This window comes from Manihot esculenta, chromosome 5, assembly GCF_001659605.2.
Source record: "Manihot esculenta cultivar AM560-2 chromosome 5, M.esculenta_v8, whole genome shotgun sequence".
Lineage (NCBI taxonomy): Eukaryota > Viridiplantae > Streptophyta > Magnoliopsida > Malpighiales > Euphorbiaceae > Manihot > Manihot esculenta.
Window position 1 is genome coordinate 32,861,663 of NC_035165.2, and position 72,089 is coordinate 32,933,751.

At 34.5% G+C, this 72,089-nt stretch overlaps 4 protein-coding genes across 5 annotated transcripts; 3 read left to right on the plus strand and 1 right to left on the minus strand.

The window, feature by feature from the left end:
• Nucleotides 1–1,684: 1,684 nt before the first annotated feature.
• On the plus strand, nt 1,685–4,807 carry LOC110615192 (heat shock cognate protein 80). Its single transcript, XM_021756943.2, has 3 exons — nt 1,685–1,908; nt 2,570–2,711; nt 2,812–4,807. Exons 1-3 carry the CDS (start codon nt 1,786–1,788, stop codon nt 4,644–4,646), a joined length of 2,100 nt encoding a protein of 699 aa, XP_021612635.1. The 5' UTR covers nt 1,685–1,785; the 3' UTR covers nt 4,647–4,807.
• Nucleotides 4,808–5,661: 854 nt separating this feature from the next.
• On the plus strand, nt 5,662–45,072 carry LOC110615191 (peroxisome biogenesis protein 5). Its single transcript, XM_021756942.2, has 15 exons — nt 5,662–6,007; nt 6,170–6,304; nt 6,405–6,567; nt 7,332–7,525; nt 7,641–7,892; nt 8,095–8,214; nt 9,092–9,253; nt 17,777–17,970; nt 24,486–24,732; nt 25,759–25,843; nt 26,086–26,195; nt 40,173–40,397; nt 41,398–41,463; nt 44,398–44,492; nt 44,577–45,072. The coding sequence occupies exons 1-15, from the start codon at nt 5,891–5,893 to the stop codon at nt 44,653–44,655; spliced, it is 2,244 nt and encodes a 747-aa protein (XP_021612634.1). The 5' UTR covers nt 5,662–5,890; the 3' UTR covers nt 44,656–45,072.
• A 7,769-nt stretch (nt 45,073–52,841) lies between these two features.
• LOC110616345 (scarecrow-like protein 18) lies at nt 52,842–54,568 on the plus strand. The gene has a single exon (XM_021758740.2). The coding sequence runs from the start codon at nt 53,116–53,118 to the stop codon at nt 54,466–54,468; it is 1,353 nt and encodes a 450-aa protein (XP_021614432.1). The 5' UTR covers nt 52,842–53,115; the 3' UTR covers nt 54,469–54,568.
• Nucleotides 54,569–65,163: 10,595 nt separating this feature from the next.
• On the minus strand, nt 65,164–67,419 carry LOC110614258 (putative 4-hydroxy-4-methyl-2-oxoglutarate aldolase 3). 2 transcript variants are annotated; one of them, XM_021755745.2, is made up of 2 exons: nt 67,264–67,419; nt 65,164–65,835 (listed from the first exon to the last, which is right to left on the minus strand). In XM_021755745.2, the coding sequence occupies exon 2, from the start codon at nt 65,823–65,825 to the stop codon at nt 65,325–65,327; it is 501 nt and encodes a 166-aa protein (XP_021611437.1). In that variant the 5' UTR covers nt 65,826–65,835; nt 67,264–67,419; the 3' UTR covers nt 65,164–65,324. The 2 variants fall into 2 exon arrangements, with proteins under 2 accessions (XP_021611437.1, XP_021611438.1); XM_021755746.2 differs by lacking the exon at nt 67,264–67,419 and adding an exon at nt 66,835–67,250.
• Between the last annotated feature and the right edge of the window lie 4,670 nt (nt 67,420–72,089).

Genomic DNA, 72,089 nt, shown 5'->3' on the forward strand with positions numbered 1-72,089 from the left:
ACCAGGCCCCATTCTACAGGCCTGGCACAGAGTTAACTTGGACTATTTGGTGACAAGTTCACCCAACCCTTATGTGAATTGTCTGTGTTATGATGCATTCCATTTGAGCATAGTGTTAATGTGTTTTACTAGCTCTACTCACTGGGCTTTTAGCTCACCCCTCTCCCTTTACCCCCAGGCTTGCAGGTACAGTTTAGTGCGGGAGTCCGGATAGAGTAAAGAAGTTATGCCTTTGTAATAGCTAGTAATGGACATGATCAAAATTGTAATGTAAAAGTACAGTATAGTTATGTAATGAGTTTTATGGATGTTAGTATGTGCTTGACCATAGAATGTTGTATCCCTCTTTATACATGATCTTAGAGATTTTGATGATGTTTATGCAAACCAGCTCAAAACAGGTTATGTTACCCCTTGAGGGCACAGATGAGATCCCACAGAGGGATCAATGTTATATTAATGTTTATGTACAGGTTGAGTTTGGTTGATGAGTATGCAAAGGAAAGTTTTAATTTTTATGCTTATTGTTGATCATGTATGGGATTATACAGGTTTACAGGTCTTATGTTAGGCTTGCTACGGGTCCCGGCGGCCTTAAGTCGATCCGGATCCTAGCGCCGGTAGCGGTCCGATTTTCGGGTCGTTACAAAAATCTCTTATAAAAGGATTTTTTGAGATTGAAACCTCAGATTGAAGAGGTGAAAAACACTATAAAAAAGACATTGGAGTTCATTAATAAACTCCATACCACTTAATTTGTAACTTTATATAGGATTATCCATATAGGATCACGCTTATGTCATATCATTTTTCCAATTGTTGGTTTACACTCTTGTGTCAAATTCCTAAACGCTAATAAATTATCTTTCCAATCCTGCCATTCTCCTGAGCTTCATCTAGATATGGTCTGTCCGGTTCAAATTGTGAACTGAATTAAAATTGGATCGGTGAAATTTTATACTAGGAGGATAGTTAAAGTCTCTTTTATGTGAATCATTAGAATCAAATTAAAATTGATCGGTTTAAATTAATAGTTGAATTTCAATTTCGATTCGATTTTTTTATTAAAATATATTATTTTATAAAATTATGCTACTTAAAATAATGATCAAATAATTAAATTAAAATTTATTTTTAACTTATAAAATATATTTTTTATATTTAAATATAATATTATTTTATTTTTTATATTATATGTAAAATTATATTTTTTATTATGGATGTATTTTGAACATTTTATTTACTTAATAAAATATATATTTAATAATATTTTTTTTGAATCAACTATATTTAATAATATTTAAAATTTATATTTATTTTTTATATTTTATTTTAATTTTTTATTTTTAAATATTTTTTAAATCGAGATCGGCCTGTTCTCCAATAACTTGTACTTAATTAAAAATTAAAATTAAAACTTATAAAAATTGAAATTATAATCTTTTTAAAATCAAATTGAAATGGACTGTTAAAAAATTGAAACCGTATAAAAATTTAAATTAAATTAACTGTAAATCAATTTAAAAAATAAATCGGACCACCAATTTCAAACCGAAACTAGCCCATGGCCAGGTCTAACTTCACCTAATCATACCCCAATGGGGACAAATACCTCCCAACTAAAACCGCAGGAAGCATGGGGAAATAGAAGGATCTAGAAACCCTAGCAAAGCCCTCTATATAAACCCCACTTTCTTCATTTTGGTAGACTCATTCTCATCGGCTCTCAGGATCTCTCTCTAAATTCATTTGGAAGTTTTCTCCATCATCAAAGTATTGTCATCAATGGCGGACACTGAGACGTTTGCTTTTCAGGCTGAGATCAACCAGTTGCTGAGTTTGATCATCAATACTTTCTACAGCAACAAGGAAATTTTTCTCCGTGAACTTATCAGCAATGCCTCCGATGTAAGATTCACTTTCTCTTTCTCTCCATTTCGGCTTTGCTTTTGTTTACATACTCGTAATTCTTTCAGAGATTTTAGTGGCTATGCTGCACATTATTCCTAGGTTTTAAGGGATTCTAATTAATTTTAAGGCGTACGGCATGTTGGGGTTTTCAAGGTGTTGTAGGAAGGTAGTTGGATATGGTGGACGGTCAACTAGTTGACTATTTCCTGTTCATTTTACCTGTGAATAAATGAATTATTTGTCTTTTCCATTGATTTTAATCATCCAATATTTTTTTGAAGTAACATGGCAGAGATGGATTATTTCCTTATTGTTAATTTATTGTTGAATCCATAAACTGGACTTTTTAACTATTTATTTACTGTTTCAGTCAGTTAGTTGTTTACTGTTTCATGATAAGCCTATTTTTAATATTGCTCTTCGTAGATATTGAGTTCATGTATTTGTGTTTTCTTCATGCCAATTTTTTTCATCCTTGTTGGTAAATATGAGTTTATTTATTTATATTAGTGGATTTTGAATGTTGGATTTTGTTTGGTTGGTTAATAAATTCCATGATGTTGGGTTTATTAGTTGGTTAACCGAGTGTTGTGAAGTTTTTATTTCTAGTGGATTGTAGTTCTTATTTGCTGATGTCATTTTTTGTGCCCCCTTCCAGGCTCTAGACAAAATCAGATTTGAGAGCTTAACAGACAAGAGCAAGCTTGATGCTCAACCTGAGCTTTTCATTCACATTGTTCCTGACAAAACTAACAACACATTGTCTATAATTGACAGTGGTATTGGCATGACCAAGGCCGGTAGGTGTCATTTCTGGCACTATATGTGTTTAACGCGTTTTATCATTTGTACATCTTTTAATTAATATCACTAATTGTCTCTCTTTCTGTTCCTTGTAAGACTTGGTGAACAATCTTGGTACCATTGCCAGATCTGGTACCAAAGAATTTATGGAGGCCTTGGCTGCTGGAGCTGATGTTAGTATGATTGGACAGTTTGGTGTTGGTTTCTACTCTGCTTACTTGGTTGCTGAGAAGGTCATTGTGATCACGAAGCACAATGATGATGAACAGTATGTCTGGGAATCCCAGGCTGGAGGGTCATTCACTGTAACTAGAGATACTTCTGGTGAGAACCTTGGTAGAGGTACAAAAATTACGCTCTTCCTCAAGGAAGACCAGCTTGAGTACCTTGAGGAGCGCCGACTCAAGGACCTGATCAAGAAGCACTCAGAATTCATTAGCTACCCAATCTCTCTCTGGATTGAAAAGACTACTGAGAAGGAGATTTCTGATGACGAAGATGAGGAGGACAAGAAGGACGAGGAAGGTGAAGTGGAGGATGTTGATGAGGAGAAGGAGAAAGAAGAGAAGAAAAAAAAGAAGATCAAGGAGGTGTCCCATGAATGGTCATTGGTGAACAAGCAGAAACCCATCTGGATGAGGAAGCCTGAGGAAATAACAAAGGAAGAATATTCTGCTTTCTACAAGAGCCTTACCAATGACTGGGAGGAGCATTTGGCTGTGAAGCATTTCTCTGTGGAGGGCCAACTTGAGTTCAAGGCTGTCCTCTTTGTTCCTAAGAGGGCACCATTTGATCTGTTTGACACAAGAAAGAAGCCTAACAACATTAAGCTTTATGTTCGACGTGTTTTCATCATGGACAATTGTGAGGAGTTGATTCCTGAGTATCTAGGATTCGTTAAGGGTATTGTTGATTCTGAGGACCTGCCTCTCAACATTTCAAGAGAGATGTTGCAACAGAACAAGATCCTCAAAGTTATCCGCAAGAACTTGGTAAAGAAGTGCATTGAGCTTTTCTCTGAGATTGCTGAAAACAAAGAAGACTACAACAAATTCTATGAGGCATTCTCTAAGAACCTTAAGCTTGGCATCCATGAGGATTCCCAGAACAAGACAAAGATTGCTGAATTGCTTCGATATCACTCCACCAAGAGTGGTGATGAGATGACCAGTCTCAAGGACTATGTGACTAGGATGAAGGAGGGCCAGAGTGATATCTACTACATCACTGGTGAAAGCAAGAAGGCAGTTGAAAACTCCCCATTCCTTGAGAAGTTGAAGAAGAAGGGCTATGAGGTCCTCTTCATGGTTGATGCTATTGATGAGTATGCTGTTGGTCAGCTCAAAGAGTTTGAGGGCAAAAAGCTTGTTTCAGCTACCAAGGAAGGTTTGAAAATTGATGAAAGTGAAGATGAGAAGCAAAAGAAGGAACAACTGAAGCAGAAGTTTGAGGCTCTTTGCAAGGTTATCAAGGATGTGTTGGGAGATAAAGTGGAGAAGGTTGTGGTCTCAGACCGTGTTGTTGATTCTCCGTGCTGTTTGGTCACTGGGGAGTATGGGTGGACTGCTAACATGGAGAGAATCATGAGAGCTCAAGCTTTGCGGGACAGCAGCATGGCTGGGTATATGTCCAGCAAGAAAACCATGGAGATCAACCCTGAGAATCCTATTATGGAGGAACTGAGAAAGAGAGCTGATGCTGACAAGAATGATAAGTCAGTGAAGGATCTTGTGCTGCTGCTTTTCGAGACTGCCCTTCTCACATCTGGCTTCAGCCTTGATGAGCCCAACACCTTTGGCAACAGGATCCACAGGATGTTGAAGCTTGGATTGAGCATTGATGAGGATGCAGGTGAGGGAGATGCTGACATGCCAGTTCTGGAGGAAGCTGATGCAGATGCTGAGGGATCTAAGATGGAGGAAGTTGATTAAGCCTTTTAGCCTATCTTCTGATCTTCTGATTGATTATTTTTTACATTATGATGTTGCGGTAGTCTCTAATGGATACCCTGATAGTATTTTGAAACTGCTCTAGAATGTTTTTTTCTTTTTTTTTGAAATATTATATCTTCTTTTCCTCGCTGAGGCGGACATGTAGTGTTTCAGCCGCAGTCATTTGCATTGAAAAGCTTAGAACTTAACATTGATTTTGGATGAAACCTGTCGATTTCATAATGCTTAGGCGGGTAACGGGTTTTGATGCGTACGGCATAGCACCTCTAGGAGAATTCTTTTTCACCTTTGCATTGAAGTCGAACCTTGTAACATTCTCGGAGGAGTGCATGAGATTGGGAGTTGGTTTTTCATGTTGAATAAAAAACGAAAAATAAAAAATTATAATAAAAACGGACGCAACTAAAATTCACTGCTCATATAAAATAATAAACAATTATGAACTAATATTTTAATCACTTTAATAACTAAGTTCTTCCATTGAGAGCCTTCTCAAAAGCTGTTCTTTGAAGAAAAGTTCTATGTATCTCTACATTGCAATTGCACATCAATCTGATGAAATAATTAAAAGTCGATCACTTTAGCAACAAAGCACAATCACCCTTGGATTATAGGGAAACATTGCTTTACCAAAATCAATTGTGAAATAACTCATACTAACATATTTGAAAACCCAAATTTAAAGAGGCAGGTTAACAAATTTGGAATCTAAAAAGAAAAAAAAAAGGATCAATATATCACCTGGCTTTGGGATTATAAAACAAAAAAGGAAAAATATTAGAATGAAATTATTTTATAGATAAATCGAAAGTGAATGATGCAATTAAAAGAGGAAGGAGAAAAATTAAGTAAGAACAAGAGTTAAGTGGCCTTTAGTATTTTGTAGTACCATACTCTTTCAGGATATGCCTAAAAATGTGTGCAGCTTTAAACGATTAGGCATCTCAAACAAAACGACAGAAAATATTATTTCTATATTAATCAATTATCATAAAACATATGGAGGGAGTTATGCTGCTTGCTCATCGATATCAGCTCTGTAACAAACAAGGAGTTCTCTGCGTTCATTACATATATAACCTCCGAGCCCTGCTTTTGTTCAATCGTCGTCGTCGGCCTGCACCTCCAGTTCTTCATTCATTCAATTTCTATGACTTAAGAAAAGAGACCAATCGTCGACTCCACAGCCATCGTCTTACGGGAAATTGGAAGCAGATATAGAGATGGCGATGCGAGACCTAGTTGCTGGAGGAGCGGCATGTGCGGTTCCGGGTTCTTCATCTTCCAATCCTCTTGGCGCTCTTGCCAATACACTCCTAGGCTCCTCTTCTAAAACTCAGGTAATTGCTTGCTTTCCCTTTCCATTGGTCTAATTTTCACCATTTCACTATCCATTTCTTAAAATTTTCAAAATTCAGTTGGCTTATGTTAGTTTTTTCGTTCCTCGGTCTTTTCGTGGGTATGTATACTTATTTGTGAACTTTTCTATTTTTCTATAACAGGAAAGGCTAAAGGAAATCCCCACAGCGACTGCTACAAGTTCGGAGAATCGATTTTTCCAGGATGTTGAGGACCCTCTGAGAGCACTTCCAGGGGCTGAATTTGAACAACAGCAATTTTCTCACCCCGGTGCTCAGGTTGGATATGTTGTTTTAGCTAAAAGTAGCATTTAATGGAAGTTTTTGTTACCACCTGAGTTGTTTTGTTTTTTCTCACATGCTTTGTCTATATTGTCAGGGCTCGGAATTCCTTGCTGGGTTTCGCTCTGCTGATCAGAATGGACTCGTGGATGCCTGGGATGAGATACAGCGGTCTCATGTTCCCCCTCTATCTGTGGCTAACATTCCTCTATTGGATCATGGGTATGATCGTGGACCTCAGCTTCAACCCACTTTGGATGGTAATGCTTAATCTTAGCAATTTCTAAGCTTATCTTATTTACTAATGCTAGTTGAACCTTTTGGATTTATAAAATTCTGCTCATACCAAAACTGGCGAGTGATTAAGAAAGAAAGAAAAATTAAAAAGGTTCCTGAAGTGACAAGTAATCTATTAAATGGTTTGTGAAGTGAAGAGTAATCTAAGTGAGGTGGGGTGCAAATGACTGAAGGTTTTCATTATATGAGTTCCATTAACTTAGCGTATTAAAGATTTGAAACTAACAGATGGTGAAGGAAGACAAGATGATTAGGACGATAGATTATTTCAAGTTTCAGAAATCATGTTGTATACTGGAAGTTGACCAATATCATATTAAATAAAAGTAGGAGATTTCTTAGAGATGACAACAAAAACCCGGCCTTATTCTCAGCTCTGTTAAAAACCAAGTATGCATTAATATTCAAGACTTGTAAATCTTTTAATACTACTTCCCTTTATGTCACTTTAGGTTTCCTCCTTCCCTTTTTCACTCATCTCCACTAATTTACCATACTTGCTTAATAGTTTTTTGACACTCCATATTGGACATGACTAAACCATTCCAAATGACCCTTTTCTCATTTTATCTCTAATATGTTGTACATACATATCCTAATGGAGGCGGATTTCATTGTCATATAAATTATCGTGTTATCAAATATCTATTACAATATTGAGAAAGAGTTCTCACGTACTTTTTTTTTTTGGCTTTTTGGTGTATGTTTTGTATTCATTATATTGCAGGACCGCCCCAAAGAGTGTTGTCTAGCTTTTTGCGGTCATTTGTTGAAAGTAGCCACGGTGGAGTCCCTTTTCGTCCTGCTCCATTGCCTTTGTTAGGATTATCTGAAGGCGAAAAACAGTGCATACGTGATCGTAGCAGCATAATGGCCAGGCACTTCTTTGCTGATAAGAGTGAAGATTTCATTAATGCACAGGTTCTATGCCCTTTATTTGTTATTGGAAGTTTGCAAGCTATCATTTTCTCTTAATTTTCATTCTCATTCTTTGAGCAAAACTGTAAGTATGTCTTGATTTGGGTTTTACATCCAGGTGAATGCACTATTGTCTTCATTAGATATTGACGGTGATGCTCATGCAAAGGGGCCTTCACCTGGGAGATTTCAAGAGCTGGAGGATTACTGGAATGAGTCACAGGGTAGTTTGAGACCTGGCCCTCATGCTGCCGATGGATGGATTGCAGAATTTAACCAGCAAAGGTTAAAACATAGTGATCCTGATGGTTGGGCTCATGCATTTGAACGGCAACATGGTGCTAATGGTTGGGTCTCTGAATTTGAGCAGGTAGTTGCATTTGGTATTACTTTTTAACTTTCTGGTAGATCGCACTCATCTGTTTGAACATCTCATGGTTGATCTTGGAATATTCTCATTGGTAAAGGTGGACTTAGGTTCATAAATATATGATTCTTGAAGATTGGTTGTATGAATTTTTGGACATTGCATTAACAATGTTCTGTATCTTGTCCTTTATTTTTGGTTATAGGAACAACAGTTGGCATCAATGGATCAAATGAGAGGTGCAAATACCCCAAACTTAGCTGCAATGGAACAGACTCGTATGCTTGCCCACACACTTGCTCGAAATAATGACCCTAAATTTCAGGTTCTTATGCTCTATTATCAACAAATTTTCTGCATGGTGTGCATATACTTTCCTGTTTCCGGAATCTTCTGGTTTTCAAATTGTGGATATTATAACAGAAATGCACTTTAGAACTTATAGTTTACTCGGGTTCCCAATAAACATTTTCATCTGGTGTATGGTCTACTTCTTGTGGAATCAATTTATGCAAATGGCTCCCTCTTTCAATCAGCCTGGTAGCACCTAAGTTTGATGAAACCTTCATTCTTTTTTCTTTGAGAAAACTAGAGCAACAGTTGATCCTAGATCCTATTGTTTTGACATGCAAGTGGTGGGTCTTATTCAGTGCTTGTCAATTCTGGGCCATGTCTAAGTGTGAATAATTTTTGGTGAAAAACAGTGTGTTTCAGCTGACATTTTAAATGGTGTAGTATGTTTTATGCAATAGATTATGTGTCATGTATGCATACACCAGTCCCCAGCAGTTTTACACTCTCAAATGTCCACGGACTGGAAATTATATTATCCTATTCATGCATAGCCATTTATTTCTCCAGTTGTAAAAATGATTATAAAAAGTGAGAGAGGCCTTATTTGCATTTCTTTAGAGCAATTGCATCAAATGTATTATACTGTACTGTAGAAGATGTTGGATGATTGAAACAAGTGGATTTGGATTGGTAAGCGCTAGTCATTGATTTAGTCAAAAGACTTCAACCAGCTATAATCCTATAACACATGGTTGGCAACAATACATATTTGAGGACAAGAGCCCTGGGCGTGGTTAATATCCCTATTCATACGTCATTTTATGACTTACTTATGCACTCGTAGTTGTACTTTTTTCAGTCTTTATTTCTATTTGCTTGAATATTCATCAATTGACATGGGGATGCAGAATTCAAAGTTTCTTCAATTTGTGTCAAAGATGAGTCGTGGTGAACTTATTATTGATGATAATCAAGTGAAGCCAGCTGTTGGACCTAGTGATTGGGCAACAGAATATCAGCAACAACATATTGGGGGTACTTCTTGGGCTGATGAATATGTGCGTGATGAGGCAAGTAAATATTTAATGAAAGCATGAAAAAAAGTACTATTTTTTTTTTTGGATTTCCAAATGATGTGTGTGTACTTGTCCATACACTTGAATCTAGCAGTGTACATTTCGAAACCTAAACATCCAAACTTAAGAGAATGATGTTGTATACTAATATGGGGAGACTTGTTTGAATTACAAAATGTTTTGTAGTACCAGATTATATTGAAGTCCATAAACATTTAGTTTTGTACCATAATAGTTGTTATGCTCTCCTCTTCCTCTCTTTTCTTTGTTCATGCTTTTGGTGGATTGGGATTTGGGAGTGTTTTATATTCTTACATAAGAGTTAAGTGGGCTTCATTAAGGTACTTAACTAACATGTAAGCTGCAGATGTGGGTTTTTTCCTTGACATGGGAGCTTCTATATAGGTTGGGAGGGATCAAAGTTAATTTAGTGTTGTTAGCATCTTATGGTTCTAGATTCAATTCTTGTGGTTTTGAAATAGAAGTGAAAAGAGAAAAAAAGAGGGAGAATATGAAAGAATATTTGAGCCTGATGATTTGCCTCAAGCTAATTGGATATTTATACTTGTTTACTTGGTACAAATTAGGAAGGAAATAATATTACAACCTAATTATATCACATAATTCTAGCACAATCACATCAAGTCAATGCAAATCAAGGCTATTTACAAGAGATATGTTACAACATCTTTAACTCTCTCCCTTAAGCTGGAGCGTAATGTCCCATGCTTATCATAAATGTCCTCAATTCTAGATCCTCCAAGATATTTAGTAAGGATATCTGCTCGCTGATGAGTTGACAAAATTAGTGGCAAACATCCTGACTCAATGTTTTGCCTTACAAAGAGGCAATCCACTTTAATATGCTTCATCTTTTCATGAAAAATTGCATATGATGCTATATGGAGGATAACTTGATTGTCTCGTATCAACTTTATTTGTCCAATTACACCATACTTCAACTCTTAAGGAGTTGCTTTAATCAAATAAGTTTGTAAATTTTCAAAGCTATATCTCAAGATTTTGCTTTTGCACTTGACTTTGCAACTATATTATGCTTCTTACTCTTCCAGGATATCTGATTCCTTCTTAAGTCCTATTGTAATACAATATTCTAAAGTATATCGCCTATCTAAAAGGGATCTTACCATTGTGCATTTGAATACCCAACAATTTGTGAATGATGCTTGTCTTCATATGACAAACTTTTGTCTTGGACCTCCTGTAATCTACTTGAGGATACAAATGATTGCATTCTAGTGACTACTACATGGAGCTTGAAAAAAAATTAAGTAACTACATTGACTGCAAAGGTAATATTTGGTCATGTGATGGTGAGAGAATTGAGTTTATCAATAAGTCTTCAATATCTATCAATATCTTTGAATGGCTTCCCTCGTCGAGAATCAAGTTTGACATTTAGATCCATGGAAGTGTCCACATATTTATAATTTAGCATACCATTTTCTTCCAGTGTTTCCAAAGTACATTTCCATTGAGACATAGCTATATTTGTTTTGGATTGCTACTTCAATCCTTGAAGAAATACTTCAATCTCTCAGATATTTAGTTTGTGTAGAAGGATAATATTTATTGTATATCACAATAGAGATTACAACCTATTTATACATGAGAGACGATAACTAAACAGGAAGGAAAATCAAGCCTATGATTATACAGTCCCTAAGATTAAGCAACTGACCCATCTATCAATATTTACTTCCTATATTAACATATTTACTTTCTATAACTTATAACACTCCCCCTCAAGTTGGATCATAAATGTTAATCATGCCCAACTTGTTACATATATAATCAACTCGAGTCCCATTTAGAGCTTTAGTGAAAATATCTCCTAATTGTTCTCCAGTTCGGATATGTCCTGTTGATATTATCTTTTGTTGGACCTTTTCACGAACAAAATGACAATCAATCTCGATGTGTTTAGTCCTCTCGTGAAATACTGGATTGGAGGCAATGTGGATAGCTGCTTGATTATCACACCACAACTTAGCAGGCACCGAATTTGTGAATCCAACTTCTTCCAACAGTTGACGTACCCACAAGATTTCACAAACGGCTTGTGCCATAGCTCGATATTCAGATTCAGCACTAGAACGGGAGACCACATTTTGCTTCTTACTTTTCCATGAGACCAAGTTACCTCCCACAAAAACACAATACCCAGTAATTGACCTCCTATCAACTTTCGAGCTTGCCCAATCAGCATCACAAAAGCATTCAATATTTGAGTGCCCATGGTTACCATAGAATAGGCCTCTCCCTGGGGCCCTTTAAGATAACAAAGAATCTGTCCCAGAGCATCCCACTGGGCAACAGTAGGAGAAGATATAAACTGACTTACCACACTCACTGAATATGCAATATCAGGACGAGTCACCGTCAAATAATTCAGCTTGCCAACTAATCTTCTATACCTTCCAGGATCTGCAAATGGCTCACTGTCTTCTGTGGTAAGTTGAAGGTTAGGGGTTATTGGGGCACTACAAGGCTTAGCACCCAATTTTCCTGTTTCTGCCAACAAATCAAGAACATATTTTCTTTGAGACAAGAAGATGCCTTTCTTACACCGCATAACTTCGATTCCCAAGAAATATTTCAAGGAACCCAAATCCTTTGTATGAAACTGTGTTTTAAGAAATTCTTTTAAGGATGTGATGCCAGCAATGTCACTTCTTGTGATAACGATATCATCCACATATACTACAAGCAGAATTACTCCACTATCAGAATTTCTATAAAACACTGAGTGATCACACTTACTCATCTTCATTCCAAACTGTTGGACCACCTCACTAAGCCTGCCAAACCATGCCCGAGGACTCTGTTTCAAGCCATAAAGCGATTTTCGAAGTCTACAAACTTTACCTGACTCCCCCTGAGCAACAAAACTAGGTGGTTGCTCAATATAAACCTCCTCCTGAAGATCACCATGAAGAAAAGCATTTTTAATATCCAGTTGATGCAAAGGCCAATCATGAGTAGCCGCCAAGGAAATAAACAGTCGGACAGATGCGAGCTTGGCAACTGGGGAGAATGTATTAGAATAGTCAACTCCATAAGTTTGTGTATAACCTTTGGCCACTAAACGGGCCTTGAGGCGAGCAATAGATCCGTCAGGATTTACTTTCACTGCAAACACCCATTTGCACCCAATAGCCCGCTTTCCTGGGGGCAAGGACATCAACTCCCAAGTACCATTAGTGTCAAGGGCCATCATTTCCTCTTCCATTGCAGCACGCCAACCAGGATGGGACAAAGCCTCAATAACAGTTTTGGGAATTGAAATAGAATCTAAAGCAGTGACAAAACAACGAGAAGAGGAGGATAATTAATCATAAGAGACACAAGATGAAATAGGATAAGTGCAAGTACGTTTACCTTTGCGAAGAGCAATGGGCAAATCCAAATCAGACAATGAAGGATCAGTAGGAGCAGGATCGGTCGACGAAGAAGCGGGTAGCGGAACGGAGTCAGAGTCCTCTAAGCGTCTGGAATACACATGAGAGATGGGAGGGCGACCTGGCACATGAGCGAAAGGTGTAGGAGTAGTCTGAGGAGACGAAGAGCGAACAATGTATAACAAGAGGTCATCTTCCTCCTCCTGGGTGTTATAAACAGATGATGGTGGAAAAAACGGAGTGGACTCAAAGAATGTTACATTCGCAGACATAAGATACCGATTCAGATCAGGAGAAAAACAACGATACCCTTTCTGACGTCGAGAGTAGCCAAGGAAGACACATTTGAGTGATTTGGGATCCAATTTAGTAACCTGTGGACGAACATCACGAACAAAACAAGTACAACCAAAGAGACGTGGCTCAATAGGAAACAAAGATTTAGTGGGAAATAAAATGTTATAAGGGATATCACCATGAAGGACGGAGGAAGGCATGCGATTGATAAAAAAACAAGCAGTGGATACAGCATCAGCCCAAAAACATTTAGGTACCTTCATTTGGAATAAGAGGGCTCTGTCTACTTCAAGAAGATGTCGATTTTTTCTTTTAGCAACTCCATTTTGTGAAGGAGTGGCAACACAAGAGGACTGATGAAGAATCCCTTTTTGTAACAAATCAGATTGAAATTCCCCAGAGAGATACTCTTTAGCATTATCACTTTGCAATATACGGATGAAAGTATTGAATTGGGTTTGGATTTCAGCATAAAATGCACAAAAAATAGAAAATAATTCTGAACGACTCTTCATTAAAAATAACCAAGTAGTACGAGAGAAATCATCAACAAAGGTAACAAAATACTTAAAGCCAGACTTAGATACAACAGGACAAGGACCCCAAACATCTGAATGGACTAACTCAAAGGGAGATGAAGCCCGTTTATTGACTCGAGACAGAGTAGGTAAACGATGATGTTTGGCAAATTGACAAGACTCACAATCTAGAATAGACAAAGAATGAAACTGTGGATATAACTTCTTCAAAACCGAGAGAGAAGGATGCCCTAAACGACAATGAACATCAAAAGGTGTTAAACGCGTGGAGCATACCAGAGATCGAGGAGATCGAGGTAGTTGCTGATCCAAGACGTAAAGACCCTCTGACTCACTTCCTCTACCAATAATTTGCTTCGTCGAAAGATCCTGAAAAACACAGTGATCAGGAAAGAATGAGACACAACAATTCAATGCACGAGTGAGTTTACTCACGGAAGGCAAATTAAATGCGAACTTAGGGAGACATAACACAGAGGATGCAGAAAGAGAAGGGGTTAAGTTGACATGACCAGAACCCATGACAGACGATTTAGTGCCATTAGCAAGAGTAACATAAGAAGGCGATGTATGAGACTCAAGATTGGACAAAAGGGTAGAATTACCTGACATATGATCGGTAGCACCAGAATCAATAACCCATTTGGAGGATGAAGACACAAGACATGCAGTAGAGTTACCTGACTCGGCAATTGCAGTGATAGAAGAGGAATTAGAAGATTTTATAGATGCCTGGTATTGGATGAATTGTGCATACTCATCTGCAGATAACAAAATTCCCTGATTGGAAGATCCATTCAATTTGTGTTCCGTGATTTTAGTCATCATAGGAATCACATCAGTTACGGTGGTGGTTTTAACTTCAGCCATAAGGACAACCAACCCAAAAACAATAGCAACAAAAGAGACACAGAATCAAAAAACAGTACCCGTCGTGAACAGTACCGATGAACAGTACCAAATAAAACACCTCCACCCAACACCCGAACGGCAAACAAACCTCAAATCTGACAAGGAGTCGGTGTGGTGACTCCAGCGATGGTGAGATCCAAATGTTACCCTTTATGAATAACCCAAATGAACGGAGCTCTAAGTCTCCAAAAAAAATTTTAAAACTTTACGAGAGAGAAAAGAGAAAAAAAAATTTCTATGAGAAAGGCTCTGATACCATGTAGAAGGACAATATTTATTGTATATAACAATAGAGATTACAACCTATTTATATATGAGAGACGGTAACTAAATAGGAAGGAAAATCAAGCCTATGATTATACAATCCCTAAGATTAAGCAACTGACCCATCTATCAATATTTACTTCCTACATTAACATATTTACTTTCTATAACTTATAGCAGTTTGTAAATTACGAACAAACGTTGAAGCTGAGATGGTCATGATCATTTCCAGCCGTGACAATGTTATCAAATAGACCACTAAGTAAATACATCTATGATAGCCATTGTGACAAGAGGATACTAAATGATTAGTTTCACTTCTAATCATTCTAAACTATTGGATCACAACATTGAATTGTCCAAACCGTATTTTCGTAGACTTCTTCAGACCAAACAATGACAATGACTGTCGGAGATGACATACTAATCTTGACTTCCATTGAACAACAAATCCAGGTGGTTGCTCTATATAGACTTCCTCAGCTAACTCACCATGAAGAAAGGCATTCTTGATACGTTGGTTAAAAAGTCCGGTGGTTGATAGCTACCAAAGAGATAAGAAGGTGAACAAAAGCTATCCTTGTTGATTGGAGAGAATGTGTCACCATAATCAAGCCAAAAAATCTATATATATCCCTTGGCCACTAGGCGAGTTTTAAACCAATTGACTTTTTTGTTAGGTCCCACCTTAATTGTGTAAAATGTAAACCCATTGATAGATAATAATAATAGAATTATCTGGTGGTAAGGGTATTAGATCACAAGTTCCATTATGTATAAAGCAATAATTTCTTCAACCATTGATTTGCATTAATCTGGATGATACAATGCTTCTCTTACAACTTTTGATGTAGGGACATTGGACGAAGTGGAGACAAAAGTATAGTAGGATGGAGACAAACAATGATGAAGAACAAATACTTTTATGAAGAGTAGTAGTAATAGCTGCTTCTGTTGAAGATATAATCGAAGTAGGAGGTGGCAGAATTGGATGAGTCTCTAGGAATTGATATGTTACCTGTATCATGGATAGGGATATCATTGGTGTTAATAGAAGGATGAGAATGTCAGGAGTAGACCTAAGGCGATGGTGGATGTATTGGAGGAGAGCTGATTTGAGGCAAAGGAAGAACAACATAGGCAAGGCTAACAAAGGTTTTGTGTGTTTTGTTAGGTGAAAAATATGGAGAAATTATGAAAAAAAGTGATATTAATAGAAACAAAATATATGTTAGTTGTTGTTGGATTATAATATTTATAAATTTTTTAAAGCCATAATATCATAAGAAAACATATTTTACTGATTTAGGTTGGAGTTTTTCTTGCTAGTAGTTTGATCCCGAACAAAATGAATGCATCCAAATACTCACAAGGCAATTAACTGGAATTTTAGGTTGGAAACATAACAAAAAAGGACTTCAATTTTGCAAAATAAAAGAGAGCATATGGTTAATTAAGTAACAAGTAGTTAGAACATCCTATCTTCAGAAGCATAAAGGAATATTATGATATATGAGTAAAGTGCAGATAGCTTCAATTAGAAGTCGATTTGTCCGCTTGACAATCTCATTTTGTTGAGGAGTATGGGTACAAGAAATTTGGTAAGTAATAACTTGAGAAGGCAAGAAATGAGTCAAGGAAGAAAACATATACTCTTTTGCATTATCACTGAGTAATACCTTAATGCAACGCCAAATTGATTAAGTATTTCAACACAATTTTTAAAAAATGGAAAATAAGGTGGAATGATTTTTCATTAGAAAAAGCTAGATGCAATGAGAATAATTATCGATAACAGTAACAAAATACTAAACTCCTAAGTTGTGTTGACTTGACTTGAACCTAAATATCTGAATGAACAATGTTAAATATATAAACAGTGTTGTGAAAGGCACTAGGCGAGGTGCCCATCCCTCGCCTAGGCCTAGCAAGGCGCCCTTCTCTGCAGGTGAGTTCCTTTTGCCTAAGGCTACCGGGGATCGTGTCGCTTTAGTGTCACCTCTTGCCTTGACAATACTGCATAAAAGTGGCTCTATTATTGACTCACTTCTGAAATGGAGCTTGAGTTTGTTTTTTAAATTGACATGACTCGTACTCCAAAGAAGCTAAAGAAGACTAGGAACTAAGTTTTGTAACCTGGAAAGACTTGGATGTTCGGCAGACAACTATGAATGAGTTCAACGAAAGTGGTAGAAAAAAAAAATAGAGAGTTAGAAGCAATGGAGTGATAATACAATCCATGTGATTGATATCCTGCTCCAATTGTCTTTCGCGTACTCCATTTAGCTATAAAGTTCACAAAATAATTAAGGTTTTTAGTCAATTTGCTAATAGAGATTAAGTTGTAGGGACATTCGGGAGTGAACAAAATTGTAGTTAAGGGAAGTGAAGAAAGAAGTTGTACTTTTCCTACTCCTTTAACTAAAGTTTGTAAATCTTTACTAGTTGTACTAGGTAACTGAAGTTGTGCTTTTCCTACTCCTTTAACTAGTTAAGGGAATTAGATTCATCTTTCAATGTTTCTACTTGTCCTAGGTAACTAGCCATATCCTAGTGTTTTGTTGTAAATGAACTATATTCGATACAACCTTATAAATGTGTTTACATTATTGGTATATAATGTTTTGGCCTTAGTCCATACCGTGCAACAGGTTTTACAAGATTGAAACAAAGCAATTAATTTGGGATCTAATGCCATAGAAGACTACATAATTGAGCAACAATCTTAGACCAACCTGTTCTATCACTGACAACAATCCCAATGTTATTTTTCACCAAATGTTCATAATATCCTTGCCCTATAATCATTGTTCTATTGATGAAGTTCAAGGCACATAATTGTTAATTTCTTGTAACCAATAGTGAAGATAGGATTTATACTGAAGCTGGACGAGCACCACTTTCTTTTACAATTACTTTTTTTTCAGTACTTTTACTTTTTAGGCATAACTGTATGGGGCAGCTAAAGTTTTATGTATGTGTAATGGCCAGTTTGTATGTAATTTGATTAAATAGCATGTGCCTTTTATTTTTTAGGTGGACTATGTGTATATTTTCTAGCAACTAATTTTATCTCTTTTTAGGTTTCTCATGGACCTGATCGATGGGTGAATGAGTTTTGGACCGAAAGAGAGCAAAATGGATCTATTGATGATCAATGGGTAAATGAATTCTCAAAGTTGCATGTTAATGACTGGGTAGAAGAATTTGGGCAGCAGGTAGATGCAGGAGCCTTGGGGGCTAGTTCAACTGATGATTGGGCAAATGGCTATGATGAGTAAGTAAAATAGACAATTGTAAGAGATTAGAATTAGTTTTTCACATAAACGGTGTTGTTTGAAGAGAAAATTCTCATTGATACTTAAAAAAAAGGTACACAACAACTTATATACAAACTATTCTACCAACCTCTGTAATAAAATCTCTAAGTCAGTGGAGATCCTAATATCAAATCCCTAAATTAGTGGAAATCCATATACAATGTAATCTTCCATATTTAGAGCAGAATAAATAAAAGGGAAAATTACTACTTAGTTCTTATAGTATAGAGAAACTCACTAGTTAGTTCTTGGATTTTGAAAAATGTATTAAAACGTCCCTAATGTTTTAAAAAGTCTACTAGTTAGTTCCTTCATTGTTTTAACCATTAAGTATAGCAAAAAAGTCTAAAATGCCCTTGATACAAAGGAACTAATTAGTAAATTTTTTAAAAATTTGAGAGACCATCTAATAAGTTTTTCAAAACTACAGGGATTAAATAGTAAAATACTTAACAGCAAAATTAACGGAGGGACTAACTAATAGACTTTTTAAAACGTCAGGGATATTTTAATGTATTTTTCCGAACTGATAGACTAGCTCATAAGTTTGCCTGTATCATAGGGACTAAGTAATAATTTTCTCTAAATAAAATAAAAGTTATTTCCTAAAAACCTTTACAATCCAACGCTCGGGATTTTTGCCTTTTCAGACTTGAAAAAAAACATTCTGAAGCCCCAGTCCGGGAAAAAGTATTTCCTAGACTAAGGTAAAATTTGACTCTACTGCACTTTAAAAGTGTGGTAAAACCTACTGCTCTTTAAAACTGCACTAGGGTGTCATTTTTAGTTTACCGCGCTCAAAGAGTGTTGTAAACATTTAAATTAGAAAAACAATTTATAATTGTTACCGCACTTCGGTAATGAATACTGCACATTTGAAGTGCGGTAATGAACACGCACTTCAATTATATTTATTTATTTAATTATTATATTTTATTTCATTTATTTAATTATATATTAAATTTATATAAATATAGTTATAAAAATTTTATTAATATTAATTTTTTAAATTTATTTGCAATATAACATTATATCTTTCATATTCGAAATTGTATTTTATTAAAATATTACAATTGATTTATAACAATATTAAATATTAATTTTTTTAATATTATTATTTGCAATATAACACTAAATCTTTCATATTTAATGTAAATATTGTGGATGTCCCTTCCTTTCATGTGAACATTGAGTTCTATATGAAACTGCACATCATCCTCCCGTGCCATGTGGACGTCCCTTTCTTTCATGTGGACGTTAAGTTCTATAGGAAACAGTGCGGAGGACATTTGCATCATCCTTATCATTATTTTCTGATTTTATCGTTTGTAAATGTATTACCTTATTTTTATTACATTCCATGATTCATAAGTATTTATAGTATTTTTCATTCTGTTTTTTATACTTTTCACGATTCGGAGGATATTGGCATTATTTTTAGCATTATTTTCTGATTTTATCGTTTGTAAATGTATTACCTTATTTTTATTACATTTCATGATTCATAAGTATTTACAATATTTTTCATTATATTTTTATATTTTTTTCGATTCATAAATATTTACATTAAATATGAAAAATCTAGTGTTATATTGCAAATAATAATATTAAAAAAATTAATATTTAATATTATTATTAATCAATTGTAATATTTTAATAAAATACAATTTTGAATATGAAAGATATAATGTTATATTGCAAATAAATTTAAAAAATTAATATTAATAAAATTTTTATAACTATATTATATAAATTTAATATATAATTAAATAAATAAAATAAAATATAAGAATTAAATAAATAAAAGTTAAATAAATATAATTGAAGTGCGGTATTCACTACTGCACTTCACTGACTGCCTAGGCTGTGTGGTAACAATTGTAGTTTTCTTTTTTAATTAAATGTTTACGGGCTTCAGAATTTTTTTTTTTTAGCCTCTAAAGGCAAAAAGCCCCCAACGCTCCCTCTCAAGCTGGTGAATAGGTATTCTCCATTCCCAGCTTGGATACAATAGACTGGAACACAGAACTACTTAAGCCTTTTGTGAGAACATCAGCAAAGTTGACCATCTGTGGGCACCTAAGGTGTACAAATCAGTCCACTTTCTAATTTCTCTTTGATAAAGTGTCCGTCAATCTCAATGTCCCTTGTGCGGTCATGTACTGGATTATGCGCTTTGCTGATTGCAGATTTATCATCGCATTAGAGTCTCATAGGAGTGTTCCACTTAATCTTCAAATCATGAAGAATGATCTACACCCAAAGTAATTCACACACCCCTTAAGCCACCCCTTAAGCCATTGCTCTAAATTCAACTTCTGCACTTGACCGAGATACCACACCGTATTTTTTTACTTCTCCATGTTATGAGATTCCCACCAAGAAAAGTGCAATAAGCTGAGGTCAATCTTCTTTCAACAATTGATCCAGCATAATCAGCATTAGTATAGGCCTCAAGTAACAATTCTCCATTTCTTTTGTACAAGATATCTTTCCCTGGTGTTCCTTTGAGATATTGTAGAACTCTATAAGCTGCTTGTAGATGGACTTCCTTCGGACTATGCATAAACTGACTTATTACGCTCATCGCATATGCTATAACTGGTCGGGTGTGAGACAAATAATGAGTTTTTTCCTACTAGGCGTTAGTACATTTCTCTGTCTACTGCAGTATCATGCTCCAAGTTTAGAATTGGAATCCATGAGAGTACTTGCTGGTTTGCAGCCAATCATACCAGTTTTCTTGAGAAGATCTATGACATATTTCTGTTGAGAGATAAAAATCCCTTGCCTAGAAAGAGCAACCTCAATCTCAAGAAAATACTTCAATTTCCCAATGTTTTAATCTCAAACTCCTTAGCCAAACATTGACTTAAAGTCTGTTGCTCTTGGACATTATCTCCTGTCACTCTTATGTCATCAACATACTCCAACTTTAACTCCTCCTAAAGAAGAGTGTTTAATGAACAATGTATGATCTCCTTGGCTTTGTTTGTATCCCATAGCCAACATTACTCTTGCAAATCTCCCAAAACCATTATCGTGGTGATTGCTTAAGGCCATAAAGCGCCTTTTTTAATTTACACACAGTATGAGCAGCCAAGTTATTGCCATATCCTGGTGGAATCTCCATGTAAATTTCTTCCTCTAGTTTCCTATGTAAGAGAGCATTCTTCACATCAAAATTGCTGCAATTCCCAACCATATTTAGCTGCAAGTGATAATAGCACTCTAACTGTGTTCATCTTTGCAACAGGAGCAAAGGTCTCTAAATAATCAAGTGATAATGGTTGTTTTGTACATTTTCTAGTTCCTTTCCTAATGGCAATTGGAAGGTCCATGTCCTGATCATCATTATTAACCTGAGATTCAATTTCATCTTGCAGCAAATGGTTAGAAATTGTTACCTCATATAAAGGATCTGAGTTGGACTCTTGGACCTGCATAGATTCAGGGATAGCCTTCTTTCTTTTGGTGTACATTTTGTCAAATTTTGCATTACCAGGAGCAGATCAGCCTTGGGTTCAGGAATGAATGCAGTTTCAGCTAGAGGATTAGAAGGACTCGTTTCAGGTAAGGATTTAGAGGGACTTATGAGCACGGGATCCAAATAAGATGAACCTGAAGCTGTTGGCCCAGAATCTGCAGATACACAATTTGACTTTTTAGGCATATAAATGGATGATAGGTGCATAAAAAAGTCTTTCTTATCTTCTCTAGTTGAGCTCCCTCCCTGAAGATAAGGATTGGTAAAATAAGATTCTTTCTCATTGAAAGTGACATCCATGGAGACATAAAATTTCTTTGATGGAGGGTGGTAACATTTATACCCCTTTTGAGTTGAAGAATAGCCCACAAAGACACATTTTAGAGCCCTTGTATCTAATTTTCCCTTGTTTTGACTATGAACGTGGACATATGACACACATCCAAATATCCTAGGAACAAGGTCGTTTGTTGTCCTTAGTCTTTAGGTTGGGATAAAAAGGGATATTTTTTAAAGTCATTGATGGACCTATTTTGACATTTCCAAAACCTGCTACAGTGATCAAAGATCCATCAGCTGTGGCTATTTTCCTATTACTTGGGCATAGAGTGTAGGTTGAAAAAAAATATTTGATGATCTGGTCATATGGTCGGTTGCTCCTGAGTCTATGACCCAAGAGTTTGTAAGAGCTCTAGTTGAGACATTTAATCCAATAGAAGCATGTCCATAGGGCTCTTAAAACTCAAGGTTTGTGGACAATTTAGGAATATGAAGGACATTTTTTAAAGTCATTGATGGACCTATTTTGACATTCCCAAAACCTGCTACAGTGATCAAAGAGCTATCAGCTGTGGCTATTTTCCTATTCCTTGGGCATGGAGTGTAGGTTGAAAAAATATTTGATGATTTGGTCACATGGTCGGTTGCTCCTGAGTCTATGACCCAAGAGTTTGTATGAGTTCTAGTTGAGACATTTAATCCAATAGAACATGGTAGCTCACCTGAATATGCTAAAGAACAAGTACCTGATGATCCTTCCCTTTTTTCAAGGCTGTTGATGAGGGTCTCACCTTAGCGATCTCATCTTGGCTGAAACCACTCAGTTCCTACAATGTTCCCTCATTCTATGAACCTGCAGCAATATGGACTTGGCCATTGTTCTGTGATTGACCTCCTGTGTTGCCCCATTCTCGACTTGGAGGCTTTCCATGAAGTTTCCAGCATGTTTCACGGGTGTGGCGAGATTTTTTGCAGTGAGTGCACCATAATCCTTCCTTATCTTGGTTCTTTGGCTGACCGCTTTTTTCTTGTTCAGCTGTAGTTCCTTTCTCACCATTTGTGGCTGATTTGTTATTGCTAAAAGCTGTCATAGCGGAACTATCAGTTGTTTGTGGTTCAAGCATCAACCCTCTTCTGCTTTCTTCACTTTAGATTATAGCCACAACTTTGTTAAAGCTTGGAACTTCTGGTTTCCCAAGGATTTGTATCCTTGTTCAAATTCTGGATTAAGTCCAACCAAAAAGTTATAAACCCTGTGTTGTTCAATAAAGTCCTTTAGAATTGCTGCATCATCTAGGCTTTACATGATAGTGATCCAATTCTTGCCATAAGAATTTTAGCTGATCTGCATATTCGGTGACTGTCTTATTCCCATGTTTTGCGGCCATAGTTTTAACCTTGACCTAGTACACTTGAGCAGCATCTTTGGCTTTGGAATATGTCTGCTGAATGGCATCCCATATGTCCTTTGCAGTAGCCAAAAACATACAAGTGTCAGCTTATTTCCGGAGTCATGGAGTTCCATAGCCACGCCATTGTCATGAAGTCTTCCTCATCCCAAGTTTCAAACTTAGGATCCTCTGGTTTAGGACCTGCCCCCTTGGGATGGCTAATTTTCCCTTTCCTCTTCAATATTGTGTGAATAAGTTGGGACCACTTGAGGTCATTTTTTCCATCTAACCTGTAAGAGGCCTGAATGTTCTGCAGTTCTGCCCCTTGTTGGCGTCTGATCACCTCTACCAATTGAGCTGTGGTGGTAATTTCCCCTGTTTCTGACGTCTAAAACAGCAGCAATTCAATAATGAAATTGCAGCTAGGGTGAGGTAAGAGGTTGGCTATGAATGCCACCAAAGATCTAACACTCCTAGAAAGAACCTAGAGCTCTGATACCATATTGTTTGAAGAGAAAATTCTCATTGATACTGCAAACAAAAAGGTACACAGCAACTTATATACAAACTATTCTACCAACCCCTGTAATCAAATCTCTAAATTAGTGGAGATCCTAATATCAAATCCCTAAATTAGTGGAAATCCATATACAATGGAATCTTCTATATTTACAGCAGAATAAATAAAATAAAAGTTATTTCCTAAAAACCTTTACAATCCAACAGATGGCAATCAAATATGGCATTTAATAGGCTGTTTTTAGTCATTTAATCGTCGTGGTGGTGGTGGTGTTGGTTGGGATGGGTCAGCTAAGATCCTCTCTTCTTTCATCTCATATTTAACATCTGCATTATCCTACTGCTTTAAAGCATTTCAAATAGTTTCCAGAATAGGTCAATGCATTGTTCTTTTTCTGAGTCATAGTTTCTTATCATGGCCATATGTTTCTTTCTAGTTGTTACGTATTAGGTTGGCTGCAAGCTCCAGTTCTCGTGATTGGGAACTTCTAGACTAGGTGCTACATTTCCACTGATCCTATTAATTTATTTCTTGTTAATTTCTGCCTTCTAAGTTATCAGTTGCATTATTTGATGACTTTTGTATTGTTACTTTTCTTTTCACCCTATTAATTTCAAGGTTGTTGATACACATGCAGATGAATGCAGAGCATTGGTTCTCTATGCTTTTTGTTTTTATCACTTTTTGTTGTGATGATTTGTTTAAAAAATATTTTCTCATGATGCAGTCCAATTTTTAGTGCACCTTCTTTTCTATTCTATTTATGGCGATGGAGTGTATTATGATAATTTACAGGTACCTGAATGAACAAGTTGCTGTCAAGCAGCATTCAGAAGCTTCAAGGGGAGTCTATGTGTTCTCTGATATGAATCCTTATGTTGGTCACCTCAATCCTTTAAAAGAAGGCCAGGAGCTATTCCGCAAAGGGCTTTTGAGTGAAGCAGTGCTTGCTTTAGAGGCTGAAGTCTTGAAAAACCCAGATAATGCTGAAGGTTGGAGGTTACTTGGAATAGCACATGCAGAGAATGATGATGATCAACAGGTTATTCAACTTATGATCATAAATTATTGGATAAGGATAGTTTCTTTACATCCTATATGATCATGCAACCTAGTAGGTTTCTTTTACTCTACAAGAGCTTCTTGGAGTAGTAGTTACCACAGGGTTGCCCTTGTCATTTCCTTATTTTGTTATCTGGTTTTCTTTGCAAAGTTGACATGTAACACTATCTCTTAGGCCCTGCTAGGTTTTCATGAAGATGATGCTATTGATTGTATTGGGGATTCTATATTGTCAATTGTAAGATATATTTATCATTATTTTGAACTAGAAAGAGGAACAGATACAAGAATCTCTCCTATGGCGGTTTTAGAGGGGTTCCATCTTTACATATTGTCAGTTTCCTCCAATCCTTTACAGGATGTTTGAATATTTTGCTTTTAGCTGTATGTGTATCAAATCCCAATAAACAAAATATTCCATTCTTGGGAAGCTCTTATAGCAAGAAGCTAAGTTTGCTAGGAAACGTACCAAATCTGTTTCTTCATATTTTCCCCTCTAGAATCATATAAAGGTTGTGGAAATATGTCCATATCTACGTGGCTTCTTGGTGAGGATTTACACACTTGTTATACGTTTTGTTTTGTATAAATTTACTGCTATTTTCTACCTTATCTGTTGTTTTCATCTATGAACTTCCATAAATACTTTTCAATAAGCATTTGAACTTTGAAGCCTCTCTAGTTATTTGGATGTTTATCTGGCATAATTTTTGTGTGGAGAAATTGACTTTCTAAAAGGTTAAATATTTATGGTGATTTTGGTTTTGGATGATTAAATTTTAACATCACAGGAAGAGACATGTTTAATGTCATGATTATTTTTATCTGAATGTAGTCGCCAGAATTGATTAACTAGCTCAATTTTTTTTTTTTCAATTAGGTCTTGACTTTAATAATTTGTAAATCAATCCTCTATTCTGAAATTTGCTTGTTCTGTTCTTTTATGGAAGAGTCTGACTAGTTGTGATTTTGATGTGGTATGGTTATGATAAACTACATTGTACAGGCAATTGCAGCGATGATGCGAGCACAGGAGGCTGATCCCACAAATCTTGAAGTGCTTCTTGCTCTTGGCGTGAGTCATACAAATGGTAAGCTGTTGCTCCTTCACCATTAAGAATCAAGACAAATAATCTTAAAGTTCTATTTTCGGTCATACTGCTTTTACAGCCTTCACGTTAAGTTCCATATATGATTTTTTAACTGAATTTGATTTGTATTATAACCCTTGAAAATAATATATAATAGTTGTTGGAGTATTGAATTTGAGAATAAATGAATGATTATTGAGCCTTGAAAATACATTTTAATATATGTGTGTTTTCAATTGCAGAGTTGGAGCAAGCAGTTGCCTTGAAGTACTTGTATGGATGGCTTAGTAATCATCCAAAATATGGAATTCTTGCCAGTCCAGAGCTTGCTGATTCATTATATCATGCCAATGTCAGTGTTGTTTTTGGAATATCTCTTTCTTTGCCTGCTTTGTCTATTGAGCCCTTGAAATTTCATTTAGAACATAGTGAGAAAAATGAAGAAAGAGAAGTGTTCTCTTATTAAGTGTGAGTACTGAGTCGGGATACAAGAGAAAGTAGTATTTATACAAGTAGTGCCAGCTGGCAGGTCAAGATAAATAATTAACACTACCAATATCTTCCACAGCACCCCTCCCCTCTCAAGTTCGATCTGGTGTAAGTCCGTGCACTAGAGGCAACTTGGATATTAAGTAAGAATGAGTTGGAGTTGTAAAGACATCGGCTAATTGATTAGAAGAGGAGAGCCTTATTAAAGACATGAGCTAATTGATTAGAAGAGGAAATATGAGCAGGTTGAATAAAAGCTTTTTGTAACTGCTCTCTAACAGTATGATGGTCTAGTACGTTCATGAAACACTAGCTTGCTGGCTATATATGTAATGTTGCTTTATTGTCAGAGAGGAATAGGAAGTTGGACTGGTACCTGAAGATCTTTAAGAATATAGGACACCCATAATAATTAACAAACTGTAACTTCCATGCCCTGTATTCTGGCCTTTTTCTTTGTTTTCCATGAAATAAGTGCACCACCAAAGACGCTGAAGAAGCCAATCAATGATCTCCTGCTAAATGCAAAAAATCCCAGTCCGAATCGCAAAAAGCTGTAAGCTGCAATTTGGTATGGACGAGGAAGAACAACCCTTTTGATGTACATGAATTTTAAGTACTTAACAACATGGATTGCTATGTCCAATGAGGTGTCAAGGGTTGGATATGAATTGGCTGAGATGATGGACTGCATAACTAATATTAGGCCTTGTAAGATCTGTGTACAACAATCTACCAATAAACCTTCTAAACTGATCAGGATGAAGAGCTATGTCATCTGGTGTAAGATGACCAGTAGGTAAAGAACTGGTAGTAGGTTTTGCAGTTGCTAGACCAGTTTCTGCAATGAGATCCATGATAAAATTTCTTTGACTGATTTTGGTACTAGTGTCTAATCTAGCTACCTTGAGACCAATAAAGTACTTGAGGAAAGTTATGTTGATTCATAAGAGTCCTGGTGAACAGGCAGTGATAAAAACCCAGAGATAGCAGAAAATTGGTAAATTTAATGTTCCATTGTCTAGATGCTTGTTCAGACTGTAGAGAGACTTCTTTAGAAGGCAGATTGTTATGGCCCCGAGTTATGGATAGTGTCATGGGATGAGAAATGAGCTCACTAGAGGAGCTCTTAACACATCAAGGCTCAAAAAGGAGAGTCTCAATTTCATAATTCTTAGAATAAATCTGCTTGTTTTAAAATTGTAGAAATATAATATTTTATTATTATATTTCATAATAAAAATTACAACCTATTTATATATAAAAGGCGGTATCTAAACAAGAAGGAAAATCAAGTCTATGATTATACAATCTCTATGATTATACAATCCCTAAGATTAAGCAACTAATCCATCTATCAATATTTACTTCCTATAATCTATAACACTCTCCCTCAAGTTGGAGCATAAATGTTAATCATGTCCAACTTGTTATATATATAATCAACTCGTCCCATACAACTTAGCAGACACCGAATTTGTGAACCCAACTTCTTCCAATAATTGACGTACCCACAAAACTTCACAAACGGTTTTTGGCATGACTCGACATTCAGGTTCAGCACTAGAACGGGAGACCACATTTTCTCAGCTTGGTAAAACGCCGCGCACACATCATAAATTCAAGAAATATTCCATTTACCAGAATGTAGAAATTCCAAATACTCCATTAATTCTTTAACAAATTCAGAATGATTAATAAGACTAATCACCTTACTGTGAATAGAATTTCGAATCTGTGAACAGTACTCGTGACTCGTGAACAGTACCCGATAAACAGTATTCGTGAACAGTATCCGATGAATAATTTTCGTGAATACCGGATGAACAGACCCCTAAGTCTCCAAATGTTACCCTTTATGAATAACCAAATGAACATAGCCCTAAGTCTCCAAATATTACCCTTTACGAGTAACCCAAATTAATAGAGCCCTAAGTCTCCAAATGTTACCCTTTATGAGTAACCCAAATGAATAGAGTCCTAAGTCTCCAAATGTTACCCTTTATGAGTAACCCAAATGAATAGAGGCTTAGGTCTGCAAATGTTACTCTTTATGAGTAACCCAAATGAACAGAGCCCTAAGTCTCCAAATGTTACCCTTGGGTAACCCAAATGAACAAAACCCTAAGTCTCCAAAAGTTACTCTTTATGGGTAATCCAAATGAATAGTATAAAAAAAAACCTCCACCCAACACCCAAACGGCAAACGAACAGCAAATCTGACAAGGGAGCTGCAAGGCGTCTTTGACATCCTCTTTAGGTGAATGGTAAGAGACAAATATTATCGTAGATGGATAATACAAAAGAATAGGAGTCCTGAGTCTCCAAAAATTTAAGACTTGACGAGAGAGAAAAAAATAAATCTCTACGAACCTGGCTCTGATACTATGTAGAAATATAATATTTTATTGTTATATTTCATAATAAAAATTACAACCTATTTATATATAAAAGACGGTATCTAAACAGGAAGGAAAATCAAGTCTATGATTATACAATCCCTATGATTATACAATCCCTAAGATTAAGCAACTAACCCATCTATCAATATTTATTTCCTATAATCTATAACAAAAATAAATCCCTTTTATAGCGATGGTTCTAATACTTTGATTAAAGTCTTGTTCAATCCCACATCGATTGTGGAAAGGGGTAATGTGCCCCTTATATGGGCCATAGGCACTCCTCCCCCTTGAGCTAGCTTTTGGGGTGAGTTAGGCCTGACCCAAATTTAACATGGTATCAGAGCCTTTCCATCCGATGTTAGGCGCCCCATAAATGTGCCACGCACCAGTAGGAATTCTGGGCGTGAGGGGGTGTGTTGAATCCCACATCGGTTGTGGAAAGGGGTAATGTGCCCCTTATATGGGCCATAGGCACTCCTCCCCCTTGAGTTAGCTTTTGGAGTGAGTTAGCTTTTGGAGTGAGTTAGGCCTGGCCAAATTTAACAAGTCTAATACAAAAGATAATAGAAAATATGATAAGATAAGATAATGGAAAATCTGAAAAGAAACTACTAGATAAATAAAATTTGTTTGTTATGGATTTTGTCTATCCATTATTTATAATATCACTTTTCTCTCGGAAAGGTGCTTGTCCTCGGGTTCAAAGGTAAGATATGCAATATGAATATAATTAATAGACTTCCATGTAGCTTCAGATTCAAGACAGCTGTTGAGATTATTTATGTAAATAGCGTAGATTTGTAGTGGTAATTGGGGATATGATTGTGTGATATGATTGGGATATGATTAGGCTATAATTAGGGAATTAATTTATTTTCTTACCTACTGTGTACTCGTGTAAGTAGTATATATACCCCAATTGGCTTGAGGGGAATAATCAAATATTTTCTCTCAAATCTTCTGCTCTCTTTTTCTTCCTTTCATCAAAGTTTCATGGTATCATAGCCTCCCCATCCGATGTTGGGCGTCCTATAAATGTGCCACGCACCAGTAAAAATTCTGAGCGTGAGGGGGTGTGTTGAATCCTACATTGGTTGTGGAAAGGGGTAATGTGCCCCTTATATGGGCCATAGGCACTCCTCCCCCTTGAGCTAGCTTTTGGGGTGAGTTAGGCCTGGCCCAAATTTAACATGGTATCAGAGCCAAGAAATTTGGTTCACCTTTGAGCTGCAGATCTGACATCTTGCTTTGGTGACTTTCTGGAAATCAGTTAGTCTCACCACCCAGCCCATTCTCCACGCCGGCCTCTGATCTACTTTCCGGCGAAGCACCGCCTCCAGACGCGCCTCCATGCGCCACCTCGCACAGAGTTGTTTCCAGCCAAGCGCCAGCGCGTGCACTACTTTCCGGCGATCGTTTCACGCTGGCGATTCTTCTTCCAGCTTCGCTCGGCGCCGGCGACCAAAGCCCAGTAGGTCCGGTCGTCAGATCAGCTCGCCTTCACACGTCTTTCACCCACGCGCGGACGCGTGCCCCACTTTCCGGCGACCGTTTCACGCCGGCGATTCTTCTCCCAGCTCTGCCCGGCGCCGGCGATCAAAGCCCAGTAGGTACGGTCATCAAATTTACTGTTCACAGGCGTTCTTTTTGGCAGATTCAACTCCTTTTTTGCAGATTCGGGTCCCTACTCGGTCTCTTGTTGTTTCAGAATCTCTCTCGACATGTCTGAGAATCAAAACACCCTCAATACAGATTCAGATTCAGTCTCCATGGCTCAATCAAATATTCCCCATTCTGATAATTCTTTTACTTATCTAATCAAGTCTTTACCCATTGGTTCATGGATCCTCGACTCTTGTGCTTCTGATCATATCTCTGGTAATCCCTCTCTTTTCTCTACTCTTGTTTCACCTTCCACACCATCTAAAGTCACATTAGCTAATGGTTCACAAACTCACGTTAAAGGGATCGGTAACATATATCTCCTTCCTTCTATCCCCTTGACTAATGTTTTATTTACCCCAGACTGTCCATACAACCTAATCTCTGTTAGCAAATTGACTAAAGATCTTCACTGTTCAGTCATTTTTACTATTGAATCTGTGGTTGTGCAGGACCGGAGTACTGGAAAGATAATTGGAGCAGGATATGAGTCACAAGGATTGTACTATTTTTCCACTTCTAACTCTCCAATTGCTTTTGTTTCTTCCACCTCCGCTGAACTCATTCATAATTGTTGGGGACATCCAAGTCTGAACAAGTTACAAAAATTGGTTCCTGGCCTCTCTTCCTTACCTTCTTTAGAATGTGAGTCTTGTCAACTCGGGAAGCAAACTCGAGCTTCCTTTCCCAAGCGAATCAATAATAGGGCTAGTTCTATGTTTGACATTGTTCATTCAGATATTTGGGGTCCAAGTCGGGTTAGTACAACTCTGGGATTTCAATATTTTGTTACCTTTATTGATGACTATTCTCGTTGCACTTGGCTTTTTCTGATGAAGAATCGTTTTGATTTGTTCCCTATTTTTCCAAAGTTCTATGCTAAAATCCATAATCAATTTGGTGTTCGCATTAAGATACTGCGAAGTGATAATGCAAGAGAATATTTGTCTTCATTCACTCATTTCTTGTCTACTCAGGGTATTGCTCGCCAAACTTCTTGCTCTTATACTCCACAACAAAATGGAGTTGCCGAATAGAAAAATCGGCATTTAATTGAAACAGCCCGCACTTTACTCCTACATCACAATGTTCCGTTGCATTTTTGGGGGGAAGCTGTCTTCACCGCCTGTTACTCGATTAACCGAATGGCTTCCTTTGTTTTGTAGTATCAAAGTCCTCATTCTGTCCTATTTCCTAACCAGAATACCACCCAGTTGTCTCTGCGTGTTTTCGGATGTATATGCTTTGTTCATGATCATACTCTTGGCAAAGATAAACTCCGACCCAAATCAGTTAAATGTGTCTTTCTTGGCTATTCACGGCTTCAAAAAGATTACAAATGTTATGATCCTACTACTAACAGATATTTTGTGTCTGCAGATGTCACCTTTTTTGAAACCTCTCCTTACTTTTCTTCTAGTCCAACACACAAAACTTTTGTCCTTAGCGCTTTGCCTGTACCTCCGGCTCCTATTTCTTCTTTGCCGCAAGTGTGTGCATTTCCCACTCCTATACCACCTCTTCAAGTCTATACATGTCGGTCTCACCCATCTGCTAATAACAATGACATTTCTCTCCCTAATGCAGGTACTTCTAATGACTCACCTCCCATTCCGTCATCACCTACTTCGGTCATGCCTTCAACTACAGTAGCTACTCCTCCTCTTGCTCTTCGAAAAGGTATTCGCTCTTCCCGAAATCCTCATCCCATTTATAATTTGTGAGTTACCATCGTTTGTCTCCTTCCTATTATACTTTTATCTCTGCTGTGTCTGCTGTCTCCATACCCAAGACAGTTAGAGAAGGATTAGATCATCCTGGTTGGTGTAATGCCATGGTTGAGGAAATGACTGCTCTGCATAACAATGGAACTTGGGAACTGGTATCCTTACCACCTGGTAAGTCTACTGTTGGTTGTCGATGGGTTTACACAGTTAAGGTGGGACCTGAACCTGATGGCACAATTGATCGCCTTAAAGCTCGCCTTGTAGCTAAAGGTTACACACAGATTTTTGGGCTTGATTACGGTGATACTTTCTCTCCCGTAGCCAAAATAGCTTCTGTTTGCCTCCTTATCTCATTGGCTGCAATTAATCACTGGACCCTGCATCAACTGGACATTAAAAATGCCTTTCTTCATGGAGAGCTCGCTGAAGAAGTTTATATGGAGCAACCACCAGGGTTTGTTGCTCAGGGGGAGTCAGGCTTAGTATGTCATCTTCGGCGCTCTTTGTATGGACTATAATAGTCTCCAAGAGCATGGTTTGGACGATTTAGCACTGTAGTTCAACAGTTTGGAATGTCTCGAGGTAATTCTGATCATTCCGTATTTTTTCGTTATAATGGTGATAGATGCATCTACTTGGTGGTCTATGTTGATGATATTGTCATTATTGGAAATGATCATGATGGAATCTCTCAGCTTAAGTAACATTTGTTCAGTCATTTCCAAACTAAAGATCTGGGGAAACTGAAATATTTCTTGGGAATTGAAGTGGCACAGTCTAAAACAGGTATTGCAATTTCTCAACGGAAATATGCTTTGGATATATTGGAAGAAACAGTCTGTAGACATGTGGACACTCCCATGGATCCAAATGTTAAGCTTGTTCCTGAACAAGGGGAGCCACTTAAAGGTCCTGCTAGATACAGAAGATTAGTCGGCAAGCTCAATTATCTCACTATCACACGACCAGGTATTTCCTTTGCTGTAAGTGTAGTTAGTCAATTTCTTCAAACTCCATACAGTAGTGACTGGGATGCAGTCATTCGCATTCTTAGATATATCAAAGGAGCTCCAGGACAGGGTCTACTCTATGAGGACAAGGGTCACTCACAAATTGTTGGCTATTCTGATGCCGATTGGGCAGGTTCCCCTTCAGATAGACGATCTACTTCAGGATATTGCATTATGATTGGAGGGAATCTCATATTTTGGAAAAGTAAAAACCAGAGTGTGGTTGCAAGATCAAGTGCAGAAGCAGAATATCGAGCTATGGCTTTAGCAACATGCGAACTCATCTGGTTGAAGCAACTCCTTAAGGAATTGAAATATAGTGATACTGGCCAAACGAAGTTGATATGTGATAATCAAGCTGCCCTCCATATTGCATCAAATCCAGTTTTTCATGAGAGGACGAAGCATATAGAGGTGGATTGCCATTTTATTAGGCAAAAGATTGAGTCCGGATGCATTTTTACTAGCTTTGTCAACTCAAATAATCAGCTAGCTGATGTTTTCACTTTGAGGACCACGAATTGAGTATATTTGTAACAAGCTTGGAGCATATGATATGTACGCTCCAGCTTGAGTGGGAGTGTTGAGATTATTTCTGTAAATAGCCTAGATTTGTAGTGGTAATTAGGGATATGATTATGTGATATGATTGGGATATGATTAGGCTATAACTAGGGAATTAATTTATTTTCTTACCTAGTGTGTACTCTTGTAAGTAGTATATATACCCCAATTGGCTTGAGGGGAATAATCAAGTATTTTCTCTCAAATCTTCTGCTCTCTTTTTCTTCCTTTCATCAAAGTTTCAACAGCATTATCAACTAACTAATACTTTCCAAATCCGAGCCTTTGGATCAAAGGCAACTCCACTTGAAACTAAATCAAGTTATTTTAAAACATGATTTACTACTCCCACTTTTGTAGATTTTGTAATGTAGGATGATAATGTACCATTTGTGCCATCGCACGATGGAAAGTCGAGTTTGTGATTTTGGGACACAACAAGTATTTCTATCTAATCATTCGCTTGTTGACCAAAATTTGATTGGCTGCAGCTCGATCTATCTTGACTTTTGTCCAACCGCCTTCAACAGGTTCGAACTAGTTTAGAAAGCTGCTGAACTAAGCCATTCAAATGTCCATCAAATTGTTGTATGAAAAAATTCAACTTATCTTCTAGATTTGTTGAAACACCCATGACGACAGGCTCTGATATCAAGTTGTTATGGTCTTGAGTCATGTATCGCGTCATGAGATGATTGATAGGAAATGAGCTCATTAGAAGGAGTTCTTAACATATCAAGACTTAAAAAGGAGAGAGTCTTAATCTCACAATTCTTAGAATAAATTTATTATTTTTATTGAATAAAATAAACCCCTTTTATAGTGGTGGTTCTAATACTTCTAATTGAAGAATTTCAAGAGGAATTTTTTATTCTATTCCAATTGAATTGATCTTTACAAGGTTTGAGTATTTATACATAAATAATCAACCTAAATTAGGAATATTTATGATAAGAATAAAATCCCTTAATTCAAGCCTAATTAGGATCCCAAAGATTTAAATCCTCCTTGTTGAATCCCACATCGGTTGTGGAAAGGGGTAATGTGCCCCTTATATGGGTCATAGGCAATCCTCCTCCTTGAGCTAGCTTTTGGGGTGAGTTATGCCTGACCCAAATTTAACATGGTATCAGAGCCTCCCCATCCGATGTTGGGCGCCCCATAAATATGCCACGCACCAATAGGAATTATGGGCGTGAGGGGGTGTGTTGAATCCCACATCGGTTGTGGAAAGGGGTAATGTGCCCCTTATATGGGTCATAGGCAATCCTCCTCCTTGAGCTAGCTTTTGGGGTGAGTTAGGCCTGACCCAAATTTAACATGGTATCAGAGCCTCCCCATCCGATGTTGGGCGCCCCATAAATATGCCGCGGACCAATAGGAATTATAGGCGTGAGGGGGTGTGTTGAATCCCACATCGGTTGTGGAAAGGGGTAATGTGCCCCTTATATGGGTCATAGGCAATCCTCCTCCTTGAGCTAGCTTTTGGGGTGAGTTAGGCCTGACCCAAATTTAACACTCCTAATTAGGAACCTTCTATGTTGGTTAACACTCTCCCTCAAGTTGGTGCATAGATATCATACATCCCAACTTGCAAACTAAGATATGATAGGTCTTGTTGCTGAAATTTTTGGTAAACACATCAGCCAACTCTTGATCGGAAGTCGCATGATCTAACCTCAAGACACTGTTTATTAACTTCTCTTTAATGAAGTGTCTATCAATCTCTATGTACTTCGTTCCATCATGTTGAACCGGAATATGAGCTATACTGATGGCAACTTTGTTGTCACAGTATAAAAGGAATTTGTCCCTCTCCAATAGTTTTAATTCCTCCAATAATCTCTGCAACCATAGGAGTTCACAAACCCCTTGTGCCATCGCTCTATATTTCGCCTCAACACTTGATTGAGCAATAACACTTTGCTTTTTGCTTCTCCAAGTGATAAGGTTTCCTCCCACAAGTGTACAATACTCACTAGTCGACTTTCTATCATCAAGGGATCTAGCCCAATATGCATCTGTGAATAAATGTATGCGAAGATGACCGGGTTTAGAGAATATGAGATCTTTTTCAGGAGCAGACTTCAAGTATCGCAAAATGCAAAAAATAGCTTGCATGTGAGATTCACGAGGATCATGTATAAACTGACTGCATATGCTATGTCTGGTCGAGTATGCGAAAGATAAATCAGTCTGCCTACCAGCCTCTAATATCTGCCTATATTTACTGATTCACCAATCCCTGCTTGTAGCTTGTGATTGCTCTCAATGGGAGTTTTTGATGGTTTGCAACCTAACATACCAGTTTCTTCTAAAAGATCTAAAATGAAAAATAAAGATTCCCTTTTTGACCTGGCAATCTCGACTCTTTTGGCAACTAATCTTTCCTACCTCTCCATTAAGTTTATATTTGAGCCTATTTCTTACTCATAGGTAAACTAGTGAGTGTCCGACTATTGTTTTTCTCCAGAGCCTGTAATTCTAGATACATAGCATCAACCTGTCTAGCATTAGCTGATGCTTGCACATATAAAGATGGCTCAAAAACTGATATATTATTAACGAAGGATAAATGGAAATGAAGGGGAATGGACTGGTGCAGCAGTAGATTGCGGACAGGTAGTTGGACAAAATCATTCAACCATGCAGGTTTAGTTTTGACCATATCTGATTTTCTGAGACCTGGTTGAGACCAAATAGAAGCAGGAATAGAAATTTGAGCAATGAAAAAAAAAAAGAACCAGCCTTCTTTCTAGGACTATAGCTCATGAATACAGCTTTAATGGATCTAGGCGAAAAATTGATTTTAAATGGAGAAGTATTGGCATAAAACATAAACAACCAAATGCCTTGAGATGATCATAAGAAGGTGGTTTGTGGAAGAGAAGTTCATAAGGTGTTTTCCACTGTAATTTTTTAATAGGTAATCTGTTAATAACATAAGTAGCAGCTAGGACACGCTCAGACCATAATTGATAAGGGAGATGGGTTTGAATTTAGGCTGTGGCTGTGTCTAAAAGGTGTTTGTATTTTCTTTCTACTACTACATTTTGTTGGTTAAAAAATTCTCCCTCGTCTGTTTTGATGGTTTGGAGAAAATTGTTGAATCTTATAAACTGTTTGTTTGACTTTTAGATTGTAACATATAAGTCCGGATAGCCTTACTGTGATCATCTACTACTGTCATGAAATACTTGGCCTCTGGGAGAGTTGAATTTTATAGTGTCCCAACAAATCAATGTGAAGTAAAGCAAAAGGGGGAGTGGAATGTGAATTATCATGAATGATGATCTATGATGCTTTTCCAATGGACATATCAAACAATCTGTTTTGGTTAAAAAAAAAAAGAAGAGTTTAGAATTTTATTAAGAGAAGCATACCCCAATCTAGCATGTAATGGGGAGTAATAACTTGAGACAATAGACAAGAAGAATTAGAAGTACTAGAAGTATTGGAGGGTTTCAAAGAAAGTGCAGCAAGTACAATTGACAGTTGAGACAAGCACTTGTTAATGACAAAAAGCAAAAAACTGGTGTAATATAGCTTGTAGATACCACAATCCACTTGTCCTACTGCCACTACTGCATCAATCCTCAGGTCTGAAAGAAGCAGCTGGAAGGAGTGAAAAACACTCTTTAAGGAACTGCGGGAAGCAACTTATGTATTGAGAGTAGGTTGTATTGAAAATCAAGAACAAATAAGGTATGAAACAAAGTTATGGACTGTAAGAGACAAACACTGCTAGATTTGGTCACTTATGCACAATTCCATCGGTGGATGAAGAAAAATGGGAATAGCAAGATTAGTGGGGAAAAAAAAAAAACTTTGAATCTGGAGTCATATGAGCAGTAGCTCCTGTATCAATGATCCAAGCACAATCATCACATGTACAAGCACAGTTAACATTAGAATGAAAATGAGTACCAACACACTAAGAATCAACATGACTTGGTCAAAATTGATAAGATATTGCAAAAGAAGCTACAACAGGAGATATCCCTTCACAAGTTTCTGAACTTTAGCCTGTGATGCTCCTAATAAGGCACTGATTTCCTCAATTCTGTCTGTATTAGGTGCCATTTTCTTTTCAAAAGGAGTTTCTGTTTTGTTTACCGTTGTTGTTGCTTGGAACTAGCATTGTGGACCTGTTGATAATATTTTTTGTTTTCTTGAACTTGTCTGAATAAGTATTTAGTTTGAAACAAGTATCCTTGACATGTCCATCTCGATTGCAGTAGTCATTTTTCTTTTGATCCCCTCTATAACCCTGTGTCTGTACTTGCAAGATTCAATAGACTCAGCACGAGCATTAGCCATTTGTTTTTGTGCCTCAACCATGAGTACCATGAAATATACTCAATTAAGAGAAGGTAAGGGATCCAACAATAAGATCTGATTTTCATACTGATCAAAGCTTTCATTCAACCCCATCAGAAACTACATCAACGTGCCTCTATTAGCATCCTTTGTGATTTCCTTCACAACACCACAATTACGTGGGGGGTAATGGCTTTATACTAGCAAGCTCATCCGAAGCTTTTTAAGCTTGGTAGAAGGTAACACAGACATTATCTTTCATTATGGAGCTAATTTTCTTTTGAATCTGAAAAATAAGAGAACCATTACTCTCTCTATACCATTCTTCAATTTCATTCCACAATTCTTTCACTGATGTGTTGTATATAAGGGCCTCAGCCAATTTTACAGAGTTTGAATTCTGTATCCAGGAGGTTACTATAAAATCACACCTCCAATTTTCTATTCATCTGAACCTTCCTTGCATACTGTTTCTGTACCATTTTTAAACTCTATTTTCTGCTTTGCACCCAAAGCGATTCTCATAACCCTACTCCGCGAAAATTATTTCCAGCTAAGGGAGCGCTAACACTGATCAGAACTATACCTGGATTATCCGAGTTCTGTAAGGCTATGGGACTGAAGCCATTGCTCAGATTCACCATCATTTTCCTTCCTCCAACAACTTGTATTTTTGGGTTACCTTGGTTTAGCATTTTGATTAGTTGTCTATTTAGTAGTTCTGTAAGCCAACTAACTAAAACTACTAATATCTTACAGACTATTAAGTTCCTAAATTTTGCATGTGTTGTCTATTTAGTCTAAGTTAGATTCGTTTCCTAATTCCGGTCCTAAATTAGTTGTATTTGAAGTTAACATCACAATAATTTCACATATTTTGGGTATTAAGAATTTTAATGAGCTCGATGGTTGTGGAGACAGTGGAGAAATAAAAGTTCAAGGGCTCAATAGACAACAACATGCAAAAATCAGGAGTCTCATAGTTTTTCCATTTCTTGAAATGCAATAGTTGATATGTATTAGGTTTTTTTTTTCACATGGCCTACTAGAGCTAATGAGTGGAGATTAAATTTTTAAGTGAAGGGTGGTCAATGGTGGATTTTTTTAAGAAAAAAAAGTGGTAGATACAAGGGTAAATTACACTGTAATCTCTAAGTTTTAGTATAATTAATAGATGAATCCCAATATTTTTAAATCGAACATTTAAATCTCTCTATAATCAGTCCGTCCAAATTAGAGTTTCTTCCATCCATTTTTGCCATTAAATGTGTGGAAATGTCTTTATTACCCTTTTTAAATGGACAAATTACACTTGAGTGCTTGAGTTTTAGCATAATTAATGGATCGGCCCTTATATTTTTAAAATTGTACACTTAAATTTTTCTATAATTAGTTCGTCTTCATTTATTATAACTTAAACATTTTGATCCTTCATTTTTTGTTTGAAAGAATACTTAAGTCCCCATTAACTTTTGTCTATAATATCTCATTTAACTAATTTTTAACACTTTTTGTTATTCAATTTTTATTTATTAAAATACTTCAATACTTATAATTTCAAAACTTTCAGAAAATATTTACAATTTTTGCTATTTTTAAGTGGTACCAAGTAACCTTTAAGTAGATTGTAAACTACTTTTATAAAGAGTATTTTAGGAACAAATTGTACTTTCAGAAGAAGTTTGACTATCCACTAGCTCTGAATTAATGTCTATAATAGGTTTTAAACGGATAAAACATAGAGAGATTTAAGGATTTAATTTTAAAAATACAAAGATTGATCCATCAATTACCCTAAAACTGAGGGACCAAAGTATAGTTTACACAATAAAAAATTCTCACCTTTATTGAAAAAGATTTAAGTGTTCACGACGGTATTTTAGATATTTAAAATTTTTATTCTCCCTTTAACCGGTTGACTAATGAAATTATGGATGGAAGGACTTTAAATTTGGACGAATCGATTATATAGGGATTTAAGTATTTGATTTTAAAAAAGCAGGGACCGACCTATTAATTATGTTAAAACTCAAAGACTAAAGTGTAATTTATTCTAGATACAATAATTCTGTGTTTTTGTTTGAGATCTTATGATTATTTTACTTTATTGTTCACTTTATGGTGCCTTATCGAATTCTGCTTTTTTCTGCAGGTTGCTAGATTATTCAATGAAGCTTCCCAGATGTCACCTGAGGATGCTGATGTGCACATTGTACTTGGTGTGCTATATAATTTATCCAGAGAGTACGACAAGGCCATTGCTTCCTTCCAAATGGCTTTGAAGCTCAAGCCACAGGATTACTCCCTATGGAACAAGCTTGGTGCAACACAAGCCAACAGTGTCCAGAGTGCTGATGCCATTTTGGCTTATCAACAGGTAATCTCAGCTCAATATAGTCAACTGTAGTTTTGGGTTATCTTGGTCAGTATTCCACGTCATACAATATATTCACTTCAATTGCAATGGGAAATATGTGGGTGCTTCTAACATTTGTTTTGTACAGTTCAAATTTCTTTCCATTTTTCCACATATTGTAGACGTCATCGTTTATTGTTTCCCCTTTTTATCCTTAAAACAAAATTGGGATTTTCAAGAATTTAATTAGATTGTCCACATATTACATTTGTTTTTTTTTTTCTTTGGGGGGGGGGGGGGGGGGGAGAATAACTTACGATGTCTGGTAATTGGGGCTATTTAAATGAGATAGAGAGGAGTAGATTCTATATAGATAGAGAGTAGTGGATATAGCAAAGATGGTTCTGTCGTTTAATTAATGCGGTTAGGTGCTGACTAAAAGCCTGTTTATACTTTATTTTGATAATTTCAGTCACGTGTACAATGTATTAGTTTTTGCAAACTATAATATCTCCACCTTTTTGGTCCAGTCGAAACATGATATCCTAAGAGCCATACATACTTGTGCTTCTTTACTCACTTTTCTTGTATTGAGTATTTCTTTGTTCATTGATTCAGCCTTCTTCCTCTTTTATACTTATGGACTACTGTAGTTCTTTTTGCTTTCTCCACACTGGTTGCTAGACTTGGGAAGGTGCTATATTTGGCCATCAAGCATTGGGGAATTTCTGAATGGAAAAGTCTTAACCCGAAATACCATAGCCCTTTCTGATGCTGAGCTAGCACTTCTTGAATAGTGATTTTGTTATTTTTAGTAGAGGATTACCATCTTAGAGTTGCTTGCCTTATAGCTTTGCCTTGGCTAGTGGATAATCATGACAACTACTATTTTTTTTTATCAGCATTGTCCAATTTTGCATGTTGTTTGCATAATTTCTCTAGTAATTGGTATCAACTTTTATTTTTAGTTGTTATTATATTCCTTGTTTATTCATCTGAGCATCCATCTCTGGTTCTCCAGGCACTTGATTTGAAGCCTAACTATGTTCGTGCATGGGCAAACATGGGAATCAGTTATGCCAACCAGGTTATTACCCCTGCTTGATTGTCCACCCTTATTGTCAGCTTTGGCATTTATGAGATGGAATGTGTGTCTAACAGATCTTGAAGTTCACGAATCTTTGGCTGAAATTGTCATTTGTTAAGTTTGGACCAGGACTGCTATTTGTGGCAGTATTAGTATGAAAGTAGTTTCCCTTGAAAGAGGGAATAGATAACATGCTGGACAAAACTTGTGGCTGTTATACTTGGTTGAAGAAATGGCCATCTAAAAGTGAAAGATTGTAAACTTAGCGTGGTATTAAAGCTTGAGAGGTTAGATAAGAAGGAGAGGTTTGGCAATCTTATGAATTGAGATTCTTATATTAGAATTTAGAATGCCAGGTTATCCTAGATGTTTAAATCATTTGATCATTAGTCAAAGAGATCTAGTATCGTGTCAGCACTTTGGAGGGTGGGGGGACTACTGGAATCGGATTGTAAATTGTAAACTAGTCATAAGTAATACTCTTACTGACATTGTATAGAATCATGAGAAGCCAGTTGAAAACACAAAATGTAATTTGGAGTTCTAATTAAATCATCCAAAATACAACCTAATGTAAGATTTTAGAAGCTTATAATAATTATTATGCAGTGTTGACCAACATAGAAGGTTTTTAATTAGGAGTATTAAATCATTGGGATCCTAATTAGGTTTGATTATAGGGCTTGATTATAGAGATTTTATTCTTATTGAAAATATTTTTAATTTAGGTTGATTCTGTGTATAATAATACTCAAACCTTTTAAAAAATTAATTCAATTGGAATAAAATAAAAAATTTCTTCCAAAATTCTTCATGTAGGTATTATAAGATAACCATAACTAGGGCTATGCACGGTTTTTGGGGTCCCGAATCGAACCGAAGAATCATATCGGATTAAACTGTAAAGGAACTAGTGGTGTAGGAATCGAACCATATTGAATTGAATTTATTTAACCATTTGATTCTAATTCTCATTCTGATTTTTTGTGAAGAACTATATCAGAACCAAATCGGAACCATACCGAAGAGCCGATTTTATATATATGTTTTTAAATAATTTATAGTGATATTATAATTCTAATATATAGTTTCAATAATATATTTTTATATATCATATAATTTCAATAAAATTACACACATATTTGTAATATTATTTAATTATTAAATATTTCTTACCATTTAGCTAATTTAATTAGTTGCTTATAGTTTATTCTATATAAATAGATTATATATATATATATATATATATATATATATATATATATATATACACACACCATTTCATACTAATAGAATAAAATATAAAATTTTTATATGTTTTAGTCACTAGTTAATAATGGTATTTAACTAATTTAATTCGTTAATTATAATTTGTTCTATTTAAATAGATTATGTTATACACTGTCTCCATATTAATGTAATTTATACAAATAGAATGTAAATTACTAAAATCAATTACATATATACGTTGTGTATGTATACTTGTAATTGTTAGAAAATTAATAATTAGTATTAGTTAGTCCCTCGATTTTGAAAAATGTATTAAAATATCTCTGACATTTTAAGTCTATTAGTTAGTTCTTCTGCTAATTTTAACGATTAAATATTACAAAAAAATCTAAAATGTCCATAATATGAGATGACTAATTAATAGACCTTTTAGACACCTGAGGGACCAAACAATGAAATACTTAACGGCTAAAATTAACGGAGGAACTAATTAATAGACTTTTTAAAACGTCAAGAACGTTTTAATGTATTTTAAAAAATAGAGAGATCAATTAATAAATTTCTCTATAACATGAGGACTAAATTGTAATTTTCCCTTGTTATTATTACCCTATATATATATATATATATATATATATATGTAATTGTTATTTAGATTATATATATTAAATTTGATAAAACTAGAAATAAATTAAATTAAAATAATTGTAATTATTTTTTAAAAAATAATATTCTATTTTCAGCTAAACTCCATAATTTTGTCTAAAAGTTTTTCTATAGAAAACAAAGAAAATTTAACAAATTTGCAAAATATCATTAAGCTTGTTTAGTTATAGTTTATTTCTTGTGGAAAAATTGCAACAAAATTTTTGAAAGCTCTATTGAGAGTTTTTTTTTTTTTTCTTATTCTTTTAAGAGTTTAAAAATTGTAATAGTAAAGATTATATTATGTTTAGTTATTTAGTATCTTGATATATTTTAGATGGAAATATTATATAATATTGTGGATATTTGATATTATTTTGAAGTTGAAATGTGAGATTTGTTAGTTTGATATAAATAATATTAGTATTATGTCAGAAGTATTTAATTATTTTGGTGAAGTTTAAATTTTATTGTAGGAACCAAGGACTATACCAGAACAAATTGTAATCGAAAATAAGAATTGATATTAGAATCGGATCGAAACGGAAAACACATGAAATCATACCAGAACCGTACTAAGATCCAGTTCTGGTTCTGGTCCCAAAAAATTGAAAGAACCAATTTGCAGTTTCGGTTTTGGTTTCTATAAGGAATCATCCCGGAACCGGAAATGCACACCCCTAATTTGGTCCATAACCTAATAACAAAGTCAAATGCTGAAAATACCGTTGGCAATTAGTTTTCTTTCTAAAACATGTAGCCCCTATCCTGTGAGCTCTTCTTATATCATGAAAATGCAGTGGACTCTCATTTCTCATGAGTTGTATGCAGGCTTCTACAGACAGAATCTGCAAGTGGAGAGTTCTCTTTGGTTCCCAATTTGGTTGGTTTTATAGCATTTACATGATATATCAGATATGCAACCTCTTGTTGCTGGAGAAGATGGTCTATTTTAAACACATTATCGTTGCCTTCTGAATGCCTCAAGCTCACTGCCATATGGGATTTGTGTATTATACTGAAATGAACTGTATGACAAGTGTTTCCTTTTGCCTCCAGGGTATGTACGAGGAATCCATTCGGTACTATGTGCGGGCACTTGCTATGAATCCCAAGGCAGATAATGCTTGGCAATATTTGAGAATTTCATTGAGGTATGTTACTGAGGTTAATGATGAATCTTCTGTAATTTGTGTTTTTAATTTTTAATTTATTTTTAAAACCCTTCCTCTTTGCAGCTGTGCTTCTAGGAAAGACATGCTGGAAGCTTGTGCTTCTCGGAATATAGACCTCCTGCAGAAAGAGTTTCCGCTGTAAGTTTGAAAGTGACAGATGAATACTAGGTTAGGTTCCATTTGCTCAGTCATTTGCTGAGAGTGAGGGCTATACATTTTAAATCCTCCTCTGTGCCCACTAAATAGCTACATCCATGTTCTGCTACATTCACATCTGCTTTATACTGAGCTTGGAACACTTCACTGTGATATTTTCAAGTTGGAAAACCAAATACGGAAACTGGAGCTAACACAAACAATCGTATGTAGTTTCAAATGCTGTACTAGTAGGTATCTTGATTCTTCAACGCAGGAATATTAGATGATAATTGTTACTTAACTAGTTTTTGTGCATCAAGTATTTTTATAATATGTATTGATATTATTTTTTGTATAAACAAATAAATATTAATATTTCAATTAGTTAAATAAATTTAGAATATTGATTTTGATATTGTTAGTTAATCCTGTAAATAAGCATCTTTTGTTAATTAACATAAATTATTATATCTTCAGTTCTATTTTTATAAGAGAAGTCTTTGTAATAAAATGATGCATGTAGTAGATAATATGATGTTAGAACATTTTAATTATGTTTAATTTTTTTTTTCCAAACAAATTGGTAATACATGAAATAAATTTATTATATAAAAATAATTAAATTAATATTAAAATAATGTTTTTATTTATGGATTCTTCACGCATTTAACGGACTATCATTAGCTGTTTTTATTTATAAATAGTTATCGCTTTTAAAATAGCTAATAATTACCAAAAACAGCTATTTTTTGGAATAGTTTTCGTTTATTCTTCCTCTGTAACTCTTTGTGAGGGCTTGCTTTTACTGAAGTCAATGGCTTTTCCCCTAGGTTACCTGAAATATAATGATGGAATTGAGTAGGAAAGATGGGATGAGGTTTCAAAATTTGACTGCTTTGATCTAAGGACTAGACAATTGAAAATTGAATTTTTTTTTTTTATCGAACATGGAAGGTCGTCCGTGATTAACCTAGTGAGCAAATTTTGAGATGTAATTCATAGAAGCGGCTACAATTGCCCGTTGTGTGCTTTGGCACGGGCAGGCGGCAGGTGGCCGGTGGACTTGCATTGGGTGGACTGATTTAACCAGTTATGGGTGATCAAGATCCAAAACAATTTTAGATTCTCTACTTCTAGTTGCACAAAAGGAGCTGAGAACTAGGGACAAAAGCCAATGCCCACGCCAGTGTCGTCGCTGCCGGAGACGATCAGGTACTAATGCCAGTGCTAATCGTTGCATGGTTCACATCGACACTGTAGATAAATTGGCAGCTAGTTCCTTCGTGAAACAAAAGGAAGAAGAAACAACCACAACGGTCTGCCACATTCTATTTTTCATTTGAATTTGTTTTAATTTGAAACTCATATTTATTGGTAATCTTTTTTAAAACTAAATAATTTTAGTTGAATAAATATATGTACAAATCAGATTGTAAACCTATAAAAAACAAAATTTTAAATCTTAATGAACTGAATATCATAAATTTTATGAGTATAATTAAAAAATTTATGCAATCTAAGTTTGATTTCAATTCTTTTATAATATTTATAAACTCTAAGCTGAATATAAGGAAATGAGTGGGCACTAATAGAAATAAAAAAAAAAAAAAAATTCATAAGTATAGTATTTGTTAAAAAAAATGAATAGAAAGCCAAATGCTTCGGTTTTGGGAACAACTAGATTTTAAATTTCAAAAAACCTTAATCTAAAACTTGTTACTCTCTCAAAGGGGCATCCATCTTTTAATAGGTAAGCTCTTCCTTTCTTCTTCTTTTGTTTTTTTATTTTGAAAAGATCTTTTAAGTTTAAATGTCTCATTATTATATTAAATGGTGGCATTGTGATTTGAAAATCTAGAGAGATGAGTTAGGAATTATAGTTTAATGATTTAATTTTAAAATAAGTTTTTAATTTTTGTAAGAGGGGAAATTTAAAGGTGGATGTCTTTTTATATATTTTGAGAATTTGGAATTTGAAATCTTTAAAGGTTTAAAGCTTCATGAGATCCAAAGTGTGATTTGGTTGATCTTGGAGCTATTATTTTATTGGATTCTATATTAATATTGTAAAAGTTGGAGTTTAATTTTGAAAGAAAAGTTAAGTGTAATGTGTTATGGAGAATGAATAATATTATTAAAATAGAAGAGTAAAAATAAATGGAGAAAATGTGGAATTATTGTAAATATGTTATAAAGGCTCCAAATGAATATTTTAAATTATTTGTGATGTATATTGTGATTTGCTGAGTTGGTTCAACTTTTGAAAATTTGGGGAAAATCCAATTTCATATTGGAATATTTGCTGAATTTCTTTTAGGATTTTTGAAAATAAATTATGCATTTCATATCTCACAATTATATCATAGGATTTAATTCTTTCTTAATGTATTCTTCCTTTTTATAATTAGAGGAGAGGATTCAACTTTTGTGGTAAACATTAAGGTGCTCCAACTATTTAGACTCTACCTTTGCTTCGGTAGAGATTAGTAGATAATTAAATTTATAATAGTAGTGGATAAATTTATAATAGTATTACGTTAAAATAAAAATAGATAATGGTAATTTTATACAAAGAAAATTTATATAATAGTTGAATAAATATCCAACTATACTCGGTATATGCACCAAATAAATAATATTTTAATGTTAGGTGAATTATTTTCATTTCAACTTATATTTATACTGTCTTTGGAATAACACTTAATATATGAGATAGTTCTGCACGTGTGTATGACTAACATATTTTTATTTACTATTGAGCTAATAGTGTTATCATAGAGTCCAAGATGTCAATGTCGCTCTCAGATTATAAATATTTTTATTTATTGTACCTAAAATATTAACTATTTATAGAAAGTATGTTATAAGTCTAAGGGGATTTCTTTTATGAATTTTATGATATTTGAATAAATGACTTCAATACTCTGTAAGTTTGTCCGCTCTCATGTATCTTTATAGGTTAGAGATTTTGGGTGTGATAATATTAAGCTCAACATGTTTAGGGAGAGACTACTCAATAAGCTAATTTGAAATTTTACTCATGAGTTTAAAAATGAGTTGAATTTATGAGTCTTAATAAGTTGAATATTTTATAGCTCATGCTCATTTTATTTATTAAATAAGACTAAAAATTAAGTTTAAGCTTAATTTGTATAGAAGACTTATTGGGCCAAATCAAGTTTTTATCGAATGGAGTTTTGAATAACTCATGAATAGATTAGTTTATTTATACTCCTACGTGCTGTGAGTAAGATAGACCTAAAATCTAATTATACCACTCAACCACAAGACCGTTCTCACTAAGTTGGATAAGGATGGGATATGGAAATGTAATATGGATGTTGCACTATATATCTAAGCATGCTTCTAAATCTTCTTCTATTGCACTGGTTAGAGATCTACAGAAGCTTTTTATGTCTGGGCATTGCAAGGTTCCAATATGTGTTGTATTCTCCCTAAATGGCTAAAGCTTTTTGGTATTGGATAGACACTTGATTAGTTGAGTGGATGTAATATGAGTGATATTAATAAACCTCCTGAGAACAAGTTTTCGGAAGTATCTACAATTTTAAACTTTAAAAAGTAGATAAATAACAAATCTTTCAAAACTTTTGAATTTTAAAAGTAGATTAAAAAAAATCAACCTTTTAAATCTCCTAAAACTTCAAAAGTATCTAAAATTTTAAAAGTAGATAAAAAAAACTAATCTTCGTAACGTTTCAAGTTAGAAAGTAGATGAAAATGAAAAAAGATAAAAAATTTGAAAAACAATTACAAAAACATTGAAACAACCTCTTAAAAAAATATTTGGATTTTAATACCATGTTGAAAAATAATAATAAAAAAAACTCTAATACTCTCATTGAAATAAAAACAGAAGCTCTAATAATAGATTTAAGTTAGAATAGAAAATGAATGTCTAAAACTGAAATTAGATATTAAAAACAGAAAATAAATATCTAAGATTAGATAGAAACAGCTCAGAAAATGTAGTATCACGAATACAAACAAAAAAATTAAAATTTTTGTAAGATAGACAATGCTAAAATAATTTATAGAGTTTCGAACGAAATTGAAGAATCATATCAAGTTGTATTGAAATTGAAAAAGAAATATTGTTGTAATATCCAATCGATTTGCATTTACTATTTTGATTCGATTTTAATTATTTATCAAGAATCAAAATGGTTTTCCTCGAACTATACCCAACCAGAGTTAGATCCAAAAAAATCAATTTTATATATTTGTTTTATATGTAGTTACAAATGATGTTAATTTTATATATATACTTATATGTAATTAAAATTGCAATATAAATATATAGCCTAATTAACTTTAGGTATCTGTTCAAAATTTAATGATATCTTTTTTTTTTATCATTTTGTTGTTAAAATTTTTAAATTATTTACTATTTTAAAATGAATAAAATAATATTGTAATTTTATGTAAAAGGTTAAATTTTGAATTAAAGTTGAAAGTAAAATTAAAGTTAAAACAGAAGTAAAATAAATAAAAAAATCAAATTGAAACCATCAAAATAGTTTAAAATTGAATTGAAACAAAACTAAAATTTCATTTCAAATCTAGTTTTTAAAAATATAAAAATATAAAAATAGTAATTTAAATTTTGATTTTTAATTAAAACCATATCAAAACTGAAACTAAAATCCTTATTTCTAACTAGTAACTCACTCAACATTACTCTCATACTATCTTCTCTCTGGTTTCTTGCTAGAAGGCGAAGCTCTCTTTCCTTTTGGTATTTGTTTCTTCCAGTGCCACCATTCGCTCCTCTGCCACCTTTTATGTGATTATCCTCTGCTCCTTCTGGGCAGAGGAAGGAGCAGAAGACCGTCGTTTCTTCCTCCATTTAGAGAAATGATTTATTCCCTATCCACCTGTGAGCAGAGTTGTGCAAATAAATAGGCTTTTGCTTTTGTTTGCAGATTTGTAGTTTTAGTGAAGGATTTTCTTTAATCTTCTGTGCTTTGAATGTATTTGCTTGTTTTTCTGTTTGTACTTGTTAAGTTGTTGTAGGTTGGTCCTTGATTGTTTTCAGTGGAGATATCTCTTGCATGCTCCAGAAACGAAGTATCACTCTCACCCTCACCGCCTACCATGCTCCAATATGTTGTAGATCTATGTCAACTGTGAGAGGATACTAAAAATGGATTGCGGAATCCTATAACAACCATTTTGTTTTGTTCTTTTGTTTTTGTCGGTGACTAGTTGGCCAGCAGGAGTTGGACCCGATTGGCTACCGTAGACGTACATAGATACTCAGCTGTGCTTCCTGATGAGTAGTCTATTTATAAATTTTCATGTTTAATTTTTATTTTTTATACCTACTGATTTGGTTTGAAGGTGTTTGAGTAATGTTCGATTTAATACGGGGTTGATGGTCGGTGTTAAATGATTTGGAAAATAAAGGTGAAATAATTAATTAATATTCAGAATAGATGGTGTAGAATCCAAGGTAAACAAGAGCAAAGGAAAAACAGACAAATTTGTGTCAAAAAGGCAAAAGATTCTCCACAGCAAACAGGGGTGTCCATGGAGTCGTATTTGGTATGTCAAATCTGAAGAAATTCAAGACAATGGGCAAATATAAACTTCAATAAAATAAATAAAAAGCAGCTTTTTAATGCTTACACTCCACACTGTAAGAGGAAATGTCATCCATACATGGGCAGTTCACAGAGAAAGAGAGGGAGGCATCAAAAGGTGGAGCCCAAATAGTGGATAATTATATTAGAGTAAATTACTATTAAATCTGTGAGATTTTAACAGTAAAGTATAGTAATAGTAGCTGTAGCTATAGCTATTGGTCAGTTGATTTCTCTTTTTCTTTTTCCCCATTTCTTGGCAGTAAGGTGTATCTTACCCTTTTGTTGTTGTCATCTATGTTCCATCCTTTCTCTATCATTGTTTGATGCTGTTCATACAGGAATAATAGAGCAAAAGAAAAGGCTCAGCTGGAGAGAGCAAAGGATATTCCTACATATACTGTAATATTTATGTGGGGTCTGAACAGGGTCTGCAAAGTAAGACTTCTGCAGTAGAGTGGTTTCCATATCTAGAAATGGGAGTAGAACAGCAATTGCCAAATTATAAAAAAATAATAATAATAATTCTTTTTTTTGTTGTTTATGGAGACAAAGGGATCTTCATCAATTCATGAACCTTAAGAAATCTCACCCTCCTTATCGGAGAAGGAATCCTGAGGGCCAACAAATCTATTATTTTAATTTTAATTGTTTGCTGAGTGATTTAATATGAGTTAGGTTTCATAAAAAAATTTAATTAATATTATTTGGCTAAAATAAACTATTAAAATTTTTTAAAAATTTAAAAGTGAGTTTTTAATGGTTAAAGAAATAAAAATAAAAATTTAATATGTAAAATTATGAAAGTATTTAAAATATGATAGAATTTCTATATCGATCTTTATAATATATCTTCAACCCTCTTCAACCCTCATCACACTTTTAAAAATCGTGTATTTTGAAATTTTTTTTTGAAAAGCTATCATGGTCTCTATCAAATGTCTGACAGTAAAATTTAAGTTTGGTTCAACTGTACCGTAAAATTCAAACCTAGTTGCTCAAGATAACGTAAACACTGTTATACAATGAATCTAAGAAAATAGCTACAACTTATACATAAACTTAAACCATGGATATAAATCAAAGGTAACCATGGTCAAAAAATAAATTAATTAAAAAGAACTAAAAGAATCTCCTAATTCATCCATTAGTTAAATAATCGGGTGACCTCATAAATATTATACATCGTCCACGATTCCCTACTCGCAACCGTTGCAATATCGATACGGTTAAAAAGAGGAACAAGATCGAAAAGGCTAAGGCTGTGGTGATTTGTGATGTTGAGAAGAATTATACAGGATCAACAACATTGAGAGTATGATCGACTCCATAACTCCTCCATGGATGTGGCAGCTGCAGACGCAGCTGAATCAAAGAATGCAGGAAAGGGGAGGAAGCAGGAGGAGAGAGAAAAGGATAGTGAGAAAAAGAATGAGAAAGATGAGGAGGGAGAGGGTATAAGGAGATCAGCTCAAGCTATAAAGAGATTTGTAGAGGCTTATGAGAGTGGAGAGTGAGAAGTTGAGGTAGATGTAGGATTTAGAGAAGATGAGAATGAAATTCACTAGAGATTGAAAAATCAGATTTTCACTAAGGCATAGATTCAGCTTAAGAAGATCAAGAAAGACGAGCAATATGCGTTCAATGGTGAAAAAGAATATTATTGAAATTATTAAGATCTCCTAACTTAAGGCAAGCCATTTAGAAGGTTATGAGATTCTTTTAGGGTTTTTCTTAAAAAAAAATCAATTAATTAATTTTTTTAATCAAGATTATAATTTTTAACCTAACCATGCCAAATAAACTCATTTTAAAAATTATTATTATATAAAATAATAAAGTTATTTAAAAAAATTTAGATTACTCGACTTAAAGAAAGTGAACAAGAAGAAATTGATTTGAATTAAATTAGTCTGATTTAATTTAATTCGATTCAATTTAATCTATTAGACTTTTTATTTTTATACCTTACTTTTAATGTTTTAATATTTAAATTAAATATTTTAATTTTAATTGAAATATAATCTTTTCATATTATCAAATAACATAATATCGCTAACTTATTAGCTCGTTTTGATTTTATTAAATTTTTTTCAAATCATAACATAATTATATCAAAATAACTCAATTTAAAAAAATTTAAAATCAAACTATGCTAAAAATATTATAACTTTTTATTTATGTGTGTGGGTATTATATAAATTTTTATAATTTGTTCGTATTATATAAGAAGCTAAATATTCACCATAGAGATGTAACTCTATATCAATTTAATTTCTATAACTTTTTATTATAAGAATTAAAATTTTTTATTATAAATTATTTTTATATTTATTATAATTTTTATCGATATTTGAAATTTATATAGTCGATTAATTTAATATCGGGTCAAGCAAATCAAGTAAAATTTTTCCTCCTAAATTTTAAAATGCAACCAAGTTTCCAGTGGTTGGGTTTGACTTTTTCAAAATTTTTAATTGCAACCACATCAAACTTTTATGCCCTTTAAATAAAAATAATTATAACCTAAAAATTCCCTTTATTATTTACTAATACCCAGCATTTGATCTTTGGGTTCATCCCTGTGTCTGGCCGATAATTTAAACTGTGTTTTATCATCATATCATTTTATATCACACATGCATATTATCAGTATATTAGGGTTTAAGCCTTCGGCAAAGGAATGCAGCAAGCCTCACTACTACTTCTTTCACGTTTCTAGGTTTTCATTTTCACCTTCTTCACAATTTCACCTCTAACCCATATCTGATTCTCATCTTAGATTGTAATTATTATTATTGTTGTTATAGGTTTTGTTGGTGTTCCTGTGGATTCTTGCTACTTCTGCAAAATAAACTATGTTGGGTTCTCTAAATTCTTCTTCTTCTTCTTCTCTTGACCAAGAAGAAAAGGAAGCCTTAGATCTGCAGTACCTGGAGAATCTAATGGCTCCACCTGTAGCACCCAGAGGTACTACTTCTAGCTTCACCCCATCAGCAATCCACATGCGTCAACTGCTCATCACCTGTGCAGAGCTCATCTCTCAGTCTGACTTCTCCGCCGCCCACCGACTCATCTCTGTTTTGTCTGCCAGCTCTTCCCCTTATGGTGACTCTAGGGAGAGGTTGGTTCATCAGTTTGTTAAAGCACTTTCTCTCCGCCTCAATCCCCATGGTAATGCTATGGCCACTGTTTTGATGAATATCACAAATCTTCCTTCTTCTGGTGGCGGTGGCGGTATTGGTAGTGCTAGCACTGCAACCGTCAGTGCCATTAATGTCGGTTCCTTGTTTACTAGAGAATCCGAGGAGGCTCTTCAATCTTGCTATCTTTCCCTAAACCAAATAACCCCATTTATAAGGTTCAGCCATTTAACTGCAAACCAGGCGATCTTGGAAGCCATAGAAGTAGGGCAACGAGCCATTCACATCATAGACTTTGATATTATGCATGGAGTGCAATGGCCTCCATTGATGCAGGCTTTAGCTGAGCGCTCCAGCAACACCCTTTACCCACCTCCCGCGCTCCGAATCACCGGAACTGGCCATGATTTAAACACTCTAAACAGGACAGGAGACCGTCTACTCAAGTTTGCTCAGTCTCTAGGCCTCAAGTTCCAATTCCATCCTCTTCTTCTACTTAACACTGATCCTTCTTCCCTTCCCTTTGCCATCACCCTTCTTCCAGATGAAGCTCTTGCTGTAAACTGCGTCCTCTATCTGCACAGGCTCTTGAAGGACGACAGTCGCGGCCTTCGCATCTTTCTCAACAGAATTAAGGCCTTGAACCCGAAGGTGGTTACCATAGCAGAAAGGGAAGCTAACCACAACCACCCTTTCTTCTTCCAGAGGTTCTTGGAGGCTTTGGATCACTACACTGCTCTCTTTGACTCCTTGGAGGCAACCCTGCCTCCTAATAGCAGGGAGAGGCTGGCCGTGGAGCAGATATGGTTTGGGAGGGAAATCATGAACATAGTGGCAGCAGATGGAGAAGACAGAAGAGAAAGGCATGAAAGATTTGAATCGTGGGAAATGATGCTAAGGAGTACAGGCTTCACCAATGTTCCATTAAGCCCTTTTGCACTCTCGCAGGCCAAGCTCCTCCTCAGGCTCCATTATCCTTCTGAAGGTTACCACATAGAGATTGTTAACAATTCTTTCATCTTAGGTTGGCAGAGTCATTCTCTTTTCTCAGTCTCTTCCTGGCACTGATGATTACTAAATAAGCATTGACATCCCAGAGCTAATTAAAAACAACCATTATCAATTCCCACTAGAAGAAAAGAGAAGAAGCTAGTTAGTGAATTTTAAAGGAGTGAAAAAAAGATTTCCTTTTTCTGCTCTTACAGATTTGCTTTATCTTTAAAGTTTAATAATTTCTATGGCCCACCACAAAAGAAATTAAAAATAATAACAATAATAATAGTAATAATCTCCTCCAACAGATCTCTTCTTCTCTCAGCCTACGTATCATGATGACAGCTTAGTGTAAGTGTGTGCTGTGTGCATGCATGGTCATCCAAGTTCTGGGCATCTAGATTAATATGAAAACGGCGTCGCATAAATGATTTTTGCAAGGAGTCAACAAAGTATGTCACAAACGTCTCTTTGATGGGTTATTTTCTTGATCCATCTCGGGGAGCTGAAACTGATAAATGAATTAATTCTTGACTAGGCTGATAAATACACAAGATCTAATGGTTTTTTTATAATATTATATTTTGAATTAATTAGTTCAATTGATTTATTATTGTAACTTTTCTTTAATTGATCAATTATGTTCCATACAACAATTAATTAGGTCTCCTTAATTGCTGGAGTCAACAAAGTATGACACAAACTTCTCTTATTAAAGAAAGAAGAATCTTTTGTTTGCAAAGGAAAATATCTTGTTCCATGAAATTCCTTTGTCTTCCTTCAAAGCTAGTGTTGTGTTTTGTGGTTTCGAGAAAGAGATGCATGAGATGTTTCTTGTTTTCTGCACCAAGTACCCCCCATGCACCTCCTTATATACCTATTTGCTGTCTTTCATATAGCACTTTCTGTCCTTTGTCTCCTCAGCAAAACCATCGAACTTCTCAAAATAGAGCTTTTCTTGCCCCACTTTGCCTCCTTTACGTACGACCATGCATGTATGCAAAACAAAACCTTCTCAATCAAGGACCACCACTGCTCTTCTCAACTCTCATCAATGGCTTCTCATCAAACTTAAAGAGATGGTAACTGATCAGCCAGGGAGGAGGAAGAGGAAGAGGGAGAGGAGAAGGTGGGGAGATGCCACTATACAATAAGCTGACAATGATAAGATGGTCACAAGAGGACGCCCGCGCATGCATTTGTAAAGTCTTCTTCTTTTAGCTTGCGTGTTGGAGTAGAACTTAGAGTCTGAAAGAGAGAGAGAGGGGCTAAGCTGCAGCAGCAGCTTGTAATAATAGGGTTGGTGAACACTCACTCTATAGTGAGAATCAATATTCCATCCATCTATTCATCTTTCTGTATTTCTTTGCGTTTGTTTCAGACGCAACCTCTTGGCCCTATACGTGTACATATGTTTTGATCAATTGCTTGGTTAATAGAATTGAGAAATTGATTTGTATATTATATTCTTTGTGCCCCACATGCAATTACTAGAATGATTCAGGAGATACATTCAGCATGCCACGTATATTCCACCGACAGATGTAAACTTTTAAAATATCAAACAATGAATTACTCAATTCGAATTTCTAATTCAATTTATATGAAATCTGAATATAACTATCCAAATTCATTCTATTAAATTTGATTAGATTAAATATTTAAAAATATTCTGGCGATTATCAATCTTAATTTCACTAATAAATAAATATTATTATATTTCATTAATCTAATAATTTTTATTTACTGTTTTTAACAAATATAAAAAATAATAATTATTTAGTGGACAACAAATTTTTCATATTAATTTTTTAATTACACTCAAATTTTAATATAAAATGAGAATATTTAATTTTATTGAAATAATAAAATTATTATTAGTAATATATAATTTGAATTAAATACTAAGAAGATGGTATTAACTCTTATTTAGCAAAATTAAATATTTAATAAAAAATTTTATTGAAAATAAAATGAAATAAAATAAAATTATAATAATTAATTTATATACTAATTAAAGAAAGTGGAGAAAAAACTATGAAATGGAAAAAAAACTAATATTATGCCCATAACACAGGTTAATAATTTTCTATTAGCTAATTGTATAAAAATAAGTATTTCAGTAATTGATTTATTTGCATTAAATTACTATTAAAATCATAGAATTTTTAAATTTAAATTTAAATTAAGCAAAATATTTTTTAAATTATTTAACCTATATAATTAATTTTAAATTTAAATTAAGCAAAATATTTTTAGTGATCCCGGCGGTATCTTTAACCTATATACTTAAGATCTTTATTTAGTCTGTTTTATGTAAAATATTTTTTATATTTTTTAGTGTTTGAAATATTTAAAAAAATTAATTAATAGAAAATATATTTATAATTAAATAAAAAATTAAATAAGTTTAAGGAAAATAATTTAATTTTTTTAAAAAAAATATTTATGATATTTTAAAAATTTTATTAATACTTTTATATAGAAATTTGTTAATAAATTTTATTTTTTAAATTAAAATCAAATATTAAAAAATAAGTTGTTTTATTAAAAAAATATTTCTAAATATAAGTTATTTTTAAAAAACAAATGGAACATTATAGTTAAATAGGATTGTTTATGTATCTAAATACAGAATTGAAATATTAGGAAAATATATAATATTTTATTTTATTTTATATTATTAATATAAAATATAATTTTTCATATATTAAAAATATATAAATAATAATTTATAATGGTGTGTATAAATCTTCAATAAAATATTTTAATATATAATATTCACATGTGACATTTTATATAGTGAAAAAATTATTTGTGATAAATATTTATTTAATATTATATATTTTCTATATAAAATTTAAATTAAAGGATTATATGTTTATTAATATAAAATTTTAAAGAGTATTATAACTTGCTACTAACTTTTTTGGATTTAATTTAATTTTTTTAATTATAATATTGATAAATTAAAAAGATTTAATTTTATTATTTAAAATTTAAAATTTAAAATATAAATATAAATTAATGTAAAGGTTTATATTATTTTATTTAATAAGTTTTTTTAGACATAATTGTAAGTGATACGATAAGTGTATTAAAAATTTTCTAGTTAAAATTAATTAAAGTAAATAGTTAAAATTGAGATAAATATAAAAGAATTTTCTTTATTTTCGAGATTTTAAAGTTAGGATATAAATGTAAATGTGGTAAAAAAAATTTTTTTAATAAACCATTAGTAGGTAACTTTTTAATTTTTTATAATATTTTTAATAAATTATAAATTAATATAATATGATTTAAAATAAAAAACTAATTATGTTTTTAAAATAATTAATAAAAAATTAATACATATTTATCTTTCTACCTATAAAATATAAAAAATAATATATTTAAATTTGTAATACATCTTTTTAATTATATTTTTATTATTAATAAATTTATTTATATATATAATTAGATTCTAAAATAGATTAACGAGAGATTAACGAGTGTCACTATTAAATTTATATACGAGAAATTGATAAGTGACACGATTAATCCTTATATATGGCATGAATATATTATAATTTTTTTGTATATTTTTAATTTTATTTTATATAAAATAAAATTTTAATATATAAGTAATAAATATAATTTATTATTTTTAAATTACTATGACCTTTTAATTTTTTATTACTTTCTAATATAATAAATATAGTTTTTTTTATATTTATTGCCACTATTATATCTTTTTGATATCCTACTATTTTTTAATATATTATATTATTAATATTATAATAAAAATTTTATTATATTTTTATTATTAAAAAATTTATTGTATTTTTTATTATAATAATAAATAGAATTGTTAAAAATATATTTATAAAAATTTAGTAAACATCATATAAAAGATGTTTGGACATAAAAAAAAAAAAGTATTTTTACCATATAGCAATAATCTATAATGAAAGATCATATAAAATTTTTTTATTTTCTTACAATATTGTTATTTATTTATTTGATAATTTTATATAATTATAACTAATATAATTTAATTGTAAATATTTTATATGATTATATAAAATAAATATATATAATTGATTAAAATTGTTATAAAATAATATTAACCATAATAAAAATATAAAATAATTAAAGAATTAATAGAACTAACTGTATAAAATATTATCAAACTTAAATTTTATTAATTCAAATAACTATAAAAAGTTTATAAATATAAAAAATTAAAATATAATAAAAAGTAAAACTGTGATTCTAATACTCTAAATGAGGTGTTATAAATATTAAATAATCAATTATTAAACCTAAATTACTATAATTTATTAAATTAATAATTATAATAATTTTAATCTTTTCACTTTTCATAAAAATGTAATATTCATTATCTATTCTATATAAAACCTATTAGTACAATCACCATGTATTTCTTCTTACATTTCTCACTCTCATTTTTAAATAACTCGTATTTTTAAACTTTTCTTTCTTATTATTTTCTTAGTATCTAGCATGGATATATTTGATAGCCAACTCAATTCTGTTGACTAGATTAAAGTTGGACTATGAGTCATCTACATGTTTTGGAGAGATATTTGTAGGTAATATTAAAATTTGTATTTTGTAGGTAATATTAAAATTTTACTTGATGACTGTAGGTACTAGCCATCTCACATTTTCTTCTTGCAAGTTGCCAGATCATATAAGGAGTACTTTTGATAACATCATTTGGTTCCATTGCTAAGATCTAAAGAATATCTTTGATCATTTGAGAAATATGGCTTGTCCAATATCATGTTTTTCCTTTTTCTTTCTTACTCAAACCCTTTTATCTCCAATTTCTGATAGCTCACGAGGAGTTACCAAGTCCACTGTGAACAGGGGAGTTATTGTCTCTTTCACTCTAGGTAGTGGACAAAATACTCCCTCTATGTTAGCTGAAATAGATCTTGGTACTCTGAATAGCAAGCAGATGTTGCAGTATATTAAAAAGTTATAAGCTACTTTTGAGCAATATAAGGCTCGGAAGGAGGCTTCCCAAGGAGTTGCCAAAATAAGAGAGGAGCCCTCTTAGGGAACGCCTAAGGCTAGAGGAGAGGCAAATGATATCCATTCTAAGGGGAAGGGCAAAGTAGAAGATGATGAATCCTTAGACGAGGCCCCAAGAAGTGTAGATTGGAAGTTGGTATGCATTGTCCAGAGGTTTTAAAGGGAGCAAAAGGATGATTTCGAGTTGGGAGATGCCCCTTTGTCTAACGAAAGCTTGGCGGAGACTTTTCCACCAAAGTTCAAGTTACCTAGCCTAGACAAGTAATATTACTAGCACCTTAGTCCAAATTCTAGCAATAATTTCATTCAGCTTGCTTTAGGTTTCAAATCCAAATTCATTACATACATACCTCCAAAAAACATTTTCTCTGACCTCTGAAAGATCCGATAAGGTGAGGGAGAGTTTTTGAGGAGTTTTATTTCATGGTTCAATATTGAAACTATACAGGTGGAAGACCTAAATCATGAGATAGCTTGTGAAGCGTGGAAGAAGGGAACCAAGACTATTAAACTCATGGATTTCCTAATAAAAAAATCTGATAGCCATCTATCAATAACTGATGGATAAAGCTCAAAATACATTCGACTGGATGATGAAGTACAGGTCTTGGGATAAGACAAGAAGGCAAGCCTAAATAAGACCCAAAGATCAGACAGGCGAAACCATGAAAGTGAAAAAAGAAACTACTCAGTGTCTCAAGGCAGGGATGACTTAGATAACTATAAAAATTATACTTCACTAAATGACTCATAAATGCATATACTCATATGGATCAGGAAAAATGACAAAAAAAATTAGGTGACCTGAAATTTAACCCAAATAAGGAAGCAAACGAGACAAGACCAAGTATTGTCGAGTCCATGAAGATCATTGGCACACCACCAAAGAATGCGGGCTTCTTAAGGATGAGATCGAAAGGCCCATCAAAGATGGCACTTTGAGGAAGTTCATAAGAAAAGATAGGGAAGAAAGGAAATCAGGACCTGAGGTAAGAACACCGATTAATTATGATGAAAATGAATCTTTAGGTGTTATACTTGTGATTGCAGGGGGTTCGAGCTGCAGCAAAGGGAAAACTAAGTGCACCCCTGAGGATTTACTTTCTATTGAAAAAGACCTGTGGGCAAGGCAAGAGCTGACATTTGGGTTGAGCGATAGGGTAGCCAAGTCATCACACAACGACCCATTGATGATAAGTGTAAGGTTAAACAAGTATGAAGTCAAGTGGGTGTTGGTCGACACAGGGAGTTTGGTAAACCTTCTAACCTTTGAAGTTTATAATAAGTTAGATTTAGATAAAAGTGGGTTAGCTAAGGTCTCCTATCTCTTAGTGGGTTTAGGAGATAAGATTGTCACAATTCTGGGCACTATCAACCTCCCCCTTAGGGGATGAGAGGCACAAATGAAAGGTGTATGTGGAGTTTACAATGGTAAACATTATACTAGCATATAACTTCATACTTGGACACACTATCCTGAATTGTCACGATAAAGTTATTAATATGGATTATTTATGCTTAAAGTTAACAACCCTAGGAGGAGTGGCAGTGGTCCAAGACAGCCAAAAATCTGCTCATGAATGTTACAAACACTCCACCAAAGATCTCGGAAAGTTGATAATGTCGTTTGACCTATTGGAAAAGCTCGAGTCTTTTACAAACCCTAACCTAGCAGATCCGATAGAGGAAATCATACTAGAACATGATAAAAAAGTACATTTTGGTGCAACCTTAAATGATGATATAAAAGAAGCGCTCATTAACCTTTTGAAAAGCAGAATAATGACTTTTGCTTAGCATTCAGAAGAAGTAACAAGTGTAGACCCGATTATAATCACACACAGGTTGAATATAGATAGCTCGATCAAGCAAGAGCAGCAAAAGAAGAGGAAATTCGCTCCTAAAAGGCAGCAGCTAATTAAAGAAGAAATTAGCAAACTACTAGATGCAGAACTAATCAAGGAGGAATAATACTCCACGTGGCTTGCCAATGTGGCACTGGTGAAAAATCTCAAAGGGAAGTAGAGGATATACATAGACTTCACGAACCTCAATAATGCATGCCCTAGTGACCATTATCCTCTCTCATCCATTAACAAGTTAGTTGACTTGACCTCTGGGCATGTAGTAGTTTCTTTCCTTGATGTGATTGTAAGATACCATCAAATTCTCATAGATTCTGTGGATGCTAAGAAGATTATCTTCATTACAGAAGGGGAAGTCTTTTGCTATAAGGTGGTGCACTTTTGACTCAAAAATGTCGGGGCGATGTATCAAAGGCTCGTGGCGAAGATTTTTAAAACTTAATTGGGATCTCAATGGAAGTTTATATAGATGACATGGTCATAAAAATTTATATGTTGGATACCATCTGAGTGATATCCAGCGAGTCCTATACATTTTGGATAAAGTATGTATGAAATTAAATCTTGAAAAATGTATTTTGGGAGTAAAAGTTGGAAAATTTTTAGGTTATATAGTCTCTAAGAGGGGTGTAGAGGCTAACCTAGAAAATATTAAAGCCATTCAAGATATGGAGTGCATCAATGATGTCCAAAAATTAAACGGGCAAATAACAGCTTTAGGGCGATTCATATCATATTCTGCCAAAAAATGTCTCCCATTTTTTAAGACTTTGAAGGGGAAGAATAAATTTATTTGGGGAAAATAGCGTGTTAGAGCTTTTAATGATTTAAAAGGTTTTGTATGTTCCCCTCTGTTATTTAGCTCGCCCAAACAAGGCGAGATATTATTTTTGTACTTAGTTGTGACACACGAAATAATAAGCTTGTTTTTTGTGAGACAAGAAGCAGGTGATTAATACCCTATTTATTACACTAGTTAGGTGTTGAAAGGGCCAGAGCTGAATTCTTCACCTATGGAAAAGCTCACCTTTACTGTCATGATATTAGCAACAAAGCTCATGCCATATTTCGAAGCCCATACCATTGAGTTAATGACCAATTACCTGTTATAAAAGTGCTACATAGGCCAAAGTTAGCAGGGCAATTGTCCATTTGGTCAATAATTCTATTAGTCTACGACATCAAGTATGTTCCCAATAATGTGATTAAAGCTCAGCCATTAGCAAACTTTATGACTGAAATGACCCTAGTACCAGAGGCTCTAGAGCCTACAGAGCCTACAGTTGAGACTTGGCAAATATGGACAGACGGAGCATATAGTGTCGAAGGATCAGGGATTAGCATAGTATTGTAAGGACAAGTAGACATCAAACTATTATACGCTTGCTTTCAAAACCTGTAACAGCCCGGACATGATCCCCGGCACTGTTACCGTTCACGGCCCAGGGCTATCCCTCGCCTGGCCTCTTTGCCACCTCGGGCTTTCCACTGGCGTCGTGAACAGCTCTTAACATCCATTCACCCTCACGGGTTCCTGGCAGGATTTATCCCCTTGGGTTCTTGCATCGAATGCATCCTTCCCCAAGTGGATTTGGCCCAAATTTCCCTTTGGAAATTAGGTCGCCTCCCCCACTACTCGAACCCTTGACCTCCCACTTTAAGGGAATAGTCTGGTGAGAGTGAGTACTAATTGTTCCATTAAAGCCCTATGAGGTGGATTGAAAGTATCCCACATCGGAAAGAGGTAAGGAGGGGGGACGCCTTATAAGGGCAAGCCCCAAGAGACCACAGTGGACGCGTTTTGGGAAGACAGGGTAGTAAATCCCTTGACCCAAGAACAAAACCATGCGGGGAAGGCTGGGCCAAGGCCCTCGAATCCAAAGCGGACAACATCTACTATTGTGGGCCCAGAGGACGTTACAAATGGTATCAGAGCCTGGGCCTCATGAGTACGGTGTGCTGAGCGAGGACGCTCAGGCCTTATGGGGGGTAGAAGCCCTATGAGGTGGATTGAAAGTATCCCACATCGGAAAGAGGTAAGGAGGGGGGACGCCTTATAAGGGCAAGCCCCAAGAGACCACAGTGGACGCGTTTTGGGAAGACAGGGTAGTAAATCTCTTGACCCAAGAACAAAACCGTGCGGGGAAGGCTGGGCCAAGGCCCTCGAACCCAAAGCGGACAATATCTACTGTTGTGGGCCCAGAGGACGTTACAAAACCAATAACGCTGCTAAGTATGAGGCTGTGATCATGACAATCAAAATAATAAAAAAGGTAGCTATTGCTTAATGAGAGCTTAAGGGATACTTAAAATTAACATTGTTTTTAAATATTTATGCATATAATTTAGCGATGGATTAGTGACAACATAATTACATCATTGATTTGGTGAAGACATAATTTTGTTGATTTAGTGACAGATGCAAATTTTGATCGCAAGAATTTAGCGACGAGAGTATAAAAAATGGGATTAAATTCATCGCAAATCCATCATAAAAGTTTTTTTGCGATGAAACAAAACCCTTCAACAATGAAAATTTTCTGTTACAAAAGTCTAGATTTCTTGTAGTGATAAACTCATTCAGCTAGATTCACAAACCACAAACTATCTACTTGTTTGATTATAATCTCATTTAAAAAAAACAAATGTGATATAGATATACAGCTTTGTGTTGATTCCTACAAAAGGTGCCAACAATGATGTTCACATCATATTTCTTTGAGTGTAAACCTGCAAAATAAAAAAGAAAAACATATGGATTGGCTTGGCAACCTCTTTGATGTTTAAATCAATATGTGTGATGAATAAATTATGAAATTAACTGCTAGAAAGAATAGTGTATCTGATTATGGAAGTTATGAACTCTTTATATAGTATATTTGATAGAGTTTAAATATTATTCAGAGCGGATGAAATGATAGTATTATATCCAGTGCAATATATAGAATTCTAAATAAAATAATATATGAAATTTTATAAGATAATGATAATATTTTGATATAAATAATGTCTAATTTAATTAAAATTCTATTTTAAAATATCTAAATAATTAATATTTGAATTATTAAAATTCAAATTTAATATATTTTAATATTAATTTACATCAACCACTAATAATTATTACCATAAATATAATAAGGAGAATAAACGTTGAAACTTAAAATTTTTAACAATCAATACTGTTATGCATGATATTTTATATATCAGTTATTATATCAACATGATATATTGATATTTAAATATACTACTGATATTATTTTTTATATTAATATTACATACAAAATGATAAAAAAAATATTGTTAAAATTTTTGCTCTCCGTTTTGTATATTATAAAATTTAATTTATATACTGTATTTGAAAAAAAATCCAAACAAAACAACATTATATACCAATTATCTCTAGTCAATTTTGTAGAAATATTAAGATAATTTATTTAATAATCTACTTTAAGTTTTCACGTTAATATTTAATACAAAAAGTTACAAATCTCAATCCTACTATTCTTCTACTATTCTTAAATTCTTCTTGTACTTAGATTCTTCTTATACTTAATTATAAATTTCAAATAAGTTGATTTACATATGAAACATTCTCTTCTCCATTCATTTCAAGGACACAAACTCGATTTGGAACGGCCAAAGGTAGCATTCTTTTCTCTGTTCATCTAAGAAACACAAACTCGATTTGAAACGGCGAAAGGTAGCATTCTCTTCTCCGTTCATCTAAGAAACACAAACTGGATTTAAAACGGCGAAAAAAACATGTTATGTTCTTACTTCAATTACTATAAATTTATTAAGTGATAGATCAAGTATACAGTGCAGCCGCAAATATCATTATCCAAAGATTACTAACAGATCATCTGAAGAGAAGCATGTCACTGTTTCCAAATTTAGTTCATGTAGAAATGAGTATTGAAGTTTATTGATGTAAACATGGCTAATGTAGAAAAAATGTAATATGGGTGGCCTGGAAAATCCTCTCCACTTATGAGCTGATCAATTTGAGGCCTAAGTTCTTACTCAAACGGAGAGCTCAGATTTTGAGATAAGAATGCCATCACTATCTGCATACAGCCATTCACCGTCTTGAATCAGGGTTCCGGCGATTTGCACCGGTACATGCTTCTCACCGATGCCTTTCTTGTTGGATTTCGTGGGATGTGATGCTAAGGCTCTCACCCCAATATCACATCCTTTAATCTCATCAACATCTCTAATGCAGCCATTGACTACAATACCAGCCCACCCCATGTTTTGAGCCAATTGTCCCAGATTTCCTCCAACCAAAGCACATCTCATGCTTCCCCCACCATCTATAACCAGTACTCTTCCTTCACCTCTAGTTTCAAGAAGCTCCCTCACTATCACATTGTCTTCAAACACCCTAAGAGTGACAATGGGGCCTGAGAATGCTCGACATTGGCCATATATCTTGAAAATCGGTTGTAAAGCCCGCAAGTCACCACTTGCTAAAAGTGCTGCATTTGAATCACAAGCTTCAGCAGTTGCTAGAAAAGCCATTTTTATCACCCTGCAGATGTGGCAGTAAAAATGTCAATAAATTGTGACATCAATTTTAATGTATATTTGGACAAGCTCAATCTTTCCAGATATAGCACCAAAACGAAAAAAGGGGCCCTTATACGAGGCAATACACATTCAAATAATCATCAGTTTTACGCATAGAAAGGGTGAACAAATTAGTTTTTAATGATATATTACCATTGCTTACAAATGACTAGGTGAAAGAGATACAGCTTTATGAACTCTAGTGCGCCTATTTAGCACTATCTCACTGCTCTCACTCTCACTATAATGTCTCTTTCACAAATGCAATGTATATATCATGGCCCTCACTCTTTTGCAGCAAACTTAGGGATCTACTATATTCAATAGACAACGTGATTGCTCAACAACAAACCGAGGAATCATATCATGATGCATTTTATGTGGTTATGCTATTACTTGTTTCATTCCAGAGCAATATCAACAACTAAGACATGAAACCACACCCCAACTATTACCCAGGAGGTGTCTTGTCCTAATTCAAGATGAACAATGTTACAGCACTAGAAGAGGCACAACATAGAACATGTTCACCAATTTACAATTCAAGCATATGACAGGACCAACTTCAAAATGATTCTAGTTACTTCAACATGGACAAGAGATATTGCGTACACTCAATTTCTTGAGAAGCTCCTTTAGGAAAAAGAAGAAAGGAAAGTTATGTTATATTAAAAGACAGATGAAAATATTTGCAGGAAGATAAGAAATCCAATTGGAAGAAAGAAAATAACAAAAGAGAAAACCTATAATATAACCAGAGTGCTATCTATCCCTTTGCATATCTGCTGATGAAAATCTTCAAAGCAACACAATGAGAGAAATAGAAAAGCTTATCCAGTAAAATGCAGATGAAAATTGTGTTCCTTGAAAATTCTAGTCTTATGCTATAAACACACTAAGAAATTGCAAATGACTCAAAAATTTCCTACTCCAAAACCCCTAAATTTATCAACAAGAAAACCTCTAGAGTATATTGAGAAACCCATAGCTGATAACAGATGACCATTGCTCTTGCCAGTTGCCATAGAGCAATCCTAAAACAAAAGACCATGCTTCTCGCTAGAGGAATCCATATTTTTACTTATGTAATGTGAGGGAGCCATCGATGCCTGGAATCTGCAAAATTGTATACAAGCAAAATGGGAGATAACAAAATTCCTAGGAGCAACAAAAGAAAATGGGCATCTTTTGCAGACAATTGGCAAAGATTATTCTCACAACAAAAACCCAAGAAGTAAATTGAGCACGAAAACAATTTGACAAAACAACAAATAAAAGCAATTCAATCCAACTCATTTAAGATTTAAAAAAATGAAAGATTATCCAACCCATTAGCTATTTTGCTCGAAAATTGAAGATCAAAAGAAAAAGGATATACAAAAAACTTAACAGAGTAAGAAGAACCCAATTACAAATGAAGAAAAAGCAAGATGTCGGTCTTAATTCAGGGGCGGTGGGGAAGAAGACTGTGTTGGTGATTTTCTTGTATAAAAGTAAAAACCGATAAGGTACGCAAACATTGTTAATACGATAATCCCATCCTTTGAATTAGACGCAGAAAGTGGCATTGGTTGGTGTGCCCATTCTCACTTGTCATCATTCATGACGTCATCACTTGTCAAGGGCGTTATTATTATTATTATTATTATTTTTTGCCGAATGGCGCTACTGTGTTCCACGTTTTCTCTCTAGTTGATTTAATAACAAGGGAAGTTTACCATTTAGACACTGCCTTACGAGAAAAATTTAATGGGTATTTTGATTTTGAAAACACGTTAAAATACTCTTGAGATTTTTTAAAATTTATTAATTTGCCGTTTTGTGAGTTTTAGCCTTTATCTGTGTTATTGTTTCATTTTTATAATATAAAAAAAATATTTATTACCCTTTTAGTTCTATAAAAATATTTATAATCTTTTTTTATTAAGGGTATTTCACCATTCTTTAAATCAGTTAACTGAAGGAATATTTATAATCTTTTTTTATTAAGGATATTTTACTATTCTTTAAATCAGTTAACTGTTTTAATTAATGGATACATTAATTAGTAAATATTTTAAAATTTTAAAAATATTTTAATATATTTTTTAAAATTAAAAAATTAAAAAATAAGTTTTTTATATTATAAAAATTAAATTATAATTTTTTAATAATAATAATAAAAGTGAAATGAATTTTTTTAATAATTATTATTATTATTATTAATGATATATAAAAGAAAACATGTAAAGAAAAATAAAAATTTTAGTTTTCTTGTTAATAACCGATTCTTAAAAAAGTAGAAAGACGCTTTTATTTTTATTTCTCTTGTTTACTTAAACATAAGATAGAATACATATATTGAGTAGATTATAACTAATTTTAGCCGATAACAACTAAATATAACACTTTATTCTTCAACAACTCTCATCTCTCCAAGCTTATAGAAAGGTAGTCTAATAATCTTGTTTGAATTGATTATTTTCAATAACCCCCGCAAACTAAGTTGAGGCTGGAGGCATGGTTTGTTGCAGAAAAAGTGAAGTGTTGCCTTTGTTGCAGGTTTGGTAAAGATGTCTGCAATCTGTTTATTCAAGGAGATATGTTTAATAACAAGAAATCCAAGTGCTACTTATTATGTACATAGTGGTAGTCTAACTCTATATGTTTGCTACGTGCATAAAATATAGGATTAACAGTCATATACAATGCACTAATATCATCAGAAGATCATTAAGGATATATTGCAGCCAAGTTAATTTTGCAGCTTTATGGGCCATGACTCAATACTCTGCTTCAGTACTGGAACGAGAAACTGTGTGTTGCTTCTTTGCATACCAGGATATAATATTTATACCAAGGAAGGTACAACAGCTAGTGGTTGACCATCTCGAAGTAGGACATTTTGCGCAATCAGCATCCGAATAAGCAGACAACTCAAAGGAGGTGTTGGAAGTAAGATGCAAACTAGTATCAATTGTACCTTTCACATACTGGAGAATACGCCGAACCAATTTAAGATGTATCTTTGTTTGTGCATGCATAGATTGAGAAACACAATTAACACAGTATGACAAATCAGGTCGAGTGAGTGTTAGGGATTGAAGTGCGCCCATAATCCCATGATAGCAGCTCGGGTCATCCAATAATTTTGAGTTGGTGACAAGCTTGTTTTTAATTTCCAGAGGAGTTGGCATCGGTTGACAATGTAGCATATCCTGGCCTTGGTCGGCTAAGTATTTAATCAACCAACTATCCACCATTAATGAGTCGACTGAAAAGTCTCTAATACTAGTACTATAGTCCACTTTAAAGAGACATGTCCTAGGCGTATCCTGTATGGACAGGGGTATATATGCCCTTCCCATCATTGAGAAAGGGGATTTCACTTTGTCTTTTCCAACTTCTTAACTCCCTCTGCAACTCTAAATCTTAACACCTCTGAAACAACTACCTAACACTATTACTACCCTCATTTACTAAGCCAAACTCATTAACTACTAAAAATCCTTAATCTAGTCCATGTGTGGCCATCCTATTAACTTCAAAGCTCACAATCATCAAGTAGTGCCATATGTGGGAACAAAAGAGATCTTTTTGTCATTGGAGTTCCTAAATTCCCATTGAGATCCATATGACAACTTCAAAAGTAAATACTTTTTTTCCTATTAGAAATCATAAGGACAGGGGCAGGAACGATGGAAGAGATCGTACTGAGATTTTGTAGTAGGAAAGTATAAGGTCTTATAAAAAGATATATGGATGTAAAGGAAGAGTTTTGTCAGATCTAGAAAATTTTCAAAGGAAACAGGTAAAAAAATCCCTAAGCAGACACGGGCCAAAAAGGGAAACAAATAGACTAGAAGAGAATGAGGTAAATCAAAAACCCAAAAAGCAATGACTAGCCAAAACAAGGAAGAAGGAAAAATGCTCACACTAATTTCTAAATCTTAGTATCCTACACACACAAATAGTTTTGCTAAGGGCACTGAAATAAGAACCTACAAAGAAATCTAGAGTCACACACTTGGAATATACAACATTTTTTCAAGAGATACTTTCAGTAGTTATATTTTGATATTAATCAAACATAATTTAGCCACATTTTTATTATCTTTATTATTACTTAAATACACATTTCTCAGCTTAATTTATGGTTTTTGTTATGTTTTTGCAGGAAAGGAAGAAAATGGAAAGTTGGAGAAAAAGTGCAGAAAAAGCTAGAAAAGTGATTGGGTCAGAGTGATTTGGCCAAATCAAGCAGAGGAAGCTGAGGCAGAAACCTGAAAGCTCACAGAAACGATTTGGGCAAGTGATCTGCCCAAATCACCCGCCTAAATCACTTTGACGCAGAGAAGGACAGCAGAAGCGGGAAAATTTGCAGAAAACCAAAATTCAAAAGTGGAGAAGTCCAAATCCATTTCAAACACTGCAAGATCAGTCCCAAGAGCCACGAAAAGGGTCTTTCACTTGAGGAATTCCATTCACAATTAAATACAAGATCCAAAGAAGAATCAAAGACCACAAAAGACCAAGTCAAGATGGGGATTTCCAAACCCTAATTGGATTAAAACTCTCAAGCTATAAAAGGAGACAGCATCTAACCCAGCAACATCATCTTCTCTCCACAGCAGAATCACTGCAGAATTACAGCAGCAAGTCTGCGGCAGCCTCTCCATCTTCCTTTCTTCTTTCTTTTGTGATTTTGTCCACCATGAATGGCTAAATTCCATCTTTTGTAGTTGAAATTGGGGAAATTCAGATTTGTGATGAATTGGGAGATTTAAAACTCCATTATTAAACTCTTATTTGCTTTCAATATTTATGCAACTTGATCTTTCTATAATTATTGCTTTGCTTTTGGAATCAATTTAGGCCTATTGCTTTTAATTGCTTGAGTAATACATTGTTTGAATGATTTAAGTCCGTAATTGCTTAGGTTGTTTAAACTCAAGTGTAATCGGTTGCATAAATCACCCATATGGAGTCCAATCTGTTGGACGTCGCCGGTAACCCCACTACGAAATCCATAGCTATATTCTCCCATTTCCACTCTGGAATAGGTAGCGGGTTAAGCATTCCAGCCGGCTTCTGATGCTCCAGCTTCACCCTCTGACATACTTCGCAGGCTGACACAAACTGTGCCACTTCTCTCTTCATAGTTGGCCACCAATAAACCTTTTTCAGATCTTGATACATCTTGGTGGCCCCGGGGTGAATGCTGTATCTTGCATTATGAGCCTCTCTCATAATGTCTCCTTTTAGCCCTATGTCATATGGTACACACAATCAACTCCTATAGCGGAGGATCCCCTTATTGTCGAATCTGAACTCACTGTCCTTGCCTGACTGAACAGTCCTGGCAATCTTCACTAACTCTGGGTCCTCATGCTGTTTCTGAGCCACCTGCTCCAGAAACACGGATGTCACTTTCATCTGAGCAACCAAGACACCTGTACCAGACAACTCCAACTATAGACCTTCATCAATGAGCTTGTAAAACTCCTTCACCACTGGTCTCCTCTCTGCCGTGATGTGGGATAGACTGCCTAGTGACTTCCGGCTTAGGGCGTCTGCCACAACATTCGCCTTACCCGGATGATACTGAATCTTGCAATCATAGTCACTCAGCAGCTCTACCCATCTCCTCTGTCTCAAGTTCAAATCTCTTTGACTCAGGATGTACTGCAGGCTTTTATGATCGGTGAAGATCTCACATTTTACCCCATAGAGGTAGTGCCTCCACATCTTGAGTGCAAAGATTACTGCTGCCATCTCAAGGTCATGTGTGGGGTAATTCAACTCATGCTTCTTTAGCTGCCTCGAAGCATAAGCAATCACCCTCTCATTTTGCATCAGTACACAACCCAGTCCCACACGGGACGCATCACAAAAGACTGTAAAGTCCTCATCACTAGATGGCAGAGCTAAAACTGGTGCCGAAGTCAACCTCTTCTTAAGCTCTTCAAAACTCTCTTCGCACTGGTCGGTCCACACAAACTTCTGATTCTTCCTGGTTAACCTGGTTAGAGGAGCTGCAATTTTCGAGAAGTCCTGAATGAACCTCCTGTAGTAACCTGCTAAACCCAAGAAACTTCTAATCTCTGTCACTGAAGTGGGTCTAGGCCAGTTAGCCACAGCTTCTACCTTCTTGGGGTCCACCTCTATCCCATTTTTTGACACTACATGCCCCAAGAATGAAATGCTCCTCAACCAGAACTCACACTTAGAGAACTT

Coding starts and splice junctions, on each gene's coding strand:
- LOC110615192 (XM_021756943.2), top strand. CDS start 1,786: ATGGCGGACACTGAGACGTTTGCTTTTCAGGCTGAGATCAACCAGTTG. Junction 1,909..2,569: donor TTATCAGCAATGCCTCCGAT/GTAAGATTCACT, acceptor GCCCCCTTCCAG/GCTCTAGACAAAATCAGATT. Junction 2,712..2,811: donor TATTGGCATGACCAAGGCCG/GTAGGTGTCATT, acceptor GTTCCTTGTAAG/ACTTGGTGAACAATCTTGGT.
- LOC110615191 (XM_021756942.2), top strand. CDS start 5,891: ATGGCGATGCGAGACCTAGTTGCTGGAGGAGCGGCATGTGCGGTTCCG. Junction 8,215..9,091: donor ATAATGACCCTAAATTTCAG/GTTCTTATGCTC, acceptor ATGGGGATGCAG/AATTCAAAGTTTCTTCAATT. Junction 24,733..25,758: donor AGAATGATGATGATCAACAG/GTTATTCAACTT, acceptor TACATTGTACAG/GCAATTGCAGCGATGATGCG.
- LOC110614258 (XM_021755745.2), bottom strand. CDS start 65,825: ATGGCTTTTCTAGCAACTGCTGAAGCTTGTGATTCAAATGCAGCACTT.
- LOC110616345 (XM_021758740.2), top strand. CDS start 53,116: ATGTTGGGTTCTCTAAATTCTTCTTCTTCTTCTTCTCTTGACCAAGAA.